At 48.3% G+C, this 72,089-nt stretch overlaps 1 long non-coding RNA gene across 1 annotated transcript; it reads left to right on the top strand.

Annotated features, from left to right (window-relative positions):
- Nucleotides 1-17,533: 17,533 nt before the first annotated feature.
- On the top strand, nt 17,534-41,290 carry LOC140429791 (uncharacterized). Its single transcript, XR_011949204.1, has 2 exons — nt 17,534-18,071; nt 40,469-41,290. It is a non-coding gene; the product is annotated as an uncharacterized lncRNA (long non-coding RNA).
- Nucleotides 41,291-72,089: the final 30,799 nt, after the last annotated feature.

The following is a 72,089-nucleotide window of genomic DNA, read 5'->3' as shown; positions in this document are numbered from 1 at the left end:
GCTCCCTATATCGCTTGATTCCCTGAGAGATCAAAAATCTATCTGAGCTATAAATGTATTCAACGATGGAACATCCACAACCCAGTGAGATAGAGAATTCCAAAGATTCACAAAGTTTTGAGTGAAGAATGTTCTCCTCATCTCAGTCCAAAATGATGGGATCTTAACCTGATGCCATGCCCCTGTGTTCTAGATTCCCCAGCCAGATAATTCTCCATGTTCCTGTGGTATAAAGAGCTCAGGGGACTGATCTGAGCCTCCTCTTGTGATAGCTTTCTCCTGGGAGGGGGAGACACTGTTAATCTCTAGAATTGGTACCTGGGAAACCTGGGTTCTATTTCCTGTATGCCACTGAGGGGAATTGTGATACTCTGAGATGAATTGTCAGGTGCCTGGCATGAACTAATGTCCTGTGATATGGCATCCTCATGGCGGACACCTCTAGCCACTGTCCTTGAATCAACTGGTGTTACATTCTGATTAACAGTGGTTAGCACTGTTGCTTCACAGCGCCAGGGTCCCAGGCTCGATTCCTGGCTTGGGTCACTGCCTGTGTGGAGTTTGCACGTTCTCCCTTGTCTGTGTGGGTTTCCTCCGGGTGCTCCGGTTTCCTCACACAGGTCCCGAAAGACGAGCTTGTTAGGTGAATTGGACATTCTGAATTCTCCCTCTGTGTACCCGAACAGGCGTCAGAGTGTGGCGACTAGGGGCTTTTCACAGTACCTTCATTGCAGTGTTAATGTAAGCCTACTTGTGACAATAATGAAGATTATTATTATTATTATTATTATTAATGCTGCTTTACCCCTCCCTGGATTACAATGCCTGATCTTGTGTACGAGAGTGAAAGAGTGACTGACTGAACAGGGTCTTGTACAGGGGCTCAAAGGGAAACCTAACTTTCCCATTGTCTCCAATATTGTCATTATTGTCAACGAAAGCTCATTTTTAACACTCCTGTTCCTTCTCCAGATTATTATGCCACTCTCATTCTTGTGATGGATGCATAGAAAAGGAATATATTGGTGTTGACTAGGTCACTGCAACTTTCTTGGGATTAAGGAGGCAGGGAAGGATGTGGTAAATTATTCCTGTGTGTTGTTTCTCCGGAATGCCTTGATAAGCTTGTAGCTGTTCACACTGAGATTGAGTTTTACATCACCCGCCGGTCCCATCATTTGCCTTGACTTAGATCAGCAGTTCCAAGCCTGATTCTCCCAGTCAGTTAATTCCCTGATATCGTGTACCTCCTCCATTGCCCTGCCTCTCCTTAGCGCACATTTCTCCTGTGACAAGGCGTGTGTTGACTGAAGGTTCGCAATTGTAGGATAGTTCTTAGGCGACACCGAATTAATTATTTCATAATCTAGGGTTGAGTGCGAAGTGATTGTTGTACAGCAATTAATGTTACAGAGTGAACATCATGGTGCTCAAGGAAGAAAAGAGACCATGGCTCGTCCACTACCCTGCCTACAATTGCACACCATTGAATATATGTGTCAGTTTGTGACAGTTCTCCATCTGGCATGAGACACAGCTTTGTGTAGCCATCTCCCATGGAAATCCAGCAGATCCAATGCTTTCTTTCACCCAGAATGTTATTGTGGGCTGAGTGGTAGCATCAGAAATGTAAGAACTGCAAGGGTTAATGAAATGTCGAGATCAGCCTCTAGATGGAGCTACAGTTACAAGTAAATAAGACATTGATGCTAAGCCTTGTGGGGGAGTGAAGTGAAGGAGTTAGCTAGAGACAAACTGAAGTTGTGTGAGTAAGAGCAGATCATAGTTTCTTATAGTGTAGAGAATAGTTGGAGGTGAGTCTAGATTATATGTTAATTATCAACTGTGTATTATTGAGGAGTATGTATCGAATCCAAATTAGTAGTGTTAATAAATGTATAGCTTTGTTCAAGTTAAAGCTATTTTGTGGTCTTTGTGAACACTACACCAACCATCCTGAATTTAGCAACACAAAGAACGCCACAGGCTGGTGTCATGGAAATAATCTTCAATACTTTTCTGCCTCTGGACAATCATTTTCCTCCTCCTTATTCAGGCACCAAGCCCTCAGAGAACGTTGGCGACCATTGATTTCCAATGGATTGGTCCAGGATTATGCTTGGCAAAGTACAGTAGTGGTTTGCTGTTGCCTTCTGCAGTGTGGCTCACCAGGAAATCGGGGACCGAGCGAACATATTGCAGTCAATTATAGACATTGCTGAGTTTATAATTCTTCACATTCCGACACCCTCTTATCTGAGAAGTTACCCTCACCTTAGACCCATTACAGAATTCATACATTCTCAGCAGAGAGCTGTTTTAACTTCCTGTGTACTGATCTAATAAACAACCCAGGACACAGGTACTCATCAGTGTGAACTCTAGTTTTCTCACTGACTATCACATGCAGAAGTTTCTTTTTTGAGATCAGTTTCTCAGCGTCCACGTGTCAGCTTTAATGTCAGTGTTTTGGTTAGATAACTGTTGCCGAGCAAGACAAATGGGGCGGGATTCTACGGTCGGCGATGCCAAAATCATGTTCGCCGATCGGCTGGCGAATACCCGTTTATGACCAAATCAGAGCGTTGCCGCTTTCGTGATGCTCCACCCCCTCCAAAGCGGCGTGCTGTCAGAGGTTGAGGTGGGGGGCGGCGATTGTAGCCTACAGCGACCATCATGATTGGCAAGGATGGTCCTTGACTTTGCTTTGCTTTATGTACTGACCTGGGTCCAACATTGTACACACTATTCCAATGACCAATGTCATTGTGATGTGCTGGGAGCTGGAGGATGGGTGGGCTTTGGGGATGGTGTGCAAGGGAGCAGCATGGATGATGGGTGTGGTGTCCAGTTGTGCTTGGAATAACTGGAGGTAAGTGCAGTGCATCTGTTGGTGATGTTTTAACCCAGCCACTGCATTACTGTATCATTTCAAGGTATTTCCACTAATTAGGGTGAATTGACAAACTGCATGCGGTCCTTTCAGCTCCAATGTTTAAAGGGAATATTGCGAGCCTACAAGTTAATGGAGTTTGGAGCTGGGAGCACAACAGAGGAATTGGCAGAACGGAATCCAGAGGATCAAAATGCAACCTAATTTTGGTCAGTCCTTCCTAGAGTTTTACTGGGGGCACTTAAGACCCACAGTGATTCCGGCACAGTTTTGAAAAGGATTTTTTGAAAAGTTTTTCCACATAAACTGACCACTGAATGTTTGATGGGGAATTTGGTAGCATAGTAGTAATGCTGGTGAAGCAGAGCCTAGGGGCGGGATTCTCCGCTTGCCCGCGCCAAAATCGCGGGTTCGCCGACTGGCCGGAGAATCCGTGTTTACGCCAAAATCGGGGGGAGGGCGCCGTTTTTCGGATGCTAGAGTACGCCGCTTTGGAGGGGGCGGAGCATCGCGAAAACAGCGGCGCCCCCCGATTCTGTCATAAACTTAGATTCTCCGGCCGTTCGCCGAACTCGATTTCGGTGACCGGAGAATCCAGCCCCATCAATTCTCCGTTAGCGTTAACACTTATTGTCAAACGGAAAATCCTGCCCTCTGTTTCTCTCTACAGCGGTGCTGCCAGACTTGCTACATTTTTCCAGAATTTTCAGTTTTTATTTCACAACCTCTTCCTTCTAGAAGGAGAAGGGCAGCAGACACATGGGACCATCAGCACCTGCAGGTTCTCCTCCAGGCCACACCATCCTGACTTGGACATTTATCCCTGTTCCTTCACTTTTGGTGGGTCAAAATCCTGGAATTCCTTTCCTTCCAGCTCCGCAGGTGTTCCCACACCTCTGGGGCTTCAGCGATTCAAGAAGGTGGCTCACCACCACCTTCTCATGGGCAATGAGGGATGGGCAACAAATGCTGGCTTCGCCTGAGACACCCCCATCCTGTGAAAGAATCAATTATTTTCGAGCTGTATTGCAGTATTTGTCTTCAGACCATTGGAATATTTAACAAGGAACAGTGATTGGGTTGGCGAATGAGTGGACAGACATCGATACTTTAGAAGAACGTGGACAAGTGATGGGCGGCACGGTAGCAAAGTGGTTACCACTGTTGCTTCACAGCGCCATGGACCTGGGTTCAATTCCCGGCTCGGGTTACTGTCTGTCCAGAGTCTGCATGTTCTCCCCGTGTCTGCTTGGGTTTCCTCCGGGTGCTCCGGTTTCCTCCCACAAGTCCTGAAAAACGTGCTTGTTAGGTGAATTGGACATTCTGACTTCTCGCTCAGTGTACCCAAACAGGTGCCGGAGTGTGGCGACTAGGGGCTTTTCACAGTAACTTCATTGCTGCATTAATGTAAGCCTACGTGTGACAATATAAAGATTATTATAATTATAATTATGATCTTATCAATCAATATTGTGTGTTCAACTGGTGAAGGTTTGGGACAGCATGTGGAAATACTGAGAAATGGGAAGGGGAAGGTGGGGCATAAGGGCCCAGGAGAGGATGAACACCCATCACCAGCAATCTGATTGGGAGATCCTGAAGCCATCTGGCAAATAGCTGATCCATTACCACAACCATGTTCTCCCAACCATCATGTGACCCATGAAATTATACATTCGCAATCATGTCACGCAGAATAAAACACTTCTCTCCTGGGAGCACCAGGCCAGGACAGCACTTACACATTAACGAATGAAGCTGGATCTCAGGAGACAAAGCCTGGTGTCATATCCATTGTTGTACAGCCACAGAAGTGCCCCTGAATCTAGTATCTGCTCCCATGATGTTTTTTTTTTTGATCTGTGACTGAATGTTGTGCTGTCCTAACTAATCTGCTGTTTATTCTCAGTAACATTCCCGTGGCAGGGAGGCCAGGTGACTGTTAGTTTAGTGTCGCTAGGAGACTCGCTTTGTTTTGGAATGTTCGAGTTTCCTCATATTTTACCGTGTGGGGTTTTAGTCTCCATAAATAAGGATATACTGGTGGGCAGCACGGGGGCACAGTGGTTAGCACTGCTGCCTCATGGCATTAAGGTCCCAGGTTCGATCCCGGCTCTGGGTCACTTTCCGTGTAGGATTTGCACATTCTATGAAAAATGAAATGAAAATGAAATGAAAATCGCTAACTGTCACAAGTAGGCTTCAAATTGAGCCCTGTGAACCTGGAGCGGTGAAGCAACTGTGCTAACCACTGTGTTACCATGCTGTCCCCTAAGCCCATGTTGCCTGCCCTCTGAGGCAAGTCTATCCTTAATTCTCTTTCCTAAATTTAGAGAACCCAATTCAATTTTTTCCAATTAAGGGGCAATTTAGCATGGCCAATCCACCTATTCTGCACATCTTTGGAGTGGGGTGGGGAGGGGTGGGGGGGGGGGGTGGGTGGGGGGGGGGGGGGGGGGGGGGAGAGAGAGAGAGAGAGAGAGACCACGCAAACACAGGGAGAATGGGGGTGGTTTAGTACAGGGCTAAATCGCTGGCTTTGAAAGCAGACCCAGGCAGGCCAGCAGCACGGTTCAATTCCCGTACCAGCCTCCCCAAACAGGCGCCGGAATGTGGCGACTGGGGATTTTCACAGTAACTTCATTGCAGTGTTAATGTAAGCCTTCTTGTGACAATAAAGATTATTAAGATTAAGATTTAGGACTGATTCCTGGAATGAAAGACAAGAAGCATAGCCTGTATTTTCCTCAGGTTCCAGGAGTGAGAGGTAACCATTGAAACATGGAAAATACTTAACAAATTTGACAGTTGGGAGCCATTGGCCGTTTTTCTCCAATCCCACGGCCAAGTTCTGACGCTGGCGTGAAAAGCGGCGGGAGCCACTCCGGTGTCAACGGTCCTCGATTGTCAGGTATGCATCCCTTCCTAGGGAGCTAGGTCGGCGCCGGAGTGGTCTCCGCTGCTCCAGCTGGCGTGCTACGGCCGGCGCGGGTTCGCTCATGCGCGTGGGTTCTCATCTCCGCCCCGGCCCCAGGCAATATGGCGGAACCCTATCGGGGCCTGGCGCGGAGGAAGATAGGCCTCCACGGAACCAGCCCACCCGCCGATCAGTAGGCCCCAATTTCGGGCCAGGCCACCGTGGCAGGCCCCCCCCCGGGGTCGGATCCCCCGCGCCCCCCTCACCAGGACGGCTCCGCAGACAGAACCTCCAAGTCCCGCCGTGAGGGACCATACGTGACCCACGCCGGCGGGACTCGGCCAAACTCAGCGGGCACTCGGCGTGTCGAGGCTCGGAGAATTGCCGGGTGGGCCGTTTTCAACGGCCCCCAACCAGCGCGGTGGTGATCCTGCAGGCGCCCGAGAATTGGCACCGGAGAGCCGGCGAGCCGGCGTCGGGGCAGCGTGGCGCGATTCTTGCGGCCCCCTGGGGTTTCTCCGACCCGGCACGGGGTTGGGGAACCGTGGCCTTTATCCCTGGTTTGGGAGTCCAGAACTCACCTCAAACTAAGTGGGTGATGAATAGAATGAGGCAAAATGTCTTCACACAGAAGGTTGTGTATCCTTGGAATTATTTACCCCAGAAGGCTGTGGGTGGATATGTCCAAAAATCTATTGATATTAAGGGAAAAGCGATAGTGTGGGAGGGCCACATTGGGGTAGATTGTGAGCTTGTTGAAAAGTAAATCAGATTCAAAGGGGTGAATATTCGACACTAGCTTGGATATCCCTCTGCAGCCCTTTAACCTCAAGGGTCCTCGTGAAGGGGCATTTAGAAATCTAACGAGATAAGCTGAGGCAATAGAGCAGTGTAGCAATTTTTGGGAAAGACAAGCAGATTTGAACAGAAAGGGTCAGAGTTTAACAGTAATAGTTCATGAGCGACATTGAATGGAATTACCATCACTGAATCCACTACTATCAACATCCTGGGCATCACCATTGACCAGAGACTGAACTAGGCTAGCCATACAAATACTGCAACTACAAGAGCAGGTCAGAGGCGAGGAATCCAGCAGCGAATAACTCACCTCCTGACTCCCCAAAGCCTGTCCACCACCTACAAGGCACAAGTCAGGAGTATAATGGAATACTCTCCACATGCCTGGATGAGTGCAGCTCCAAAAACATTCAAGAAGCTCTACACCATCCAGGACAAGACAACCCGCTTGATTGGCACCTTTCCACAAACATTCACTCCCTTCACCACCAATGCACAGTAGCAGCAGTGTGTACCATCTGCAAGATGCACTGCAGGAACTCACCAAGAATTCTGAGGCAGCACCTGCCGAAACCATGGCCACTACCATCTAGAAGGCCAAGAGCATGGGAACATCACCAGCTGAAAGTTCTCCTCCAAGTCACTCACCATCCTGACTTGGGAATATATCACCTGTAGCCACCTAAAATGGCTGATTCCCTATTAATTTGGCCAAAACCTGACTTAAAATGGCTAACCGAAAAGGCTGATGGGAAAAGCAGGCAACAGGACACAAACGGACAGCTGCAGACAGAATAGCGTATTCGGCTCTGGGGAAGTCGGCCCAGATCGATACTCAAGGCCATTAGCAGCACATCAACCCAGACATCTGCAGTTTAATCGGCTATCCCCGGGAACAATTGCAACATATTAGCAATTGAATGCCGGGCCAGACCTGTCGGCGCCTGCAGTGGCCGAAACAAAGACAGGTGAATGACCACCCCCCCGATCGAGGAATCGCCCCGTTATTGGATATATCGAACCCAGTGATTGGGAACAAGTCCAATCACTTGGGACTCAGGGTCAAGGGCCGCCCTGAGAGGCGGGAAGCCCCGGGACCCTATAAAGTGAGGGGCCAAGTTCAGATCTCTCTCTCTCGTCTTCTCCTGCTCAAGACCTTCGCAAGAACATCCACCAGAAACAGTAAGTTTGACTCCAGCGATTGCTACCCAATAAAGACTCCTAGCCATCGACCCGTATCAGCCTTTTGAATCCCGCGGGCCAGATCCGATTCGATAAGCCATTCGTTTCCCTGACCTGGTGGGCCATTCCTAAAGTTAAGTATTGGCCAGTAGTGGTAGGTTTCTATGTAGATAGTAGCATTATTGTGTAAGCATTACTTGTTGTACATAATAAATGACCGTTGATTTCAATCTTACTAAGCGGTGTGCTGACTTATTAATCATAACTCGAGCTTGAACCACGTGGCGGTATCAGAAAGATACCTGGCGACTCATGAGCAAAGGTGACATAATCAGAGGTAATAAACTAAGGCTAATAAGAGCAACACACCATTCCTTCACTGTCGTTGGGTCAAAATGCTGGAACCCCTCCCTAATCCTTCACAATGAATCTATCTACATCACAGGGCTGCAGGGGTTCAAGAAGGGCAGTTAGGGTGGGCAATAAATGCTGGCCTAACCAGCGAAGCCCACATCCTGTACAAATGAGAGTTGTAGGCCAATCTGATTGGCTGGCAGCTCGCCAAGGCGTAACCCCTCTCCAAGTGCGGACAGGAGTCCCGCCTGCTGCCAGACAATGCTCATATGAGCATAAAATGGTAGCAGGCCTCTCGGAGTCGGTGGGGTGCATTCCTCACTGACTGTCTGGATGGTGGGAGCCGAGCCCCAGCCATCTGAAAAATTTGGGGCAAGTTGTTTTTCAAGTTAAAATCCTTGAGGAGTATAGATAAGATATATGTCAGACTGAAAAAACACCTGCATCACTAGATGTCTGTCATCCAGAAATATCACAGAATCACAAAATTGTCACAGGGCAGAAGGAGGTCATTTGGTCCATCATGTTTGCATCTACTCTCTGAATGAGCATTGTGGCTTGCCATTCTCCTGCCATTTCCCCATAACCCTGCACATTGTTTCTAACCCAATAGCCATCCAATGCCCCCTTGAATGCTTCTATTGAACCTGCCTTGATCACACTTCCAGGCAGTGCATTCCAGGCCTCAGCCACTCGTTGTGTAAAAAGGGTTTCTCTCACATCACATTTGCTTCTTTTTGTCAATCATTTTGAATCTGTGCCCTCTCACTCTTTACCCTTTTACAAGCAGGAACAGTTTTTCCCTATCTAATGTGTGCAGTGCCCTCCTGATCTTGAACATCTCTATCAAATCTCCTCTTAGCGTTCTCCTCTCCAAGGTGCACAGTTTCAACTTCTCCAACCTATTTTTGCAATTTTTTTTTTGCTTCTGGACTTGACCTTCTGGGAATGATTCAAATCTGCTAACTGTATTTTTTATGTCAAGTTGTAATTGATTTTCCTCATTAATGCTAATTACGGCATCTTAAATTTACCATTAATTGTGTTAGCTTTGTCGCAAACTAACAGCACGAATAGAGATAAATAGATTTGATCTAATCTCCATTACAGAGGGCTGGTTACAAGGTGACCAAGGAAATAAATATTCCAGGGGGCAGGATATTTTGAAGGGAGAAAAAGAAGATTTAGAACTGGTAATAAATTATGACATAAGGGCAACTGTGAGAAAGGATCTTCACTCAGGAGACCAGGAACTAGAATTAATACAGGTGGAGATAAGGAATAATAAGAATGGAAAACCCCTGGTGGCAGTGGTTTCTAGGCCACTTGCCAGTAATTTCACTCTTGGTGAGGAAATTAAGGAAGAAGTAATTGGAGCTCATAACAAAGGCAATGGGCTGGACTCTCCACAGCCCGGCGCTGAAATCACGTTCAGCGCTGGGGCGGAGAATGGCCGTTTACGATGAAATCGGGGCCGAAGCGATTCTCCGATCCCCATTGAGAGAGGCCCCCCCCCCACACACACAAAACTTGCCGAGTTCCCAACGGCACAGTTCTAACCACGTATTGGCCCTCGGGAACCTCGGGTGGCGGCGGCATTGGACTCTTCTTCAGGTGACTCACCTGAGGACGGAGCTGCGCTCCGAAAGCCAGTAATTCCAAACAAACCTGTTGGACTTTAACCTGGTGTTGTCAGGCTTCTAATTATGAAGAGTGATTGAGTAGTTTTGATCTATGACACTTTAGAGTTTAGAAAACTGAGAGATCTAACTGAGGGACACAAGATTATGAAAGGTATTGTCAAAGTAGACATAGAGCAGATGCTTCCTCTTGTGGGGAAACTAGAACAAGGAGGTCATAGTTTTTAGAGGCAGCAGAATTAAAAGAGAGATGAGGAGAAATGACTCCTCTCAAATGGTCATGAATCTGCTGAATTCACGACCCCAGATTGTGGTGGACGCCGAGAAATTGAGGAAATTTAAGGAAGAGACAGACTTAGTAATGGATTGAAGGGTTATGGAGAATCAGCAGGACAGTGGAGTTGAGGTCGAGATCAGCCGTGATCGTATTGAATGGTGGAGCAGGCTCAAGGGGTTGCCTACTCCTAGTGCTTATGTTCTTATTATGGGTGCGATCTATTGGCTGCATCGTGCCCATTTCGAGACGCGGCGTGGCTGGTAAATCCCGTGAGAAATCACACAATTGGCGGGAACCAGATTTGCATATTCAAGTAAGTAGTTAGCCTCACTTGAATATGTCTACACTGGATCTACCCAGTGCCCGGGAGCAAATCCCCTCTTCTGGAAGGCCCCTACCAGGTGGCACTTCCAGCCAGGCAGGGGCACTTCCAGGGTGCCAAGCAGTGAGTGCCAAGGTGCCCAGATGACATCTAGTCCATGTCGGGGATTGGGCCCAGGGATGCCCTGCCCTTTTGAGGTGGGTGAGTGTCATGTGAGAGTACCTTTAAGAAATGGGTGTTTTTTAATAAAATAACTGTAGTGGGTGTACCTTTAAGAAATGGGTGTTTATTACTGCAGTGGGTGGAGCTGGGCTGTCTGTCTGCTTTACTTTCGTTTTTGAGCAGGCTGCTACAGAGTGAGTTTTTAGTTTCGTTTTCAGAGAAAAGAGCTGCAGTGAAAGCCACTTTTGACACAAGGTCAGCTTGATTCAACCTCAGTTGTGAGAGATTAATCAGGTGCGCAGGTTAACTGGGGTTACGGGGATTGGGCGGGGCAGCGGGCCTGGGTAGGACGCTCTTTTGGATGGTTGATGCAGACTCGATGGGCCGAAAGGCCTTCTTCTGCATTGCAGGGATTTGTATGGATTCAAACCTGCTTAAGTTTTCATATTCACAGTCATTGATTAATGAAAAGGAATAATTATTTGGCAATGTCCCATCTTGTAAGATGATGATTTGTGCCTTGGTGGCCAACTCTGTGGTAAACGCCATCCAGGGTAGCTCAGGGACCACACTCCGGCTTGGCAGTTGCTGCCACACTTGCTTCAAATGAGGACAGTGGGTGAATCAGGTGAGAATCCCAGGGCCACCTCCTCAACCACCTGAGCTTTCCATTTCTCTTCGTCTTTGCTGATGGCCTTCCGAGGAATCACCCTCCACAGGGGCAGTATTGGAGTAGTGGTATTGTTACTGGACTAGTAATCCAGAGACCCTAGGTGATGTTCTGGAGACCTGGGTTCGAATCCCACCAGGGCAGATGGTGGAATTTGAATTCAATAAAAATCTGGAATTAAAAGTCGAATGATGACCATGAAACCATTGTTGATTGGCGTAAAAACCCATCTGGTTCGCTGATGTTCTTTAAGGAAGGAAAGCTGTCATCCTTATCCGGTCTGGCCTTCTGCACGTTCTCCCCGTGATTGCGTGGGTTTCCTCCTGGTGCTCTGGTTTCCTCCCACAGTCCAAAGATGTGCAGGTTAGTTGGATTGGCCGTGCTAAATTGCCCGAAGTGTCCAAAAAAGGTTAGATGGGGTTACGGAGATAGGTGGAGGTGTGACCTTAGGTAGGGTGCTCTTTCCAAGAGCCGGTGCAGACTCGATGGGCCGAATGGCCTCCTTTTGCACTGTAAATTCTATGATTATGATTCTATGATACATGTCATTCGAGACCCACAGCAATGTGATTGACTCTTATGTAGGCAATAGATGGGGGCCCATCATCCCATGAACGAATAAATTATTGATGACTGTCTCCCAGTCGTTCACTTCGATGTCCACCTTCTTCCATACCTCTAGTAGGTGACCTTGTCGCGGAGGTATGGACCTCCAGCAGCTTGTGATCCAGTGACCAATAAACCATCGAGAATATATTTTGGATATGACTGTCATTCATCCAATGAACGCGGGAAAACCAGTGCGGATGCCTTGTGGTGGTCTTGTACAGGGTCACAATATTTGCATCATGCACATCCTGAGACACTGCCCCCTTCCTCCGGCAGAGACAATGCAGTTTGTGCAGATGCTGCAGGCAGTTCAGACAGTCTAGTACCTGCGCCTGCAGCTTTGTCAAGTGAATCAATAACTTTACTCAGCTGTTCCACCAGTCAGTATTTCTATCTAGCTCCACTATAAAAGGCAGCATTTCAAAGGTATCTGGGGATTCCTTGGTGAGGGTGGATTTTATTGGATTTACAACTCAAGGTAGTGTTCCACCCAGCCTTCTATTTATTACAGACGGTGATGACTTCCCTTTCCTTTGTTTTCAATGGGGCTGCTTCCTTTGCTGAGGGACCTGTTTCTCTCTTGCACAGTTGTAACCAGTAGTCATTGGCGTAGCGTCTAGCAGTCTTTTGGATTTGACCTCAAACAGCTCTTTGTGTATTCAGAGTCTTCTTGCCCATATCTCTTGGAATTAATGGGTTCGGACCACTTAACGTCAATGACAGTTGCCATTACAGAGATGACTGCCCGAGCCACGTGCAAATTGGCATAGGGAGGCAAGAATAAGGGAGGTTAACACGTGGCTGAAAGAATGGTGTGGGAATGAGGGGTTCCTTTTCATGGGACACTGGCATCAGTTTTGGGACAGGGGGGACCTATACCGTTGGGATGGTCTCCACCTGAACTGAGCTGGGACCAGTGTTCTGGCGAAAAGAGTAAATAGGGTGGTCAACAGGACTTTAAACTAAAGATTGGGGGGGGAAGGGAAAGTCAGGGAACCAAGAGGTGAAGTAATCAGCGGGGAGCGTAGCTGCTTAGGAATACAAAAAAACACGAACAGACAAAACTCAAGAGTGGTTACGATTGTCCCCATCCCACAAAATATGACACAGTGTATAGAAAGGCTCAGTAAACCAAGGTCCACCACACTAAGAAAACAAAAAGGGACGGTCAATAGAGAATTAAAGGTGCTATATTTAAATGCGCGCAGTGTACGGAACAAGGTAGATGAGCTTGTAGCCCAGATTGTGACTGGCAGGTATGATGTGTTAGGCATCACAGAGACATGGTTGCAGGGGGTTCAGGACTGGCATTTAAACATCCAGGGATTCACAACCTATCGAAAAGACAGAGAGGTGGGCAGAGGGGGCGGGGTTGCCTTGTTAATTAGGAATGAAATTAAATCAATAGCACTAAACGACATAGGGTCAGATGATGTGGAGTCTGTGTGGGTAGAGTTGAGGAACCACAAAGGCAAAAAAAACATAATGGGAGTTATGTACAGGCCTCCTAACAGTGGTCAGGACCGGGGGCACAAAATGCACCACGAAATAGAAAGTGCATGTCAGAAAGGCAAGGTCACAGTGATCATGGGGGACTTCAATATGTAGGTGGACTGGGTAAATAATGCTGCCAGTGGACCCAAGGAAAGGGAATTCATTGAATGTTTACAGGAGGGCTTTTTGGAACAGCTTGTGATGGAGCCCACGAGGGAACAGGCCATTCTGGACTTGGTGTTATGTAATGAGCCAGACTTGATTAAAGATCTTAAAGTAAGGGAGCACTTAGGAGGCAGTGATCATAATATGGTCGAATTCAATCTCCAATTTGAAATAAAGAAGGTAGAATCAGATGTAAAGGTGTTACAGTTAAATAAAGGTAACTACAGGGGCATGAGGGAGGAACTGACGAAAATCAACTGGGAGCAGAGCCTAGTGGGAAAGACAGTAGTACAGCAATGGCAGGAGTTTCTGGGAGAAATTGAGGACACAGTACAGAGGTTCATCCCAAAGAAAAGAAAGGTTATCAGAGGGGGGATTAGGCAGCCATGGCTGACAAAGGAAGTTAGGGAATGCATCAAAGCAAAAGAGAAAGCCTATATTGTGGCAAAGAGTAGTGGGAAGTCAGAAGATTGGGAAGACTACAAAAACAAACAGAGGATAACAAAGAGAGAAATAAGGAAAGAGAGGATCAAATTTGAAGGTAGGCTAGCCAGTAACATTAGGAATGATAGTAAAAGTTTCTTTAAATACATTAAAAACAAACGGGAGGCAAAAGTTGACATTGGGCCCCTCCAAAATGACGCTGGTAATTTTGTGATGGGAGACAAGGAAATAGCTGAGGAACTGAATAAGTACTTTGCGTCAGTTTTCACAGTAGAACACATGAGTAATATCCCAACAATTCCAGAGAGTCAGGGGGCAGAGTTGAATATGGTAGCCATCACAAAGGAGAAAGTGCTAGAGAAACTAAGAGGTCTAAAAATTGATAAATCCCCGGGCCCAGATGGGCTACATCCTAGAGTTCTAAAGGAGATAGCTGAAGAAATAGTGGAGGCGTTAGTTATAATCTTTCAAAAGTCACTGGAGTCAGGGAAAGTCCCAGAGGATTGGAAAATCGCTGTTGTAACCCCCCTGTTCAAGAAGGGAACAAGGAAAAAGATGGAAAATTATAGGCCAATTAGCCTAACCTCGGTTGTTGGCAAGATTCTAGAATCCATTGTTAAGGATGAGATTTCTAAATTCTTGGAAGTGCAGGGTCGGATTAGGACAAGTCAGCATGGATTTAGTAAGGGGAGGTCATGCCTGACAAACCTGTTAGAGTTCTTTGAAGAGATAACAAATAGATTAGACCAAGGAGAGCCAATGGATGTTATCTATCTTGACTTCCAAAAGGCCTTTGATAAGATGCCTCACGGGAGACTGCTGAGTAAAATATGGGCCCATGGTATTCGAGGCAAGGTACTAACATGGATTGACGATTGGCTGTCAGGCAGAAGGCAGAGAGTTGGGATAACAGGTTCTTTTTTGGAATGGCAACCGGTGACGAGTGGTGTCCCGCAGGGTTCAGTGTTGGGGCCACAGCTGTTCTCTTTATATATTAACGATCTAGATGACGGGACTGGGGGCATTTTGGCTAAGTTTGCCGATGATACAAAGATAGGTGGAGGGGCAGGTAGTATGGAGCAGGTGGGGAGGCTGCAGAAAGATTTAGACAGTTTAGGAGAGTGGTCCAAGAAATAGCTGATGAAATTCAACGTGGGCAAGTGCGAGGTCTTGCACTTTGGAAAAAAGAATAGGGGCATGGACTATTTTCTAAACGGTGACAAAATTCATAATGCTGAAGTGCAAAGGGACTTGGGAGTCCTAGTCCAGGATTCTCTAAAGGTAAACTTGCAGGTTGAGTCCGTAATTAAGAAAGCAAATGCAATGTTGTCACTCATCTCAAGAGGCTTGGAATATAAAAGCAGGGATGTACTTCTGAAGCTTTATAAAGCATTAGTTAGGCCCCATTTAGAATACTGTGAGCAATTTTGGGCCCCACACCTCAGGAAGGACATACTGGCACTGGAGCGGGTCCAGCGGAGATTCACACGGATGATCCCAGGAATGGTAGGCCTAACATACGATGAATGTCTGAGGATCCTGGGATTATATTCATTGGAGTTTAGGTGGTTGAGGGGAGATCTAATAGAAACTTACAAGATACTGAATGGCTTAGATAGGGTGGATGTAGGGAAGTTGTTTCCATTAGCAGGGGAGACTAGGACCCGGGGGCACAGCCTTAGAATAAAAGGGAGTCACTTTAGAACAGAGATGAGGAGAAATTTCTTCAGCCAGAGAGTGGTGGGTCTGTGGAATTCATTGCCACAGAGGGCGGTGGAGGCCGGGACGTTGAGTGTCTTTAAGACAGAAGTTGATAAATTCTTGATTTCTCAAGGAATTAAGGGCTATGGAGAGAGAGCGGGTAAATGGAGTTGAAATCAGCCATGATTGAATGGTGGAGTGGACTCGGTGGGCTGAATGGCCTTACTTCCACTCCTATGTCTTATGGTCTTATGGTCTTATGATCGTCTTGGGCGGCATGTTTTGTACAGGGTCACAATCTTTCCAATCCATTCTTGCTTCCCACCGTCGACAATGCAGTATGTGTTCCATTTCACTTCTCAACACTATGAGAATATTGACGAGGATCTCTTCAATGCCCAGGAGGTATGGCTGATGTTGCTCGGACAATGGCCTTCCCACATTGAATGGAAAGGCTTCAAGAGTCAAAGCTGGTGCACACCAGAGCATGATTTGTAACACATTCAATGTTGTGGTAGCTGAATGCATTGTGAACATTGTTGAGAGTCAGGACCAGCTGGTGCCAATGCCTTAATTATTGTGGGGGAATTTTCCGTATCCCCCATAGCGTGTTTCTCGGTGGTGGGAGGTGATCCGCCTTTGTCCGATGGTGGGATCTCCTGGTCCTGCCACTGTCAATGAAATTTCCTATTGAATCTACCCTCTGCCAATGGGAATTCACCCCCCACCAGCGGGGTTTCAGTCCTCGACAGGGGGCACTCATGTGAATAACTGGCACCGGCTGGAGTTGGGAGGTGCATAGGAAGAAACATTTCTGAATTGTTTGTTGCAAATCCTGCCATCAAGAGCAGAGAGTTCCTGACAACAAAGTTTACATGTGCTCCTGGGTTTTTTCTGAATTCTTGTTCAATTCTTTCTACTCGGACGAGATGCAATATTTTTCTTCCAGCGATTTGCTCTCAGCGACTTGTGTCTCTTGGAGGGAAGCCATGCCAGTATTCATGCCAGTATTCATACCAATATTCTAAGCCCATCACGGCTGTCTTGTGAGCCTTGCCGACCAGCTGCAAGTCGTCTGTCCGCCCTGTACACATGCTCCCGATGTTCCAGCATATCAGCTGAAGAGCTAGTATCTTCTTTCTTTTTCATTTGTTGTTTGCCTGGTTCAATGGATTCAGCTCACTTGGCTGAGTAGAAACTCTGAGCCTGATTTTCTCGGGATTGTGGGAAGGAGAGCCAAACGCAGAAGCCTGGCAGCCAGTGCAGAGCCTCACCACCGGCAGTTCGTCTGCTGTGCCTCCACGTAACGACAGGTATGGAAACCCTGGCCGCCCCTTCAGGCTAAAGCTTCAGCGGATGTGGGTGGAGATTCAGCATGCAGGCCCAATCAGCGTGTGGGCACACCCCGGAGCTGATGGGCACCCCAGCTGTGGGCAAATTGATCCGACTGCCTTGTGGATACCTGGAGACAGAAACTTCCAGGAGCAAATGCTTTTGAGATCTGGAATGGAGCCCAAAGATGCCGAAATGTGACAGCCTCCTGGCATCATCTGCAAACATACCGCTGCCAAATGTAGAGCAATCCTTTGGACCCACCCAGGGAACTGGAGAGGACACAATGAAATCTGAGCAGCTCAGCCTCTCCATCCATTTTGCCCAGGTTCACACCCTTATGAGGACCCTGGAACTTTGCTGCAGAGCATTAATGCAAGATGGGATAACCAAGAGGAGTCCATTTGTTTTAACTGGAGTCAGTCCATTATAATAAGCCATGTTTCTTTAATGCTGGGAGATTTCATTCAATCTAATGGCTCAATAACAAGATCGTAATGTATAACTCATACATGCAACCAGGGGATACCGAGGAAATATGGACCTACAATATGATCATGAACTAGCTGAACTTAACTTGAATCAAAGAAGTGTTCCTATTAAGTTAGGACATTGTGCCTTCGAGGCTTGGACAAGTTTCAAAACACATTTGCAAAGGTACAAAAGTTAATGAAAAACAGTGATGGTGAATCGCATTTAGCGAACAAAGCTGTTATAAAAGGAAGGATCAAATAAATAAAGAAGTCAGGGACAGATTTTTTAAAAATTCGGAATCAGTAGAGAAATCTAGTCAAGCCGGAGTTTAAGACAGGATAAGGGATTTTGATCAGTCAGTAAAGGCAGGTCTAATTTGCACAGCCGAATCACCAGAGGGTGAGCGGAGCAATTGGCACTCGATTCCGACAGAGAGTCAGAGTGGCGGAAAGTGATCATTTGTGAGCTGGAATGAAGGGCCTGGTGTTTGTCCTGGCAGTCGGCCTGATGCTGCCCCATTTTATAGGTTGTGAGAAGCCTGAGAAAAGAGAGTTAAAGCTGTGCGGCCGAGACTTTATAGACAAGCTTTTGGAAACCTGTGCCAGCCTGAAAGCTCGCATGTACCATCCATATGGTGAGTACGAAAATCGCTACCATTGACAAGGGTAACCAGTTGCCTGTTTGGATCTCATACCTATTGAAATGTGATGTGATTTAATTGATTGATCCACAGGCTAATAATACACTGATCACAGTAACATCATTATCACTAATAAATATCCTGCACACACATACGTGGGACTGATGCACGAAAATCTAGCAGCTGGGTCAAGAGTATGAAATGCTTGTTTTGTTTTTTCAAATGGGACAATAAACTTCCCAATGGAAAAGTCTGTAAATTTAGAATTAGGTTAAGTCACGCAGGTCGGAAGATTCCTGGTTCAATGTTCAGTCTCTGCTGAGTTAGTTGAACTCAGCTAGTTAGTGAGACACAATTGACCTGAGCAACCTGGGAAACAGGAGGGAAATGAATCCGTGAATTCCTGTCCTTGACCATTATCCAGTGGCCCCTGTTGGAAATTAACCTGTGCATGTCTCATAGAATCATAGAATCCCTGCAGTGCAGAGGATGGCCATTCGGCCCATCGAGCCTGCACCAATCTTCTGAAGGGGCACCCTACCTGGGCCCACTCCCCACCCCCCCCCCCCCCACCCCCAATCCCTATAACCCCATAACCCCACCTAACCTGCACATCTTTGGACACTAAGGGACAATTTAGCATGGCCAATCCACCTAACCTGCACATCTTTGGGATGTAGGAGGACACCGAAGCACCCGGAGGAAACCCACCCATATGCGAGGAGAGTGCGCAACCTCTTCACAGGCAGTCACCTGAGGCCGAAATTGAACTTGGATCCCTGGCACTGTGAGGCAGCAGTGCTAACCACCGTGCCACTATGCTGCCTATGCGGATATGATTGGATTTTCTTTGTAAAGCACCCGCCCCATTCAATTTGTCTTCAGTTCCATAAGCTTCAACTTTAGTTAACAGTTTTTTATGGGGATTTTAATAAAGGCCTTCTAGAATTCATATAAAAAATATCCCCTGTCACCTCTTCAAAATTTTCGATCAGATTCACTAGGTACGACGTACTCTTTTACGATTCCTTGTTGACCCTCTCAAGAAATAGTGGAGTGACACACGCACATTTCCAATGTAAAGGGACAGTTCGTGAATTGAGATAAGTTTAGAAGATTATAGTTATGGATCATCTGCAACAATCTTATCTACTGCTGTGAAAACCTTAGATGGAAGCCACTATGTCCTGGGGATTTGTCACTTTTAAGAGTCAATAGTTTCTGCCTCATTGTTATCTTGTTTATGTTAATGTTGTTGAGTCTCCCACTATGATTCATTAATCGCTTCCTTGGGATGTCTTGCATCCTCACTTCTTCCTCTGTTGGAAATATTGATGCAAATTAATTATTCAACATGTCTGCCGTTTCCTTATTTTCGTTGTAAACATTATTCTCAGTTTGCCTCTGTGGGTCCTATGGTAACTGAGAACGATTACGCTGACAAGGAAAATGGGGAAATGGCACACATGCTGAATAATTAACTGTTAAAGTCTTTTGTACCGATTTTGATATCCCTCCATATATTTTTATAAAACCATTCTCTTTCTTTTTGAGATCTTGCTATCTGTTTTGTCACCTTTTGCTGTTCTTTGTATCTTTTCCATTCCTTTGGGTCTGTGTTTTTTTAATGCATTTTCACATGTTTTTTCCCTTTCATTTACGGTTAGATTTGACCTCTTTGGCTGTCCGCATTTGCCTTCCTTAATTTCTCGAACTCTTGCCCTCTGGAGTATAAAATCATCCAGCACCACATTATTTTTCTGAGCACCTCCCACTGATCTTCTCTGGTTTTATCCAATAACAGATTTGCCCATTTTAAATTGGACATTCTCTTGCTCATCCCATTGAAGTGGGCCTTTCTTAAATCTAGGAGGCCTTGTGATGCAGTGGGGGAGCCTCCTTGCCTCTGAGCCAGAAGCTCCAGGTTCAATTCCCACCCCAGGCCTTGACGGCTGAGGAAGGTGCATGCATAACCCAGTTGAACAGGTTAAGTGTCAACCTACAAACCTTCGAAACACGCCGATGGCTGTGGGTAAGAGCGGGAGGGACTCCTGGTCAGCACGCTTGATGTGGCTTGGCGCCCCTCAAGCTAAAAGCCCGTGGCGAGAGACAAGCAACCTGTTTCGAGAATTACGAGCCATGGAAACAGACAAAAGTCTGCCTTGGTGCAGCATTGGGTGTGGGAAGAGAATTGGAATGACCTGAATCATCTTTCCACTTTTCAAACATCCACGTTGAACTTGGATAGATTTTTTTTGTTTTTAAATTCCTATTCAGGGGCAATTTAGCACGGTCGATCCACCTACCCTGCACATCTTTGGGTTGTGGGGGTGAGACCCACACAGGCATGGGGAAAATGTGCAAACTCCACACGGACAATGACCCGGAGCCAGGATCGAATCCGGGTCCACCGTGCCGCCCTGAACCTAGATAGACAATTGGTTTATTGAAAAATCATCATGGTGGCAACTGATACAAATACTGTAAAATGTGTAAGTTCAGCAAACTACCCAGCCTTCAGAACAGCGACCACGACACCACACAACCCTGCCATGGCAATCTCTGCAAGACGTGCCAGATCATCGACATGGATATCACCATTACACGTGAGAACACCACCCACCAGGTACGCGGTACATACTCGTGCGACTTGGCCAACGTTGTCTACCTCATACGCTGCAGGAAAGGATGTCCTGAAGCGTGGTACATTGGCGAGACCATGCAGACGCTGCGACAACGAATGAACGGACATCGCGCGACAATCACCAGGCAGGAATGTTCCCTTCCAGTTGGGAAACACTCCAGCAGTCAAAGGCATTCAGCCTCTGATCTCCGGGTAAGCGTTCTCCAAGGCGGCCTTCAGGACGCGCGACAACGCAGAATCACCGAGCAGAAACTTATAGCCAAGTTCCGCACACATGAGTGCGGCCTCAACCGGGACCTGGGATTCATGTTGCATTACATTCGGCCCCCACCTTCTGGCCTGGGCTTGCGAAATCCTACCAACTGTCCTGGCTTGATACAATTCACACCTCGTTAACCTGGGGTTACCCCTATCTCTGGATATGTAAACACTTAATTAACTGCAAATGCTCGCATTCTAAGCACTGTCTTGCATCTTTGAATTTGTCTATATATATGTTTCTGGAACATATCTCTTCATTCACCTGAGGAAGGAGCAGTGCTCCAAAAGCTAGTGTTTGAAACAAACCTGTTGGACTTTAACCTGGTGTTGTAAGACTTCTTACTGTGCTCACCCCAGTCCAACGCCGGCATCTCCATATCATGTAAAATGTGTGATCATTATTCAGACAATCATTAAAATAAAATAAAATATGTAACAATAAAAGCATTGTACAATTGTGATATTCTCGTGTACAAATAGTGACAACTTGTTACAAAATGCAAGTCTCCTTGATTTACAGAATAAAAATGAAAGATCTACTGCACTCTGAATTTTTATGATACACACTCCATGCATGTGTATGAAGAATGGATATTTAGGCCAAAAACCCTAACTGTCTTTGTGTTCTAATGTTTTATTCAACAGATTTTCTATTTTTCTCTTCAGGTTTAATGAACTTACATCTTCTATTTTTCCTCATTTGTGCATGTGGTAGTATGTATTGGGGGTCATGTGGGACTGGAAGCCCTAATGTCATTGGCTGACAGATCCCGGGTCCTGGTTGGCCGTTGACCTCAAGCTCCTTTGTGCGCTACAGTGTAGTACCTAAAGCACAGTTTCTGATTGTTACTCCCTTCTCTGTAATTTATATTTGTATTATTAGCTACGCTGCTTTTCTCCAACTTCCCTCTATCCCCACTCCAGTTAAAGGTTCAAAATCCTTGTGCTTCCAACATTTATCCAACCCACTAGAACCCTGGACACAGCTCGGTTCAGATTGAGGCTGCCCCAATGGCACAGTTCCTTCCAGTCTCTGTATTAATGCCAGTGTCCCATGAAATAGAACTCCTCATTCATACATCTCGGCCTTCAACCGCATATTCACCTTCCTAGTATGTTTGTCCCGTGCCAATACGCAAGTAGCTTGAGCAGTAGTTCAGAGATTGAAGTTGTGTCCTTTAATTTAGCTCCTAGTTCCTGGCACTCTCCAACAGGACCTTTTGGTTCTATGTCCCAAAATGGATCACAATGTGATCTTCACCTTCTCTTACCAATATCCTTTTGAGATGCCCCTCACCTTGTTAATAGGTAGATGAAATTCATGTGGGACTGTCGATCCTGCTTACGAATGCTGATTTCTGTCCAGCCCACTATTGAATCTCCGACAAGTTCCACTTCAATCTTCGCCTGCACTCCTCCCTCACCAGTATTTCGACAGTGCCGTGCTCCAAGATATCATGGTCTGCATTCTAGCTGACCTTCTTCACAGGTAGCAATTACATTTTGTCTGTTTATCTAGTTTATGTCGTTACCCCCTTCTCTATTTCGCCTGGATTTCTCTTACTCTGCTGTTGGCCATTCTGAACCAGTATCGTCGTTGAGGCAGGACAAGGGAGCATCCAGATATTGCTCCCCCTTCCTTCTGATTGGGTTTAGGTCCAGCTCAATGAATCTGAGCCAGAGAGATTAGAGACAGAGGCGTCTACTGCAGATGTGTTCGCCCAAGACAGTCTCATTGTCCACAAGCCTTTTATTCATTCTTTCATGGAAAGCCACGCAAGGCCAACATTTTCATCCAATCTATGATTGCCCTTGAAATGAATGGTTTACGAGGTCACTTCAGAGGGAAGTTAAGAGTCAACCACATGGCTGCGGTTCTTGAGTAACGTGTAGGCCAGACTGGGTAAGGATAGCAGATATCCTTCCCTAAAGAACAGTTGTGAACCAGATTGCGATATTCAATGATAGTTTCATGGTCACCAGTATTGAAGTTAGTTTTATATTCCAGATTTGAAGATTCCCACCGACTGTAGTGCAGACACATCGGGGCGGGATTTTCCGGCCTCCCGGCCGCGTGTTTCTCAGTGGCGTGCTGGTTGCTGATGGTGGAATTCCCTGCTCCCGCCGCTGTCAATGGCAATTCCCATTGAAGCCACCCCTCACCACCGGGAATCCCCCTTGAGGGAGTGCGCTGCCAGCGGGACCAGAGATTCCTGCTGACGTGAACAGTCGGAGAATCCCGACCTATATCCTTTGTTGTAACATTAGTTTTATTTTTTCTACACACTGACTAAGTGTCGGACAGAAATATTTAACGCGTGCCATCTCAAACTCGCAAAACCATTTCAGGAGGTTAAAAAAGCTCCTCCTCCCAACTCTGCACTAAATTCCTACTTGCAACAAATTCTTAACTTTAGCACTCTGTTAATGCAGCACTACATCTGTGCAATCACTTGATATTCAAATGCCATAGCATTGCTGCAAGACTCACACACACACAGATTACACATGCTGGGAGCTTCAACCATGAGAACCATATCATCCACATTACACCTGACTCATTGTTAAACACACTGCCCCCTCAGGTCCATCACTGCAGACAGCTGCTCTGATGCGGTCAGGAATGTGTACAGATATACACTCTTACCCAAAGAGAGGAGACAGAAAGTATCAAGGCTTTGGTTAAGGGTCATCTGGACTTGAAACGTTAGCTGTTTTCTCTCCCTACAGATGCTGCCAGACTTGCTGAGATTTTCCAGCATTTTCTTTCTGGAAATTATCAAGGCTTTGGCCAACAGTGGGACTGAAACAGTCAAAGATGACAATGTTCTCTTGTCTAATCCTCCTTCTCACATCCCACTTCCCGTTCACCCCATTATCCCTTTCGATTTACAAGTTGCAGATGGTGGAGGCAGCGTTTTGCCCCTCTCCCTTCTCTCTTCGACGGAACCCTATGGGCGTGATTTACCAAATAACCCACCGTATGGTTTCCGACGGCAGAGGCGGCCCACCAGCGGGATGTTCCGGTCCCTCAACGAGACTTCCCATCCTGTTGACTGCACCCCTTGACGTCGGGAAACCTGTGCACCGTCGTGGAACTGGAATACCCGCCGGCGTGAACAGCGGGTACATCCCGCTCGATGGTTTGTGCCTTTCTCCACCCAAAGTGCAACTTGATCTCACAATGGTGCAGACGGGGGAACTGGAGGTGGCGGATGTCAGTGATGAAGAAGGAATAATGTCACTCACTCTCGCACGAGCAGTTAGCAGTTCAGCCACTGGCACTGCATCTCTGAGAGTCGGGATGTGTTTTTGGTGATACACTGGGCATAAAAGGCCTGTGACCAGGCAGGAGATGGACTTGCGCAGATGCCAACATGTCAACAGCTCGCCCATGGATTTTGGTGCAGAAAACTCAGTGAGGAATATTGACGGTGCTGCCTAAAGGAAATTCTGGTAGGGAATGTGTACAGATGCACGCTCTTACCCAAACATTCAAAGGGATTTTCAGGGTGCCACAGTTGTCCAGGAGTCTATCCTCCAACATTCCTTGGGGAATGGATGCTGCACTGTGGAAACCCAAACCTCTTTCAGCATTCATCCTCCCGACAATGTCAGTCCACCAGTGCTTTTGATACCACCACACTGCTGCCACACCCAAAGCAGCCCAAAGTCAGGACTTTGGTGGGCAGAGCTGCTCAAGGTCACCCTGCAAGGCCATCACCCATTGCACATCAGCAGCCTTCCACCAGCCCTGCTGCTGGCACTGAGGTGCCATTAAATTGGAACACCAAGATTAAGGCACGTTAGCACAGTGGTTAGCACTGTTGCTTCACAGCACCTAGGTCCCAGGTTCGATCCCCGCTTGGGTGACTGTCTGTGCAGAGTATGCACATTCTCCCTGTGTCTGCGTGGGTTTCCTCCGGGTGCTCCGGTTTCCTCCCACATGTCCCGAAAGAATTGGACACTCTGAATTCTCCCCCAGTCTACCCGACCAGGGGCCGGAATGTGTCGACTAGGGGCTTTTCACAGTAACTTCATTGCAGTGTTAATGTAAGCTCACTTGTGACAATAAGAGGCGGGATTCTCCCTTTTGGGGAGTAAGTCCCCAGGCCCGCCTTAAAACGGGCGAGAATCACGCGAAATCATTTTTACCTCGAAAGTCCGGGGTGATGCCCCATTTTCCAGGGGGCGAGCAGGGCTCCGGCGTGCATCCCGCAGCTCTGGCTGCCAGCAGGACCCTGCTGTCCAGACCACGCGGCCGCGCATGCACACGGCAGCCGCAAGCGGGCCCGCACATACGAACGGCAGCCCACTTCAGCGTGGGCGCTGCCGATATGGCGGAGCCAGACAGCGGGCCCGCGCGGAGTAAGGTTGCCCCCCCCACCCAGATCGCGATGGTCCGCCGATCATTGGCCCCCGATGGCGGGCCTGGCCACCGCTGAGGCCCCCCCGGAGTCAGATTCCCCCCCCCCCCCGCTCCCCCACCAGGACCGCCACCGCGGCCGCGTGTCCGAGCTCCTGTCGGATGGTACCAGATATGAACCACACCGGTGGGAAGTCTGCCGGTCGACCGCGGAGAATCGGTGCGGGGGCCTGTTCCAACGGAAAATTCACACAATGCAATGAGGTCACCTCTCATTCTTCCAACCACTGGAGAAGAGAGGCCATTCTGCTTACGCACACATAAGAATCTAATTGCAGCAAGATCTCCTGACTCATATTCTTGCAAATAAAGGCCAACATATCATTATGCCTTCCTAATACACCCAAGTCACTGTGCAAATCAACAGTTGCTAGTAATTTCCATTTAAAAAAAGTCCTACATAGTAGATCCTTTCAAACGTTCTCACATTGTATTTTGTCACCTGTTTGCACACTCAATTGACTGGTCTGTACGCCTTTGCCATTTGTTAAGTCCTCCTCACAGCTTATTTTCTCACCCAGGTTTGTGTCATCAGCAGACTTGAATCCCATTCCCCTGGTCTAAATCATTCATAATGATTGTTAATAGCTGAGGCCAAAGCACTAACCATGCAGTACTTCGCGAGTTGCAGACTGCCATCTTCAAAATCACCTGTTCCTTCCCGCTCCCTGTTTCCCATCTGTTAATTCAGCGTTTTTCAAGCTTTTTTCCCGGGACCCCGATTGACCAACTGGCCGACCTTCGGGACCCACGCCGGCTGATCTTCGCGACCCACCATTTTCCCTTTCCTTTATGGTGACAGGTGAGCCTGCTTAGTCCTTACAATCTCACTTGCTTCACCGTTCAATGTTACAAACCTGCTAAGGAATTCAGCTGATGATTTAAGTTCTCGTTGCATCTTTTGAAAATAATCAAGATGTTTGTCCTCGAACTCGCCATGGTTAGTCTTCAATTCAAATGTATTTCAAGTTTTGAGGGTTTGGAACATTTTTTTGGCAGTACTTCCCTGCGTCTCACACATGGGGCGAGATTCTCCGACCCCCCGCCGGGCCGAAGTCCCGCTGCTAGAATGCCTGTCCCGCCGGCGTGGATTAAACCACCTCTCTACCCGGCGGGGCAAGGCAGCGCGGGCGGGCTCTGGTGTCCTGGGGGGGCGCGGGGCGATCTGGCCCTGGGGGGTGCCCCCACGGTGGCCTGGCCCGCGATCGGGGCCCACCGATCCGCGGGCGGGCCTGTGCAGTGGGGGCACTCTTTTCCTTCCGCCTTCGCCACGGTCTCCACCATGGCGGAGGCGGAAGAGACTCCCTCCACCGCGCATGCGCGGTGATGCCGTGAGCGGCCGCTAACGCTCCCGCGCATGCGCGCCCGGCAATGTCATTTCCGCACCAGCTGGTGGGGCACTTCCGCCAGCTGGCGGGGCGGAAATCAGTCCGGCGCGGGCCTAGCCCCTCAAGGTTAGGACTCGGCCGGTCAAGGGGCGGAGGATTCCGCACCTTTGGGGCGGCGCGATGCCGGACTGATTTGCGCCATTTTTGGCACCGGTCGGCGGACATCGCGCCGATACCGGAGAATTTCGCCCATGGTCTTTGCCTCCTGAATTGCATTGGCATAATTAACAAAGCCATACCTCAAGAAATCGTCACCACACTGCTTTGTTCCCAATTTCAGTTTTTTCTTTGTTTAAAATGATCTATTTTCAGTTCTTCACAGTCAAGTTGCTTTGCTTGCCCACAGCTAGAAGATGGCACAATGCCTTCATCCTGGCACACTCGATGACTCCTGACATGTGCGATACACTCGCCCATGGCTGGGAGATTGGCTCCTGGGTGACAGGGGTAATCAACTGCGGTCATGGCTGCTGACACCGATCCAGAGGCCACAGATTGACGCAGAGGCCCGCTACAACGACGCCAATACAGCAACCAGCCCAACGTGATCGAGCAGTGCTTCGGCCTCCTGATGATGCAGTTCAGGTGCTGGACAGGTCTGGAGGGGCCCTCCAGTATGATGCCGAGAGGGTTGCCCGCTTGTGTGCAGCAGAGTGATACTGTGCTGGAGGAGGAGGAGGAAGAACACCAGGCCTCGTCTAACGAGGAGGATGCGGGGGAGGGCGACGACGGGCAGGACATGGGACCCAGGCAGGCAAGGGAGGCCGCACAACGTGTGCGCCAGGGCCAACGCACATGGAATGCTCTGATTGCCTCCAGGTTCACCAACTAGGGAGGGAGGGGGGATACTGGCCAGGGGCACGGACACTGAATCCCACCTCCTACATCCCCTCACTCCACCCCTCCCAACCCCCCAGCACCTGTAACTCCCTCCGTGATACATACTTGCCGCACTACGTGGTGTAGACCCTGGGTTGGCAGTAACAACGGGCATGGTCGAAGGGAACGAGGATGATGACAGCCCGCTCTGCGATGAGCTCTGGTGCTCCACATCATACGACAATGTCTGACTCCTGCCCATGGTCGCAATTTCCACCGTCCACCTGGGTGATCCCCACATGTGAGTTGGCCATTCCATCCCATCGGATCCCTGGGGTGACGGTGGTGTGGACGGTCGGTGGCAGGGGGACGAGTGGGGAGCACGGACAACCCACAACGTCCTTCCACTCCCTCCCAGCACCCTCTGTCTGGCCAGCCCAGACCAGCCGACCCCTCACACCCATCAAACAGAGCACCAAGGTAGATTTTAACAGTGGTAACAGGAGCTTAATGTGCACAAATATCGACATATATGTGCCCTAACCCCTAGAACTAAACTGTGCCCTGCACTCGTGCCAACTTAGCTGGTGTCTAACTTTATGGTTTTATGGGCCCTAATGTTATGTTCAGGTGGATCCCCAGATGATACAGCAGGAGTGGAGGTGGCCTGCTGTGATTCCCACCCAGCAACCTGGGTCTTCTGGGGTGACTGGGCCTGGATGGGCTCGGCTGCTGGTCAGGTGTCCAAGGTGGCATGGTGCCACCCTGTTCTGCTCGCTGCCCACCAGAAGCACCAGGGACAGGAGGGTGGGAGTCTGAGATGCTGTGATGTTCCGGCACCTCCCCTGCAGGAGTAACCGGCATGGGCCCCATCACCTCCTCGGATGGGTCCCGGACTACACCATGGGATGGGGATGTAATCGGAGCTATCCCCCGAGGCTCCCCCGCCACCTGGCGCTGCCAGTCCTGGAGGTCTGCACTGCTCTCGGCCAGGGCCTGCATGCTCACGGCCATAGAGCACAGGGAGTGGACCATCTCCGACTGGGACTGCACCGCATCACCCATTGACTGTGTCATCACCTTCTACATCTGTGCCACATCAGCCAGTGACTGTGCCATCTCCCTCTGGGACTGGGCTACCTCCCTCTGTGTCTGTGCCACGTCGGCCAGCGCCTGGGCAATGCCGCTGATGTTCCCAGCCATGGCTTGCTGTGACTGCGCCATATTCAGGAGCGTCGCTGCAATGTCCAGGTGGTTTTGGCACATGGCTGCCTTTGAGGAGCAACCCTGCCCTGGGCCTCGGCCAGCACCTGCACAGAATGCTTCAGGCCTTGGACATGCTGATCCATCGCCAAAGCCGTAGCCCCAATGCCTCCACTGCGGATGCCACCTGTGCAGTGTTGGCGTGGGTAGCACGCATTGTGGGCACCATGTCCTGCTGCTGCACGTGGTTAAATGCCTCCAACTACACCAGCAGGTGCTGGACGCTCGTCAGCATCCCCTCATGTAGTCCCTGGCTCTGTGACTGTATCGTCACAATCGATGAGACTGGATGTTCCAGAAGCCCAAAACCAGTCTGGCCAGCAGCCAGTTCTTGGGGTCGGCCTGCCCACCAACCGTCCATCCCCTCAGGTGTTCCTACCTCAACCTGACGTGCCGGGGCAGCTGTGTGGTGAGAAGCAGAGGGTGTCCCAGCAGTCTCTTCACTAAAGTGCCCAACCGAGGTGAGTGTCTCTGGGATGGTGGAGGGTGTTGGAAACAGCTGTGACGGGAAACCTGTGTCAACATCGGACTCGAGCTCCGGGGTCTGACAGGATCTCCACCTGATGGGGTCAGACCACCCAGAGTCAATCCCCCCCCCGCCCCGCCACCGAAGAGACTACCTCAGAGAGAGGTCCAGTGAGTCATCACCGCTGTCGCCCCACCTTCCATCAGCACACAGACACACACCTCGGGGGGGGGCGACATTAGTGGACAGGCTTCTGGGGCGCAATCTGGTGAGCATCACACAGCTGCTGATGGACATCAGGTGCAGGCAGGAAGACCCAGGCGAGTCAGCAGTCGGAGGGCTGCTGGATCCCAGGACCCAGCTGTGGTCCTAGTCAGATGCTGAGCCTCTGGACAAGGTTGTCCCGGAGCTGATGCAGATGACTGGACATAGGTGTGAGATTCACGAGGGGATAGCGCTGACATTCCAGCGAGTGCATAGCCGATTGGAGGAGCCCCAAAGGCTATGGGTGCAGGAAGTGACACCGACAATGTGTGGCGAGGCCAACACTGCTAAGGTAGTGACTGCAATGGGAGCACGAGGCCAGTATCTTGAGAGATGGTGCCCATGTCATGACTCAGTCTGTGACAACTGTGTCTAAGGGCCTTGGCATCATGTCCTAGGCACATCGGGATATGTCCCAGAGGCAGGTGGACATTGCCATGGCGCTGCAGAGCATGGCCCAGTCACTGAGGAGCATCACTGAGGGTGTCGCCATCATGGGGAGCCATTGTCTGTGGCTAAGGGAATGGAAATAAATGTCACATGTTCATAATTAAAAATGTTACACCTGATACATGTGAAGCCTCTGTCAGGTTGATCTTCACAGTGTGTCTGTCTGCACGCTCTCCCCCCGAATGGGGGGAGGAGGGATTGGGAGAAGGAAGGATTTGGGGGACTGGAGGCATTGGGGGAAGGAGGGATTGGGAGGGAGGGGTATTTTTGGGGAGGGTGGATTGGGAGGATGGAGGGATTTGGGGGGAAAGATTGAGTCAGTGGACAAAGCCTCGTCCTATGAGAATCAGGTGAGGATGAGGGTCTCCCTGGTCCTCCGGCATGCCAGACCCTTATCCCCACCTGTCCTCCATCCTCCGGAATCTCCTGCAACTCCTCACCGGGCTCATTCTCCAGCCACTCCTGGTCCGCCTCCTCCTCCTCAGGCGAGGCCGCACGTCCCTCCCCCTACGGCTCCAGCATGCCACCCCACTGCTGTGCCAGGTCGTGGGGGGCACAGCAGACCACCACAAAGTAGGAGAATCTCTGGGGGGTGGAATGCAGTGTACCACAGAGCGGTCCTGGCATTGGAATCGCATTGTGAGCAGCCCAATGCACCACTCAATGACAGCACAGGTGACAACATGGGCCTCATTATATCGGGACTCCGCCTCGGCCTCCATTTTCTGCACTGCTATCATCAGCCAGGACCTCAGCGGGTATCCCCCCTTATCATCCAATAGCCAACCCATCATCCTGAGGTGGTCTTTAAAGAAGCCGGGGAATATCCCAGGATGTAGTGTTATGCATCCTCCTTTGGAAACATGCACACACGCGCATGATCCGAAGGCAGTGGTCGCACGTGAGTTGAGCATACAGGGAGTGGAACCCCTTTTGGTTAATGAAGGGAACTCCTTGAAGCCCCAGTGTGTGGAAGGGTATATGAATGCCATCTATTACCTCCTGGACCTGGGACATCCCGGCGATGGCAGAGAATCCTGCTACTCACGCAGCTTGGTGGGCTTGGTCCAGGTCAAAGTTTATATAGTCAGCTGACTGGGCATACAGAATACCTGTACAGAATACAGATGCACTGGTGGGCTGTAGCTTGGGAAATGCCACATCAGACTCTGCTCGAGCCCTGGAATGAACTGGTGATATAGAAGTTCAGGGCTGTGGTGACCTTCATGGCCACCGGGAGCACGTATCCTCCTCCTCCATGGGGTGCCAAGTCAAAGAGGCCATGGCACAGGTGCCGCACTGTCTCTTATTTGAAATGGAGTCTCCTGCAGCACCTGTGGTCTGCCATCTCCTCGAAAGACCAACAACTCCTGTACACCTTGGGCCGTCCCCCTCTGGGTTCCTCCTCGGCCTGATGAGTGGCTGGGTCTTCAGGGTATGCAGTGGCCCCCTGCACTCGGGGTGCCACCTCCAGCCTGAGTCAACACTGCTGCCACCTTCCCCGGGATCTGGCCATCTGGGCTGCCACCAGCCTAGCGAGGGCATCCTCAGCGGGCACGACACCACCATCCATTTTTGTAACTGTAAGGATATGGAGAAGGAGAGAGAGACCAACAATCAGTTCGGGGTTCCACCCCGGGACCCTCAAATCCCCCAAGCCTCCCCCACCCTTACGTGTCCAGCCTTCTCTCAGAGTTCCATCCACCAAGCCAATTGTGCCGGAAAACCTTGCTCTGTATACTCACTCCCGGCCGAAGCAGGAGCCCCTAGACCCCAGACCTCAGACCCCTGCCTCTATGGTGCTGACGCTTCTAGAGGTCAGGCAAACTGTTCAGGCTTCATTGAAATGCGATGCAATAATCATCGTCTGGGACATGGCACATGTACACACGAGAATCTACTTGAAAATATTTTGTTTATTAAACAGTCAACAGTACCTCCATACAAAGAAATGAAAACCAATTACTTAACAGTCCATATATCACACTAACATTAATCAACAAGTAAAAGGCACCATGCCAGATACACACAGGTACCTTTTTGCCGCAGAATATCGGTGCAAATGTCCCGGCATCAACCATACTCTAGGATAGTGAATTCCACTGATTCATGATCCTTTGAGAGAAGTAATTTCTCCTCATATTGTTTTAAATCTGCTATCCCTTATCCTAAAGCTATTACCTCTCATTCTAGAACATCCCACAAGAGGAAGCATCCTCTCTATGTCTACTTCGTCGATACCTTTTATCACCTTATATACCTTATATTAGATCTCCTCCCATTCTTCTAAACTCGAGAGAGTGTCGGCCTAAATTGATCAATCTCTCTTCATAAGGCAAGCTCCCCATCTCCTGGTAGCAATCTCGTGAACCTCCTCTGAACTGCCTCCAGTGCCGCTACATCCCCCTCCCTCAGGAGGGCTGCCTTTAATGTTGCATCAGGGACCGATGAACATCATTCCCTACGGTTTATCCCCTGAACTAATGTAAGGAAAGGATAGAAAAATAAATAGAAGATAAGATAGAAATTGGGTAAATTAAATACAAATTTGAGACCGAAAGATCAAGGAGAGGTGAGAGTAAAAAAAGTGAATTTTAAGAGAGAGCGAGGAAAAGAAAGACAAGGGGCAAGGAAATATTAAGAGGAATATTCAGATGAAAATAGTATTATGGGTTGTAACCTAGTTGCGCAGGGGAGGCCTTGTTGACGCAACGGGTAGCGGCCCTACCTTTGAGGCAGTAGCTCCGGGTTTGAGTCCCACCCCAGGACTTGGTGGCCAAGGTAAGTGTGTTCATAACATGGCCAGACAGGTTGATTATCAACGTGCAAAATCCGTCCAGCACGCCAATGGCAGGGAGTAAGAGTGGGAGAGACTCCTGGTCAGCCATGCTTGATGTGGAGTGGTAGCCCTCAAACTATGAGCCTGAGGGCCAGGCCAGTGACCTGTTCCAGGTAAAACCTGCCATGCAATCAGATGAAAGTCTGCCTTGTGACCATTCGGTGTGGGAACAGCACCCTTGTTTTGTTTGTATTGGCCCTTGTTACGGGTGCTGGCATAGTATGATGGGAAAAATGTACAAACATTCTTGATGTATAGAAGAAGGTCAGGAAGAGTGGAGAAGCAGAGGAATTGCTAGATTAGAAAGTCCAAGATCCATCTAGTTATCCTTCTGTCATTCTGATAGTCACATGATGCAATGATAAGGGATTTGGTGACTGATCGTAATAATCAATCTCTGTGATTCATTTCTAACAGGCCCGGACATGATGATAACCCAGTGGGAACCATTTGTCTAGATTTATCTTATCTTCTTAAGCACACTACACTTACCGTGTCACATCTCAAACTAAGTCAGAAAGACAGACTTGCCTTTGTTCTGTGTACTTGATGTACATCATACTACAAGGCAGCTAATGCAAGATAGCCCCAACCATCACCCATGCTTACAGAGAGAACTTTGAGCTATAATGCTGTAGCTCTATCTCTGTCTTTAACCTCTTGTGAGTTCAGCTTCCTTGCTAGAAATGTGGCATCACCACAGTTGGTTTTAATAGGCCTGATGATATTTCTGTCTTGTGAATGTATGTTGTTCACATTTTCTTGAGGGATATGGAAGTTTAATGCGGCATATTAGAAATGAATAACATACGCATTCCAGGAGGCAATGGCTGAGATTCTCCGTTTGAGAGAGTAAGTGTTGCCGCCAGGACTGAATTGTGTGCAGTTTGAGTTCCTGTTGGGGGCGGTCTTTGGGGAGTGAGTCAGGACATGGAAATGGATCAGCACTCTGCTTACGTGAATCTAGAGCAATTCCCATTCCCACTGGCATCTGATTGGTTGCTGGAGAGCCTGACATGTTGGTGCTGCCTATTAGCACTCCATTCCCCACACACACACATTCCAGCCAAGAAAGTGACAGAGAGAGAGACCAGCCCTGAGGTTCTCTGAGACCGAGCTGGACAGTGTGCTGGATACGCTGGAGGAGAGGTGGGACACCCTCTTCCCCAGGGCAGGCAGGAGACTCAAACCTGCCAGCCCAAACAGGGCCTGGGAGGAGGTGGCAGAGATGGTTAGTGCTGCCAGCCTCACCAGGAGGACTGGGATCCAGGGCAGGAAGAAGATGAACGACCTCCTCGGGCAGCTCGGGTGCATCACCACCTCTGTGCTCCTGGAATCACCCATTCTTCACATCACCTCCCCACTCGCTGAGAGGCTAACCAAAACTCACCTGCCTGCATCTCCCATACAACCCGCCCTCCAGCAAACCCCAGCACCTCTTTGGCCAGGTACCTTGCACACACATGCCACCAGCTAAAGACAGCCCCTCCCCCCACCATATAACTCGCCTCGATATGTCTCATCAAGTCTTTTATGTATCCCTCGAATAAGACAGCCCATAATCGCTGGGAGCGGTAGAAAACTGGCACGAGCATCACGGGACACAGAGTCCAAACCCCTGCGGAGCAGAGGGCGATGGAGCTGGCAGGCAAGGCTGAGGAAAGGGCAATCTTAGAAACAGAGGGCAGCATGCGGCAACAATGTGAGCTCCTAATGCAAAATGATGTCCCTGTAACAAGTGAGCCACCCCTCGCCCCCAGCGTCCTTCCCAAGATCTTACCATGTCTCTTGTCTATTGTTTTGCAGGATCCCCATCAGGCCACGGCAGCCCGTCTGGGGTTCCTCGCCCCAGGCACATCCCCAACACACCCCGGAGCACGGGTCCCGGCAAGACACTAACGTCTCGGCACTCCTGTCACCTGCACCCCCCACCATGGCAGAGACGATCACCTCGGGGAGCATTTTAGTAAACAGGCTCCTGGGTCACCATCTGATGCACACGTCATACAAGCTGCAGCTTATGAGGTGGAGATAGGGACAACGAAGAGAGCAAAAGGACGGAGGGCTGCCTGATCCCAGGAAGCAGCTGTAGTCCGGACAGGTGTCACTCTTCTGGAAAGTATGATCCCATCACCGGTGGAGACACAGACACAGAGCCAGGATTTACAGGAGGGGGTGTCAGTAACTTTCCAGCTCCTGCAGGAGCATGGAGGAGTCCAACTGTCTTCAGGTGCAGGATATGGTGCTGACAATGTGTGGTACCCAGGCCTACACTGAAAGGGGAAACCCTGGGGCAAGCGGCCAGAGCCATAGGTCAAGACATCCAAGGTTTGGGGCATACTGTGTGGTCAATGACTGAGGCGCAGGACAGGGGAGCCCAAGCACGGCAGATATGTCCCAGTGCCCACGTGGACATTGCTGCGGCGCTCCAGAGTTTGACCCATTCGCAAAGAGTCATGGCTGAGGGCATCGAGAGCATTGACCGGCCACTGATCGGCCTTGGCCAGTCACATGTGGGACATGTCAGAGGCAGTGAGGGACATGTCTGAGGCATTGAGGGACATGTCTCACTCGCTGAGGGATGTGTCCCAGTCTCAGTGCTCCATGGTTGAGGGCATCGAGACCATGGTTCAGAGGAGAGCGGGCTTCCAGGACTGGCAACGCCGGGTGATGGTGAAGCTTCCAGAGCTCACTCCGGCCTCACCTCCATCTCATGGAGTAGACCGTGAGTCATTGAGCACCGTGAGAGAGGAGGCAGTGAAGGGGCCCATGCTGGTGCCTCCCACAGAGGAGATGTTGGAACACCGCAGCGCTTTCGAATCCCCCAGCTCCCACTGCAGCACCTGAAGTTAAGCAGACTGAACAAGGTGGCATTTAGTCAGCCGTCCGGGCACATCCAGGCCCACACCCTCCAGGGGACGGTCACCAAAGGCATCTCAAGTCAGAGGGCAAGAAACGCAGCTGCCTCCATGGCTGTTGTGCTGTCTGGGGAAACGCCTCGAAGGAGCGGTGGGCCATGTAAAATTAGAAAGTTAGATATCCCCCAAGTTGGAACAGGTGCAGCACACAGGTGAGAATTGGGGGTCAGGGCACAACAATGTATAGAGTCACCAGTAAACACTTTTCACCAGCATTCTGGCCTTCTTTAATCCTGTGCCTGAAGGGTGTTAGGGAGAGGCTGGATGTAGAGGGTGTGCCGGACGGGCGGTGCGGGAGGGTGGGCAGGTGGGATTTTTAGTCTGGGTGTTGGAAGGTGGCGCGGGGCAGGGTCCCCAGGTCACTTGAACCTGCCACCAAGGATCACCCTCAGAGAGAGGTGGCAGGGATATGGGGCCAGCCGTGTGAGGCCGCCTTGTGTAACAGCTTACCCAGTGAATGATCGTCACCGCTCACCATCTCCATAACGCTCCCCCCCCCCCCCCGCCCACACACACTCCCTCCCTCCCACTCCCCACACCCAAAGGACATGTGGGCCTGTGAGATGAAGTGGCCAGCACACATGCAGGGTACACCCGGGTAGTCAGAGGCTGGTGATCCTAAAGGCAGGAGGCAGACTTTGTCAAAGAATGATGAGCACCAGAGTTCATCTCACAGTGAGTCATCACCGTCTTCCGTCCCATGGACAAGACCCACTGATTCTGCCAACCCAGGGCCAACAACCCTGTGGTGATGCTGGTGGGGCGCTCAGCGAGGGAAGGGGGAGCTGGGATGGTGAGTTGGGGTGAAGAGCTGAGGGATAAGGAAGGTGGAGTGAAGGGAGGAGAGACAGGGAAGGCTGTGAGTGGCTATGGGGAAGGGGGCACCACTTGGGGTGGGCGGGGGGGGGGGGCTGCTGGTGATGGAGAGGTGGGACAAGACGCGGGCCTGCTGGTAGCCAGGCCTCTCAGTTGGCAAATCGGGAGGTGATGAGGTCATCCTATGTGTGGCGGCCCTGGAGCACATGTTTGGCGGCCTGCCCTGCCATTGTGGGCTCCACGCTAGCTCCTTACTGGACAGCCTCCTCATCCCCCTCGTCAGATGAGGCCTGGCATTCTTCCTCCTCCACCAGCATGTGTTGCCCCTCTGCGGTACGATGTTGTGCAGGACGCAGCAGGCCAGCACGATGTTACAGAACCTCCTCGAGCTGTATTGGAGAGCCCCACCATAGCAGTCCAGGCATCTTGAGGACGCTGATGCACCGCTCAATGATGCTCCTGGTTGCTGCATGGGTGTCGCTATAACGGGTCTCCGCGCTGGCCAGTCGCCATTAGCCAAGACTTCAGCGGGTCACCCTTGCAACCCAAGAGCCAACTCCTCACCCGAGGGAGCATCTCAAAGATGCTGGGAACCTCAGAGTGCACCAGAACGTATGCATCATGCACGCTGCCTGGGTATCGAGTGCAGCCTTGCATGATGTACAACTAGTGGTCACACACCAACTGCACATTCAGGGAGTGGAAGCCCTTCCTATTGATGAAGGGCACCCTCTAAGGAGCTTGTGCTTGTCGCAATATATGCATGTCATTAATCACTCCCTGGACCTAGGGCATACCAGAGATGGTAGCAGATCCTGCTGCCCGGGCATCCTGGTGTGCCTAGTCCAGACCGGGGTGCACAGAGCATCTTCACCGTGCAGATGCACTTGTGTGCAGATGACTGAGAGATCCAAGGCAGGTCCCTGCTCAGCACTTGTAAAACCCCAGACGCATAAACATTCTGGGTGACCGTCACCTTGCCGGCCACCGGGAGTCGGTGTCCTCCTCCAAACCCCCGTGTTGTCAGGTGCACCACCATCTCATTGGTTAGCCCTAGTCTTCAGCGGCACACACGGTCCGGCAACTCCTCGAAGGACAGTCGCCGACAATATATGTGCCCTGATGGGACGCCTCCTTCGCACCTTCTCCAAGGCCTGTTAGGCGGCCAGCACTCGAGCTTCACTGGCTGGTCTCTGCTCTTCTGGGACAGGCTCCTCTTGTGCAGGGTGCTTCCTGAGCCTGCCCTCCTCCTCCAGTCTCTGTGCATCTGTAACGGCAGCTGTGGCCAAGTAGATAGTGAGCAAAGCTGGCTGTACTCCGAAATTCATTCTCTGTAGGGAGGGAAAACAGAAGACATGATTGCAAGCTGAGTATTCCCTTGACCATCCAAATCCAGCAGGCTACATGGTGACCCCGAGTTGCACTTCAGCTCCATCCTCCACATGTCCCCCCCCACCAAACCCACCCCCACCCCTCAGCTGGTCCCCCTGATATGTTGTCATCTGCACTGCACCCCTGCCTCCATCAGTGAGTGGCACCGGCCTGTGATGTGGGGAGCCTCTATTCTCATCAACCATCACTGTCAACAGTCTCCACTCATGTCAACGATGGGCTCTGTAGCCCCTGTCTGTTTCCTGCAGTGGCCCGACTGGAGGTTTCCTTACTGTTATGTCATTTGGGTCCTGGGAATGACACACAGGTTGTGACAATCTGTCCCGGGGCAGGATGAATAGGAGCAGGGATGTGGTGGGCAGGCAGGGCAACTGGTGGTCTTGCGGAGAAGGCTGGCTGATAGTGTCACCGGTGAGGCCTCTGCCCTGAAAGGGGAAGTGTGCCAGGGAGGGCTATGGTGCATGTGTCCTTTGTTTGGGGTGAGCTCTGCTATTCCCCTGCAGTGGGACAGCGTTGCTGATGACTGAACTGAGGAGCAGCCGCACCTGGCGTGTCACTGATTGAGCTTGGCCACGCCCACCCCGTTGTTGGGTCACATGGGATCTGAGGGTTTCCAGAGGGGTAGCCTGGGGTGGGCTCCCAGATGACCAGAGGCTCTCTGAACATTCACAGGACACAGTGAACAGTCAGCAGAGTGAGCAGCCAGAGGTCTATGAGTAGCAACAAAGGGTTGCGTTTAAGACAAATACTGCAGCAATGGCGGTCTGAGTCAGGCCACCCCGATCCCGAGAGGGACACCCCAAGTCTACGGATCTGTCACCAAGTTGTTCCCTGCTACTGCCCCCCCCCCCCCGCAGCCCAGGCAGCCATTCTGCAGCAAGCCCGACAAGCCCAGACCTTGATTCCACTGTCAGCGAGGGACCAGTGCGTCAGGCACAAACCTTGACTTCTGCATGATGCCCGATTCTCTGCCCAATCGTGACTCGTGTTTCCGGTATCGGAGAATCCAGCCCATAATCTCTTATCCCCTTCAGCCACTGGTGGAATGCTGCAGTCGATATGTGCTTCACACCTGGGAGATAGGATGCAACTCAAAAGTATTCAGTTGTTCCTGTATTTTGACATTTAAATGCTTCCACATGCTGTACAATACATTGTTACCTCATTAATTCAGCAATGTATTATGGACGGTCTGACTCTAATGCTGTCGCCCACAAGTGAAGCAAATTTGCATTTTTCTTTCAACTGATTAAAATCCCTCCTGCAGTGTGTAAGTTTACACCTGCTCACTCTTGGGAACAAATCAAGGACAAGATGTTGCAAAAGTTCCATTGATGCAAACTTACTAATTTGCTTCACAGTAGCACACAGTTCACGCATGTGCTATGGTGGCACAATGGTTAGCACTGCTGCCTCACAGAACCGGGGACCCGGGATCAATTCCGACCTTGGGTGTCGAGTTTGTACGTTTGTACATTCTTCCCCTGTCTGCATGGGTTTTCTCCGGGTGCTCCGGTTTCCTTCCGCAGCCAAAGATGTGCAGGTTAGGTAGATTGCCGTGCTAAAAAGAAAATCGCCCCTCAGAGTCCAGAGATGTGTCGGTTAGGTGGGGTTATGGGGTTACAGGGGTAGGGCGGGGAGTAGGCCTCTTTCGGAGGGTCAGTGCAGACTGAATGGTGGAGGTTGAATGGCCTCCTTCTGCACTGTAGAGATTCTATGGATTCTAAAGCATGGGGTTGGGGTGGTGGGGTGGAATTAAACCTGAACTCTGCTCTTTCAGGATAGCCTTTGATAAAGTAACCCCAGATACAGTGATGGACTGGGCTCTTCTGGCAGATTCCTCCTAGTGGTTCAATGAGGCACTTCCAGAACGCTGAAAATCTGAGTTTTTGACTGACAAAGGGGACTTCTGTTGTCTTGATTCAATGCAGGGCCTCTACCCACCTCAAACGTGGCCATTAATGAAGGGAAGCAAGGTCAGGGGTGGTGACTCCAGAGTCCCTATGCCTTAACTCAGAATTGGGACCTGGTGTGTGCAAAATGGTAGGATGGTGGATTATCAGTTCAATGGCGGTTTTAATTAAAAGACCTTTGGAAGGGATGGAATTCTTAACGTAGGTAATAGGAAGAAGTCACGACAGCATCAGGGGAATTGATGAAACAAACAATATGAGAGCACAATCTCCAACAGACGGTCCTCAAATAAGGCCCCAGATGAGGGCACAAGATTGTGAAGGGTAGATAAACTGAAACACTCTGAGATTTAAAAAGTAAAATCGATTGGGTGCCTGAGCCATCACACAGTGCAATGTAACGTCTAGAACACTACTTTTCTAGAGATGGAGAGGAGAGCAGCCGGGCATAATGGGAACAGAGGGCAAAGAACGGAGAACAATCAGAGTAATCTGTCCGTCTTCACAAACCGGCGTTTTGTTTCTGTTCCAGATTCCTTCCAACCCCCGGCTGGGAATAACGGCATGGAGGGGAGGATCTACACCAAGATGGATCCACGTGGGTCCTATAATGCGCCGCAACCATTTTACAATGGCTACAACATATATGGGCAGGTGCCAGGCGATTTTCATGAGTTTGCCCTTGGTGCTGATAGAGACGCAAAATCTCCTCGTGCAAGAACGTCACCACATTCGAAACTGAAGAGAAGACAACTGGAAAGTAAATGCTGCGAAGTTGGCTGCACCAGAGAAGAGCTAATTCAAAGGTGCAAGCCGTGAAGGGCTGTAACCTGTGTCCCTGTGCTTGTAGCAAATTCTGTTCACATGGATCCAGAATCTGTGAGATTTGAAGTCAGAAGGGCAAATTATAGGAATTCAAACTCCTGACAAAACCTCAAATCTACCAAAAGCTGGTGTTGGGAATTAGTTTACAAAGGTCAGCAGATCCTGCAGGATTTTCTATCGGTAATGGTTGGAAAATCTTTACAATTTGATGACCTCTGCCCCCTGATTCCCAGAATGAGGGCCGGCAGGGATGTTTCCTGCCAGGGGTGCAAATCTCATAACATTTATTCTCTTTTCTCCATACAAAAGAATTGTTGAGTACGATCTCAGTCGAGAACTTGTAGTCACACGTAATTTCTAAAGAGAGGAAACAAAATCTAACTCTGATTGTTTCAATTACCATTCAGTTTACTGTTACCAAAATCAATGTACTTATCCATTTTATTGGCCAAGGCTGATCATAGTCAATTTGCTTTGTATGTCTACACGTCCCCATTTCTAAAAATAAAAGAGGGATTACAAACTAAAACAGCAACTTGCATTTTTATAGCTTGTTTAAAATAGAAAATAAAAATCCCAAGGGACTTCAGAAATGCGACCAAACAAAAATTGATCCCGAGTCAAAGAGGGAGACATTGGGGGCGGTCATTAATATCTTGTCGAAGAGGTGACTTTTAAGCAGAATCTTTAAGGAAGAGACGGATGTGGAGAAGTAGTGAGGCCCATGGAGGGGGGGGTGGGGTTGGAGTGGGTCTGGAGCAGGGCTCGAGATGTGAAAGAAGAGAGTCAGAGGAATGAAGAGGTCTGGGAGGGAGGGAATTGTAGGCTTGGAGGAGATGACAGTGACAGGGAGAGGCAAGGTCATGAAGGGATATAACACGCGAGGAGGGGAATTAGAAATGTTGATGCATTGTGGGACCAGTATTCAAACTCAGTCAGGGCTAATGAGCTGGTCAAAGTGGGCACAGATTTTTTTAAATAAATTGAGAGTACCCAATTCATTTTTTTCCAATTAAAGGGCAATTTAGCATGGCCAATCTACCTAGCCTGCACATCTTTGGGTTGTGATGGTGGGCACAGATTTTTAAAGCTCCTTGTCCAGCAAGATGGTAGCATGAGAGGAATTAAGATTTGGCCAAGTTAATTTCCCAATCGAAAGTCTTCTTGCCACCTTATCCTCCCTGAAACTGCAGAAACCCCAATCGTTGATGGATAATTCAGAGAATGGCCATGTGGCATTCCAACTTCGGAATCCATAATCCAAAATGGGCCCTGGCAGTACCTGAGGACGCTGACGAGTCTCATCGTGGTGAGGGAGATTTTTAATTTGAACACAAATTGACTTGCTATGCACATGGGAAGGAATTTAATTGACGTCTGGGCCATTTCTGTTTGGTCATGGTTTACGTAAATTCGGTGAGTGTGGAACACACCCCTTATTGGCAGCTCTCTGATCTGAGGCTGTGATATCTGGTGGGCAGGCTGATTTTTTGAAGAGCCTTCGGCAGTTTCCTGATGTAGAGAAATGGCAATGTCAGGGTTGGAAGGAACCACCAGAGTTTTAGGACCATTCAAAGCTTCTGCATCACCTCAGGCAGCAAGAATATTAAATCTAAAATTGCCCCATGCCTCGAAACCCGCAATCAAAATTTGCCAAATCTGCTTCTCCCTTTCTCTGACTGCAGCTGACGGTTACCAAACCTGGTGAGGCAAAAAAAAAAGCAACGCTGCTGAAGTCCCAGCAGTGCTTGTTGGTTGTAAGCAGGGAAACAGTGGACGGAAAGTATTGGCAGCGTAAATACATCACCCGACCCCAATTAACACATATCCGTGAGGCCCCTGTCTCTTAACTGTGGCAATGCAAAGCCGCATGGGTCAAGGTTTGTCTGAACATCTGAACGGAGGGGAACAAAGTGGTAGATCAACACTACCACCATCAATTACCGATGGGGATTGCGGAAATTAAAATCGCCCCTTAGTAGCACAGAGGATACATATTATTGAAGGATTCTCCCATTCTCCTTCGCAAAGTATTTTCAATTTGACACAGGAGGATATCAAAGTGAAGCAGTTCAGGAATGGGGTCCGCTTTGAAACAGCCATGACACCAGTTATCAGGACTAAGATATTAACATTTGCTGCAGTTAATTCTGGACATTGTTATGGGTAGAATGTCAGTAAATTCTCTCATTTTCCTAATATTATTCCAGGACCCACAAACCTTAATGTTTGGTAAACAGACAAGGCTTTCTGAGTGTGGTAGCTTTATACTGTAACATGAGTCCGAATCTGAGTGAGAGAAAGCCAGACAATAAAGGCTTAGATCTCACTCGGCCAAAGCTAATGTTAACAGTCATGCAACCGTCCATACATGACACATAAGATAGAGCATTCGAAAGCTTTGCAATAATAACCACACTATCTTATAAACTAAATTACGGTCCTATTTGGGAACTATTGGAGATTTAACTGAGCATATGTTCCAACTACATGGCTGGTATTAGCAATTCTAGCACAAGTTGATAATGAAAGATTAAAATGGTGATAAGACATGCTCAACAGAACTGTGTGTTACGTAAATCAAGAGAGATAGCCCAGATGGTACAAGATATCACATTGGATAGGCTAACTATGTTAATAAAACATCACTCCACAAATGTATGACAGGTTGTTTGATTGACTTCCTTGGTCAATGGTTGACGAGCAGGGAGATTCCGTTTCAACAATACTCTCATTTCAGCCTACAAGTCAACACATGGAACATGTTGGATTTGGATGCAATATATGGTACATCAGCCAATTATTTTTAAAATCATTAGGAGAATAAAGGCTTTCAGAGCAATGAAATGTTGCGAAGGTTATCCTTGTTTTTTAAAAAATCCTTTGTATCATCCAAGGGACCAGGAAAATTGGAGAGTTTGCACGATGAAGCTATTATGTCCAAGGCAAGACTGAACCCTTCGGTCGGATTTTTGCAGAGGAGGCGGAAAGATTGAGATGGGAAACTTTCTGCCCCGGCAGGCTCATGTCCTTTAAAAGGGTCCCGGCCTGCCATTTTCTAATCCCTTGGAGGCAGAGCAGGATGGCGTTGTGTCCCCTCCTCTGGTGGCAGGTCCCAGGCAGCACCAGAGTAAGCAGATGGCCAGGCAATCAGGTTGGAATAGCCACCTCTGTTTGCTGCGACATCAGCCCAGTTTTTAACGATGAATTCAAGGTCTTCACCTCATCCCACATGCTCTCTCAGTACCTCTCATGACATCTCTATGCCCTGATACCACCATGCCCTCTCCATGTGTCCCATGCATTCTCCATAGCCCAGTATCCACTATGAGTACACCTCAAGATATCTTTCAATAGACATTAAAAGAAAACCTCTAAAAATCTAACAGAGCTACCACATTCAAAGACACTTTATACTGCAAACATCTCCCAACCAGAAAAAATATCCAATCAAATGTAAATTTCCTCAAGTTCTCAATCTATTATAAGGGCAAATAGAGTCACTTTACAAAATTCACTCAAAACAGCAAAGACAGATAACCTCTTAAAATCGACAGTGAACACAGCCCTCATGCTGAGATAAGGGTTTTGTACCTTTTGAAACTCAGCCAAACATTCATCATAGCCTCAGCTGTCAAATTAAATCCTGTGATATGTCAACAATGAAATCCATTGAAGGAGAAACACCAGATGTCCTTTTTTTAAGCTCCAGCTGCTGTTTAATATCTATTTCAAAGCAGATTGCCTGTCAGTGAATGGAATGTAGCAGATGCTGAACATTTATTTAATGTTCAAAGTATGATGACTTTAGACCAAGCCAAATAATTCTGGACATTTAAACCTGAGTCCAAAACATGGCAGGGGAGTTTTGCAGCATTTCTTTCTATTGTTTTGAATGCATTACGGTACTTTTCCTAATGGGGAAAGTACTGGAATGTATGTCAACGCTTACACAATGGTGATCAATGTAATGGTCAACTAGAGTAAAGCACATCTAATTTACAATACAGCATCTAACTATTGAAACTATAAAAGCAAATGTTTTTTTTATTTCAAAGACAGTCAGTGAAAGAATTCCAGAAGCAAGTGATTGTTTTTTCTTTGTTCCCCATTTGCGATTGAGAGTGTCCTATGATTCACAACTCCTCTGAGGAGCAACGGGCCACGTGTCCTTTCATAGCGTGAGTGAGGGATCCGAAATGTTCACCCCTGCAATGGAACAGGGAATGGCAGGGTTGCTGAGTGTGGGCTTCTACCTGCACTCATATCCCAGAGCCAGAGACTATACCCATTGATGATTGTTTATCTCCTGTGGAACAGTAACATTTCATTCAGGCTGCAGAGTGGAAGCCCAGGGCAGGGGAGGTCAAGGATCTTCTTGTAGGGTCCACTTCTGCTTCTCATCACATTCAAGCAAAATAAAACAAAAATGTAGAAACTTACTTTGTTGTCTTTTGTCCACAGCTATGATAAATAAGAATGTAAGAAAGAGGAGCTGGAGTAGGCCATCTTACCCATCAGGTCTTTCTCACCACTCAAACGTTCATGACCGCTCTGCTGATAGCATTGGCAACACTTTCCTGCTCCCATCACCGCCCCCCCCCCCCCCCCCCCCCCCCCACCACCACCAATACCCCCTCCATGATGTTTTGCTCCCTGTCTAACAGGAGCCTAACTTTGGCACAATCTGAGTGCTGGGGAAGCAGCTACTGCTGCTGCACATGCTTAGGGTCAGAGGCGGACTTACACTTTTGGGTCCCCGGGTTCTCCTTCTGAGCGTGGCCTGATCTGTTATGTTCTCGGTGTAACATAAGCAGCTTCCTTGTGGTGCACTTGACAAAGGAAGGTTCAGATATGGATATAACTTCAACACGTTTGTTAAACTATTTACACTCCTATTACTCAGGCTCAACACTACTGTTAATCCCACTATAGCTACCCAGACTGACTAACCAGTTGTTGCAATCCACGTGGCGGGAGTGAGATTGAATCAACCCTGTGTCTCTACTCACTGACTGTCTCCACTGGAAAGAGGCAGATCATGTGTGTGGTGTCCTTTATATATGGGTTGGTGTAATGCCCTCCTGTGGTCGTGTCACCTCTGTGTGTATCGTGAATGTCCATTGGTCGTGTCCTATCTAACTGATCTATTGGTTGAGTGTGTGTGTGTGATTTCTCTGGTGCTCCCTCTAGTGTCTAGCTAGCCTACATGCATTTACATTGATGCACATCACCACATCACCCCTTTTTTATATGTTACATATTTTCTGTACACTTTGAGAAAATTAAACAAAGAACAGGTAGATAAGGTAAGGTGTATACAAGTCATGGGAACAGTGATTAAACAATAAGTCCAAATCATTTGTGTGAGTCCAAAACCCATTAATCATCATGGTCAAATGTCTCTCTTAGTTATGAACGCCATCAACGTCCCTGTGCCACAGGAACCAAGAAATGGTCAAATCACTTTGCTGTCTGATTTGGAGTCCCTTTCCTTTTCGATGTTTGTGATGGTGCTGTCGGATGGCATCTTGTAGCTGATAAGGTGTTGACGTTGAAGAGGTACCATCAACAGTATTATTCAAGGTCATGGGTGTGGCATATGTTGAAGTTGGATAAGACTGTACATACTGGTTCTGGCCACGTGCTGTGCAGGAAGGGTGATCCTGCTGAGAACCGTTGAAGTTTGTCTAATCGGAAACAGAATTGCTGCTCGCATAAATACCTGGTGATGGTGTCAAACTAGAACCTTGCATCTGATAGGAATATGCCGTCTGGCCAGGCTGGGGTGCAGCAAATCCTGGGCTGGAACTAAGGCATCCAGTCTGTTGTGCAGATTGCGTTGGCGGTAGTCCTCCTTCGGTTTTGATTCCATTAGTGGGCAATCCGTAGTGCTGGCCTGTTTGAGAATATGCTGCATAGACTGCTGGCTGCTGCATGCCTGCATACTGGGTTTGTCCAACATGAGCTGTCATCTGCTGCACTGCTGGTGTGGAAACAAATGTGTGGATATAGCTGTGGTGAATATTGGTGTATTCCTCTTGGACTGTAGCCACTGCTTGTTATTACTGACCCAGTGTAATTGTTAAGTGATCCATCTCCTGTCGTTGTGGCATCTGCTGTCACCCTGAGCGTGCCATCACTGAGGTTGCGGCATTCCCTGTCTGGAGTAAAGTCCGGCTTACGTGAATCAGAGTCTGTGTTTGGTTGCTCCCCATCTGGAGTCTGGTCTGTTTTAACTGAGTCAGTGTTGGTTTGTTGATGCTCCCCGTCTGGAGTCTTAGCAGGTTCACTGGAGTCAGCTGAGATTTCTTGAAGCTGCACGTCTGGAGTCGGAACATGCAGGAATGCATTGACTTGTGGAGAGGTTCGAGCGAATGAGGGTGGAAGTATCATGGTGTCACCGGAGTCACCAGTGGTCTCACAGTGATCGTCGAGCGCCTCTGTACACACTAGCTGAGGTCTGTCACTTTTCACATCTTGCATGGGAAGCGGGATGCTGTCGTCACTCGTCTCACATACCGTGGGTAGAGCCTCAGTAGCTGCTTGTTGTTCACTTGGGTTGGGTAAATTGTCAGAGTCTTCATCTGATGGTGCAAACAATGTGGGTGGACTGTCATTGTTTTGCTGTTGTCCTTCATTTGGGCTTGGACTGGCATCGTCGATTTGTTCTTCACTGTAGCATGATAGACTGTCATGGTCGTCCTGCTGGGCACTGGAGCGTGGTAAACTTTCATAGTCTTCTTGCTGTTTACTTGAGCATAGCAGACTTGCATCGTCTGCCGCTAGTTGGTCAGAGGAGGTTGCTAGACCCTCATGGTCTTGTTCCTGCAAGGACTGTGCATCGGAGTCTTGCGTTGCTTCTATCGTGGAGGCTGTCCACGAGCTCGCTGCGGAGGCTTGTGACACTAGAGTCACTTCTTGTTCGTGCAAGGACTGCGTTCTGGAGTTTTGCGTTTCTGCAATTGTGGAGTCTGTCCACGAGCTCGCTGTGGAGGCTTGTGACACTGGAGTCACTTCTTGTTCATGCAAGGACTGCGGTGTGGAGTCTTGCGTGTCTTCTTTCGTAGAGTCGGGAACCCTGAGCGGTGTGTGGACCATGCTCTGTGTGGCAGCAGGCCGCTCTCTGTGGGCTTGTACCGCTCTCTATCTCTTGGTTTCAGGCCGGAGCATAATCCTGCACTCACGAGTCGGGATGTCATATCTGCTGGGCTGAAGATCCTCAAATCCGAAGAACTCGTCGTCAGGGTCGTCAATGTGCAACACGTCTAGTTGCGGTTCGGATTTGGTACTGGGGTAGCCTCCCAAGGTGAAAGGTTCGTCTGAGTCGTTGTCTTCTCGGACCATATCATCACTGTTTGCGTCGGAGCTGGCATTGGGCTCGCGAGGTCCAGAGAAAATGTAAAGGTCGGTTTTGAAGTATTCAAGGTCGGAACCATTGGCTTGGGCGTAGGTAACTGCTTGTTGCAGGGTTCTTCGGAGGTTAATTTAATTTCCTGGTTCAATTTGAGGCATTGCGCTGTCATTCCAGATGAAGGAAGGTTGTTTTACGGCTTTAACAGATTTTTTATTTGATTTGGGACGTTTCCCCTTTAAATGGGTGTGGTCCGGGGTCTCTGACGTCATGACGCATGTGACATCATACGTAGGAAGCGTTTGCGCATGCGCAAATCGCTGTTCCTGTACCGGTGGCCGTTTTCGTGATTGCGCATGCGCGGCGTCTTGCCTATGCGCAGACGGACCTTCCCGTTCTGTGCGCTTCTCGCACAACTGCGAAAGTGCAGTCCCTTTAGAAATATGGCCGCCAATCAAAATTATTCTCTGCTCTGGGACCTCGGCCTTGTGGTGAGTACTGGCGCTTCTCTTACCTTTTCTTGCTGGTTGGAGTGTGTTTTCCTCACAGTATTTGCCGAATTTGTCAAGGACTGCCTGGAAGTCGCTCCTGTTTTGCCCTTTGGAGCACTTGAATTTTTAAAAGATTTCTTCTGCTATGGCACCAGCGATGGTGAGCAGAAGCATCGGCCACATCTTGTAGGTCGGCTGCTACCAGGAAGATTTCAAACATTTGCCGGAATACCCGCCAGTTTTCGCGGAGATCGACGTGGCACTGGAGCTGCTGCGGAACCCGGATCTCGAACATCTTGCCTGGGTATTGTTGCTGGTTGTCACTATATGCTGAGGTATGGCTACATGGATTGAAACAGTTCACTCCTGGTACCATGATTTGTTATGTTCTCGGTGTAACATAAGCGGCTTCCTTGTGGTGCACTTGACAAAGGAAGGTTCAGACGTGGAGATAACTTCAACACGTTTATTAAACTATTTACACTTCTATTACTCGGGTTTGACACTACTGCTAATCCTACTATAGCTACCCAGACTGACTAACCAGTTGCTGCAATCCACGTGGTGGGAGTGATATTGAATCAACCCTGTGTCTCTACTCACTGACTTGTCTCCACTGGAAAGAGGCAGATCATGGGTGTGATCCTTTATATATGGGTTGGTGTAATGCCCTCCTGTGGTCGTGTCACCTCTGTGTGTACCGTGAATGTCCATTGGTCGTGTCCTACCGAACTGATCTATTGGTTGAGTGTGTGTGTGTGATGTCTCTGGTGCTCCCTCTAGTGTCGAGCTAGCCTACATGCATTTACATTGATGCACATCACCACAGGACCCAATGTCATGCCTTGCCCCATGGTAATGTGGCTGTCTGCCCCCAGTGATGTCAAGCCCCGCTCCAATCAGAGAGAGAAATGGCTGACACCAAAAAAGGCAGTAAATTCAACATTCAAAAACAATACGAAAAACAAAAATGTGGGTCGCTGCCCAGCCCCCTCACTCTCAGGTCTGCTTGGCTGGCCTTTGGCTCTGGTCGAGTGGCCCTGCTCACATTGACCACTGCTCCCTGATTCCCCGAGACACGATGCCGGCGCTTGCCTGGCCCTCTTCTCACCTCCCCGCTGCTGCTCTGCTCACCTCTCAGGTGCTCGCTTGGGCTGCCGGGCCTTGGCCCTCGACGGCTGGCTACCTGACTGCTCCTGACCATCTGGCCTGGTGAACTCCGGTCTTTTTGGTTGGCCGCCCACCCATCTTCCTCAGCCCTGACCTGGAGGTCGAGAGTCGCCATGCTGCTCCTTTCGATGGCCATTAGCCAGCACCTCCTCCTCGCCTCGCTGAAGGCTTCGCAGGCTTGCACCCCAAAAAAAGGTCAGCCCTCCAGACCGAATTCCAGAAACCCGGCTTCTGCTTTGCACCTTAATACAATGAAAGTCCATGAAGTGCACACCAATTCAGGAGACACGTGTCTGAACAGTTCTAAATCTTCATTACCTCCGAACGCCTGCAAACTGTTTCCTCACTCGAAAGGGGAGTCCACCCATCAGAGCCCAATGTTGTCTGTAATGCCTGCTGATAGGCCCATTTGAATTTTGTGAACCTATCAGCAAATTTAGAGCTACCAAGGCTATATCTGGTGTTCCCATGGTGTTCCCACCACAACAGGTACCTCTCCCTATGGGGCGGCCCCATTGGCCAGGGGTCCTGCATTGCAGTGCTTTGTGTTTCATTGAAAGTCCGCCTCAGCTTCAGGTTAAAATGGAAGGCCAGCCCTAGTTAAGTCATGGGAGGCTAATTTGCATATTTAAAGAGGATCCCTTGACGTTGGGGTGAGTTTTCTTGGTTGACCAGATTGGGTAAAGGTACTGTCCCATCTTAACCACTCTGGTTTCTGACAGCTGGGGGAGTTACTATCAAGTTTTGGGTGATTGAACATTTGGCCAAGTATCAACCAAAATGAATCAACGTGCATTGTGAAGGGTTGCTCATATCTATATGAATAAAGGGCAGCTTGATGGGCTATAACATCGCATTTTTCAACTGAGGCTTCAAATTTTGTCTTTTACCTTTTACTCTTGTCCTTGATTAAATACGTTCCACCCCTCCATGGGCATCATTATTCAGCCAATTACATCACTTAGTGTTCCACTTCGTGTCAGCAGCAAACTTGGAGATGTTGCTGCATATTCCCTCACCTGTGCAATTGAGAAATACAGTGAGCTGCTGTGGTCCCAGTGCAGATCTCTGCCACAAGTCACATGCAGCCAACTGGACAATCCGCCGGTTATTCCTACCCTCTGACTGCCACCTCTTCACCAATTCCCTGTGCCGTTCAATTAGCTGCCTGAATTTCATGTGCTTTCATTGGTGCTCACATTCCCTTGTGTGGAATCTAACTGAATGTCTTCCAGAAGTCCATACGAATAACAGCTGGAGATGTGCCTTTGTACATCATGCAGTGACCTCCCCAAACAAAACTCAGCTACTTTATTTAGACGTGATCGACAAATATATGCAGGTTCTGTCTGACCCATCTCACATTTGTCCATGCACTCACTCACTCTGGGCAGTGTTCAATGGGGCCTGTAAGAACTGGAAACATCACAGATAGGGGAGGTTAATTAGGCAGGAGCCAAAATCCCGGCTTCCTGACAACGGGGTGAGTTTGTGAGATTAAGGCAATGCCAAGTCAGTGGTGAAACTGCCGACACATGGTCAAGTAACGGGAAGCTATTTCCTATTCACGTTTACATGAATACTCATTAATTGGGAAGCACACCGAATCCTATATTGATGATGAAGTTAAAGGCAAATTGGAAACTCGTGCCTCTTGTTGCCGCTGGTGCGTACCAGCCGACGTTGTCAATCTATGGATTTGAGGTGAGGTTTTGACTTTGTCCGACTCAGCAACACAGGGTGGGGAAAGAGGTGAAGCTTGATGGCCCTGTTGCTGTAAAGAAGAGGAAGGGCAAGCGAAGTAAGTGTGGACACCAGCTGACCTCAAACAGCACTGCAGGTTGGTTGTCAAGGCGGGGAGGCAGGGAGATGGGTTTTGGTGGTCAACTCCTCAAATGGCAACACAACAAAACACTGGCAAGTTTTGGGGCATTGGGGAAGGGGGTGTTCAGAGGGAGCCAGATTCCGGCCTTTAGAGCAGGGTCTGTTGATGCAGCGGTCGCATCCTGTGCATCCAAAGCAGGTTACACATCATAGGTCAACGGTCAGGGAAGGGACGGTGTTTGAAGCACAGCAGGTCAATACTCCCTGAGGGAGAGTTGAAGCAACGCAAATGTAGATCAAGGATGATGGAGGCAAAATCCCTGATGATTACAGGAATGTCGAGAATGAGGGTAGAAGGGTCGAGAGACCGTAGTTCAACGGTCAATGTCTCTTTGTCAGTGGGCGGTGGTCAGTGGGGTCAATGCAGGGGGATGGCAAGGTGATCATTGGGCAGTTCATTGGGTGGGTTGCAAGTGAGTGTAATGTTTTTGTCGAGGCCTGATTTATCTGACAAGAACACTTGTAGCTAAAGCTATAAATGATTTATTAACATTAACTGTGGGTCAACTATATACAAAACAATAGATGAATAACAGCATGAACCTGCACAAACCACTATCTCTCTTCCCAACTCCCGAGTCAGATTGAGGTCACCTGATTCTAACATTCACTTATATACTAATGAGACTCCTAGTGTTCAGTTGGTGAATTACAACACAAACATGATATTACAGTGAGGGTTCTCGGATGGTCAGTGGAGGGGTTTGTCAATGGTAAATGGTCAGTGGGGAAGTGATCATTGGGGATGTAACGTGTTGGGGGAGCGATTACAGGGGCGTCAGATCATTCAGGGCTGATCAGTAGGGGACAGTTGGTCAAGAGGTGTTGTCGGGATGAGTTAGGTGGTCAGTGGGTGTGATGGTGAGTGGGGGCTGGTGGTCTTTGGTGGGGTGGTCAGTGGGGGATCCAGTGGTCAGCAGGATGTGGTCAGTAGGGAGGTGGTTAGTGGGGTCATCTGGTCAGTGGGAGGTGGTCAGCAAAATTGGAAACATTACACTTGATACCCTCATCTAAATCATTGATACAAATTTTAAATAACTAATATCCAAGAATCAATCAAAGAACAAAGAACAACACAGGATAAAAGCAAATTACTGCGGAAGCTGGAATCTGAAACCAAAAGAGAAAATGCTGGAAAATCCCAGCAGGTCTGGCAGCATCTGAAAGGAGAGAAAAAAGGTAACATTTCGAGTCCAGATGACCCTTTGTCAAAGCGATAAGACATAGAAAGTGGGAGATATTTATATGTGGGGCGAGGGAATAAAAGATGAATCACAGCCACAGTTTCTTCATTTTCCATTTTCCGATGTTCAATGTTGTGAATATCATTATACTAAATTAACATTTCATTATCAGGCCCACCAGAATCATATCCCCTCTCCTCACCTGCACCACCCACCCCCTGTCAAAATTGGCTCGATTGGTATTCAAAGGCATGCTTCTGGTGAGCAGACCTCCCAAGGCAGCTCAGGTGCAATGCTTAGGGAAGAGAGGGTCTTGCTGGGGTACTGCCCAGACACCCCAATGGCACTTTCCAGGAAACCCCCGGCTCTGCCCCCGGTTACTCGACAGTGTCAGAGTGTCTGGGTAGTGCCAGGGCGTTGCCTGAGCAGTGTCGAGACATGTTAGGACAGCTCTGGGCAGGTGCCCAGGGTGAGGGGGCTTGTCAGCCGCTTCAAAGGTTAACTGGTTTTGCTCGCTGTGCTCTGGGCAGGCCTTTAAAAATGGCACCCTGATCCTCCCGTTTCCGAGCTGCTGGCGGGGAAGGCAAATCAGAGGCCACCCCATCAACGGTACGTCATGGGACCTGATCCTTCACGTTTTTTTTCTCCATATGGCGGAGAAAGCCATCATTGCCATTGGTGGCTCCAACTCCTCTTTTCCTGCCTGCCATTGTCTCAGTGCCAATTTACAAGATCCCTTATACCTGATTCTATATTAATTTCCTTTGGATATCTGACATGCTGACCCTTTACAGTATATACGGACACATATATACGGACTGGGAGTTAAATATCCAAGGGTATCAAACTATTAGAAGGACAGAGTGGATGGTAAGGGAGGTGGTATAGCTCTGTTATTTAAGGATGACATCCGGGCAATAAGAAGGGATGACATCGGTGCTATGGAGGATAAGGTTGAATCCATTTGGGTGGAAATCAGGAATAGTAAGGCAAAAAGGTCACTGATAAGAGTAGTCTATAGGCCACCAAATAGTAACATTATGGTGGGGCAGGCAATAAACAAAGAAATAACGGATGCATATAGAAATGGTACAGCAGTTATCATGGGGGATTTTAATCTACATGTCAATTGGTTTAACCAGGTCGGTCAAGGCAGCCTTGAGGAGGAGTGTATAGAATGTATCCGCGATAGTTTCCGAGAACAATATGTAATGAAACCTACGAGGGAACAAGCGGTCCTAGATCTGGTCCTCTGTAATGAGACAAGATTGATTCATGATCTCATAGTTAGGGATCCTCTCGGAAGGAGCGATCACAATATGGTGGAATTTAAAATACAGATGGAGGGTGAGAAGATAAAATCAAACACGAGTGTTTTGTGCTTAAACAAAGGAGATTACAATGAGATGAGAGAAGAACTAGCTAAGGTAGACTGGGAGCAATGACTTTATGGTGAAACAGTTGAGGAACAGTGGAGAACCTTCCAAGCGATTTTTCACAGTGCTCAGCAAAGGTTTATACCAACAAAAAGGAAGGATGGTAGAAAGAGGGAAAATCGACCGTGGATATCGAAGGAAATAAGGGAGAGTATCAAATTGAAGGAATAAGCATACAAAGTGGCAAAGATTAGTGGGAGACTAGAGGACTGGGAAATCTTTAGGGGGCAACAGAAAGCTACTAAAAAGGCTATACAGAAGAATAAGATAGATTATGAGAGTAAACTTGCTCAGAATATAAAAACAGACAGTAAAAGTTTCTTTAAATATATGAAACAAAAAAGAGTGGCTAAGGTAAATATTGGTCCTTTAGAGGATGAGAAGGGAGATTTAATAATGGGAGATGAGGAAATGGCTGAGGAACTGAACAGGTTTTTTGGGTCAGTCTTCACAGTGGAAGACACAAATAACATGCCAGTGACTGATGGAAATGAGGCTATGACAGGTGAAGACCTTGAGATGATTGTTATCACTAAGGAGGTAGTGATGGGCAAGCTAATGGGGCTAAAGGTAGACAAGTCTCCTGGCCCAGATGGAATGCATCCCAGATTGCTAAAAGAGATGGCTTGGGAAATTGCAAGTGCACTAGTGATAATTTACCAAAATTCACTAGACTCTGGGGTGGTCCCAGCGGATTGGAAATTAGCAAACGTGACACCACTGTTTAAAAAAGGAAGTAGGCAGAAAGCGGATAATTACAGGCCAGTGAGCTTAACTTCGGTAGTAGGGAAGATGCTGGAATCTATCATCAAGGAAGAAATAGTGAGGCATCTGGATGAAAATTGTCCCATTGGGCAGACGCAGCATGGGTTCATAAAGGGCAGGTCATGCCTAACTAATTTAGTGGAATTTTTTGAGGACATTACCAGTGTGGTAGATAACGGGGAGCCAATAGATGTGGTATAATCTGGATTTCCAGAAAACCTTTGACAAGGTGCCATACAAAAGGTTGCTGCATAAGATAAAGATGCATGGCATTAAGGGTAAAGTAGTCACATGGATAGAGGATTGGTTAATTAATAGAAAGCAAAGAGTGGGGATTAATGGGTGTTTCTCTGGTTAGTAATCAGTAGCTAGTGGTGTCCCTCAGGGATCAGTGTTGGGCCCACTATTTTTCACAATTTACATAGATGATTTGGAGTTGGGGACCAAGTGCAATGTGTCCAGGTTTGCAGACGACACTAAGATGAGTGGTAAAGCAAAAAGTGTAGAGGATACTGGAAGTTTGCAGAAGGGTTTGGATAGGCTAAGTGAATGGGCAAGGGTCTGGCAGATGGAATACAATGTTGACAAGTATGAGGTTATCCATTTTGGTAGGAATAACAGCAAAAGGGATTATTATTTAAATGACAAAATATTCAAACATGATGCTGTGCAGAGAGACCTGGGTGTGCTAGTGCATGAGTCGCAAAAAGTTGGTTTACAGGTGCAACAGGTAATTAAGAAGGCAAATGGAATTTTGTCCTTCATTGCTAGAGGGATGGAGTTTAAGACTAGGGAGGTTATGCTGCAATTGTATAAGGTGTTAGTGAGGCCACACCTGGAGTTTTGTGTTCAGTTTTGGTCTCCTTACCTGAGAAAGGACGTATTGGCACTGGAGGGTGCGCAGAGGAGATTCACTAGGTTAATCCCAGAGCTGAAGGGGTTGGATTACGAGGAAAGGTTGAGTAGATTGGGACTGTACTTGTTGGAATTTAGAAGGATGAGGGGGGATCTTATAGAAACATAAAATTATGAAGGGAATAGATAGGATCGATGCGGGCAGGTTGTTTCCACTGGCGGGTGAAAGCAGAACTAGGGGGCATAATAAGGGGAAGTAGATTTAGGACTGAGTTTAGGAGGAACCTCTTCACCCAAAGGGTTGTGAATCTATGGAATTCCTTGCCCAGTGAAGCAGTAGACTCCTTCATTAAATGTTTTTAAGATAAAGATAGATAGTTTTTTGAAGAATAAAGGGATTAAGGGTTATGGTGTTTGGGCCGGAAAGTGGAGCTGAGTCCACAAAAGGTCAGCCATGATCTCATTGAATGGCGGAGCAGGCTCGAGGGGCCAGATGGCCTACTCCTGCTCTTAGTTCTTATGTTCTTATATAATTATTCAACATGTTTACTCTTCCCTTACTCTCATAAGCAGATTTCAATAAGCACACATTGCTTCTGAGAACTGATTTCTTTTCTTGATGTAGTGATGTAGAATACATTTTTAATGTTGTGTTGAATTTCCTTGCAAAGTAAATTTCAAACTCTGTTTATAGTGCTTACTATCCTATTCTTTGTACTTTTCCCGTTTGCTGGAATCTGTGCTATTTGTTATGTTTTTGTGTGTCTTTTTGTGTTTAATTTTATGTTCCCCTTATCTCTTGTCATCCGTGCTGTTTATTTTGGGTTTATTACAGGCCGGGCCTGTACTCATTGGAGTTTAGAAGAATGTGAGGCAACCTTACTGAAACATTTTGGATGCTCAGGAAGATTGACAAGGCAGATGCTGAGAGGTTGTTTTCCCTCGTGGGAGAGTTTAGGACAGAGGGCGTAATATCAGATTAAAAGGGTCGGACATTTAATACAGAGATGAGGAGGAATTTCTTCTCTCAGAGGGTTGCGAATCTGTAGAATTCTTTACCACAAAGAGCCGTAGAGGCTGGGTCATTAAGTATGTTCAAGGCTGAGATAGACAGATTTTTAATCAGTCAAATAAATCTAGGGACAAGGTGGGAAAGTGGAATTGAGGTTTATCATATCAGATCAATCATGAACTCATTGAATAGCAGAGTAGTGCTGGTTTAGCTCAGTGGTCTAGACAGCTGGTTTGTGATGCAGAATAAGTCAACGACTCCCCCTTGGACTGGTCTGTAAGAACACTATTCACGACGCCCTATGCTGCTCTTGCTCATGTAATTGCTTTGTTTGGTTTGTTTGGCCCCTTGTTCCACACTGTAACCAATCACTGTTTGTCGATGTACCATTTGTCAATGTTCTCTGTTGATTATTCTTTTGTCTACTATGTACGTACTGCGTACGTTCCCTTGGCCGCAGAAAAATATTTTTCACTGTACTTCGGTACATGTGACAATAAATCAAATCAATCAATCAATCAAGGGGTTCATATTCCTCACCCATTCCGTGTCTGGGTCCTTTAACCGTTCCCTCACTCTCCCGGCCATGGCTGCCCAATGGTAGTACTGCAAGTTCGGGATGGCCAGGCCATATCTCTTCTCCTTTATCGCACTGTTTTGGGGATTCTTGGATTCTTCCTCCCCACCCCACATAGATGCCATAATGACCTTGTCTATTGCTTGGAAAAAAGGCCTTGGGGTTGAAGAACGGTATGGATCTGAACAGGAAGAGGAACCTGGGCAGTACAGTCATCTTGTTTGTCTGCACCCTCCCCGCCAGAGAAAACAGGAGAGTATCCCATCTCTGGAGGTCCTTTTTTACTTTCTCCGTCAGACTGGTCAGGTTCCATTTGTGGATCCATTTCCAGTCGTTGCCGATCTTGATCTCCAGGTAGCGGAATTTGTTTTGGGCTATTTTAAATGGTGGACCCTCCAGCTCTGCCCCTCTCCCTCTCGGGTTCACCGGGAAAATGTTGCTTTCTGCCCAGGTTGATTTTGTGGCCCGAAAAGGTTCCGAACTCTCCCTACATCATTTCTTTCATGCCGTTTTGCAGGTCCGAGACGTAGAGGAGCAGGTCATCCGCATCGACTGAGATTCTGTGCTCTCCGTCTCCTCTTCAGATTCCCTTCCCTTCGTATTCCACTCCTACTATTCTCAGGTCGATCGCCTGTGGCTCGATTGCCAGGGCGAACACAAGCGGGGTCAGCGGGTATCCCTGCCTTATGCCTCTGTGGAGCTGGAAGTATTCAGAGCTGGTGACAGTGGTCCATACTCTTGCCTTGGGGCCGTTGTACAGGAGTTTCACCCATGAGGTGGACCCCGTCCTTAACCCAAACCGCTCGTGTATCCCAATGAAGTATTTCCACTCGACGCTGTCAAAGGCCTTGTCTGCTTCCAGGGATACGATCACCTTTGGTGTTCTCTCCCTGGATCAGGTCATATTCAGTAAGCGCCTGATGTTCGTAGTCAGTTGTCTACCCTTAACAAAGCCCATCAGGTCTTGTGCGACCACCTCTGGTACGCAGTTCTCCAGCCGCATAGCCAGGACGTTTGCGAGTATTTTCGCATCCACATTGAGCAGCGCAATGGGTCTGTATGATCCGCACTCCTTTGGGTCTTTGTCCTTTTTGGGTATCAGTGATATGGTGGCCGATGTTAGCGTTGGAGGCAGGGTGCCCCTCGCTAGAGAGTCTGTGAACATTTCCCGCAAGTGGGGGGGCCAGTGATATTTTCTGACAGAAGACCACGTGGGCCCAGATAGTCATGTCCAACCTCCATGTGGGGCGTTAGGCACGTCCGTTTCCAACCTCAATCCATGTAATGTGGTGCATGGTCGGAGATTACGATTGCGGAGTATTCCACTCTTCCTGTTTCCGGACGCAGCAATTGCCCCACTACAAAGAGGTCAGTGCGGGTATAGACCCTGTGTACTGGCGAGAAAAGCAGCAATTCCTTCTCTCCCAGGTGCATGAACCAGCATGAATCCATTGCCCCCATCTGCTCCATAAATGTTCCCAGTGCCTCGCCATGCCTGTTGTCTTCCCAATTCTGGGGTTCGATCTGTCCGTCAGTGGGTCCTGTGCGCAATTGAAGTAGCCCCACCCCCCAACAACCCCCCGCCCCTCCCCCCCCACCCCCACCCCCCCACCCCCCATCCCACACCCTCCGCCCCCATGAACAGTCTTTGCATATCTTTGTCGGGAATTTCCACCATGGTTTTTGTTATAAACTCCATGTCGTCCCAGTTGTGAGTGTACATGTTCACCAGAAACAACAGTGCCCCGTCCAGGACACCGCTGATCATGACGTACCGTCCCCCTGGGTCCGTAACCGTCCTCGTCACAGTAAACAACGTCCTCTTACGTATGAGTATGGCTACCCCCCTTACTCTCGTCCCATAGCAGGGATGGTAGATCTGCCCCAGCCCTTCCTTACCCAAAGTCGGTCCTTCTTCCTCAGGTGCGTCTCTTGGAGGAAGACTATGTCAGCTTTCATACTTTTTAGGTTAGCGAAGACTCTGGATCTTTTCACTGGGCCGTTAAGTTCCCTGTCATTCCAGGTGACTATTTTGATGGGATTTCATGCCCCCCACCCCTCCTATGGGATCAACCATACCTACCTTGTGGATGTGCCCCTGCACGCCAGGGTTTCCTTTTGTTCGGAGGGCCTCTAAAATGGCCGGCAACTATGCATACACCATGTGGGTGAGACCCTGCCCTCCAGGGTTTCCCTTTGTTTAGGGACCCTCCAAAGCTTGCAGTGCCATCTTATTCCATGTTTCCGATATTGACGTGCTGAAGCTTTTCCAGGATCCTTCCCCCGCTATTGTTTTGTTTCCCCCCCCCCCATGGTTTTGGTTCCTCTTTCTGCCCCCCCGCCATGCTGCCCCCACCGTCCCCTCGTACCCACCTCTTCTGTCTACCCTCCTGCCTCAGCCCCTCTGCCTGACCAGCTGGCATCCCTGCTATCTCCTCCTCACCCTCTTCTGCGCTTTGTTGCCCTTGCCCCCTCTTTCCTATGAGCTGGATCCATGCTTATAGTGTGGCAATGCAGTCCCGTGCAAAACTGTCCACGTCTTCCTTTTGTTTTCTCTGTATCTTCCTCACCACTGCCTCTCTTGCTGCCTGTCCAGACCATTCTTGCAGATGAACTTGCCCACCTCTGTAGGCGCAGTAAAATAATGTTCTTTGCCCTGGAAAGTTACCCAGAGCCTGGCTGGGAATAACATTGTAATGATATGTATTCATGTAGATAACTAAAGGATTAATTATAACCCCTAGCTGTAACACTACCACTAGAGGGCACCACTAGATCCCACTATAAGTATCAGCTCCCAGAGGATCTTGGTCTCTTTCAACCCAGGAGTGGCTAGTTAGCAGTAGTGTATGATAGATAGATCACAGCATAGTCAGCACGTGTAGTTTTGAATCAGTTAATACATTAATATTTAATTACTTGATTACTAGTGTTAGTTCTGTAGTGTCAAACTCAATTAGAATTAACTGTTAATTGATAAATTAGTTTGCTTTAAGTTGAAGACTCGTGGTTTCTTCAGGACCACACCATCAGACCTTCTGGAAATACAGCAACTAGTAACGATACATATTACTGACCCCAGTAACAAACATCACAAATCTGACCTTGCTCTTGTACAGGGCCGTCTTTGCATGGTTTGCATGTGTCATATTTGTTCCAATGTCCTGATATACTCCTATTTTATTTCCCTCCCAGTTGCAAGCCTTTGTCTGTTTGGCTCAGTGAAGGATCCTTTCTCGGTTCTGGTATCTGTGCAGATTGGCTATTATTGCTCTCGGCTGCTCCCTGGCCCTGGGCTTTGGTCGGAGTGACCTGTGAGCCCTGTCTGGGGAAGCTGTCCTTCTCAAAAAGGTTGCCCAGCGTTTTGCCCACGTAACCAATCTCAAATTCAAAGGTGGTCATCAAGGCTACGAAGGAAATATTTGCTTGATATGGCATCCCATTCACTGTAATGAGTGAGAATGGACCGTGTTTTGACAGCAGCGAATGGACAGAGTTTTCCAAACAGTACGACTTTCAGCATGTCACCTCCAGCCCAGTTCATCCACAGTCCAATGGAAAGGCTGAGAAGGGAGTACATATAGCCAAGAAACTTCTTTAAAAAGCTTGGGATTCCAACAGCGACCCAAACTTAGCTTTGTTAAGCTACAGAGCGACAACACTTGCGACAAGATACTCACCAGCACAATTGCTGATGAATCGAAAATACGTACCACATTACCTACAGCAAATCCTGACAATAACGATGCAATACAAGAAAATCAAGCACAACAAACGGAAACAGCAACGTTACTATGACAGGACAGCGAAAGATCTAGCACCGCTAGAGCAAGAGGATACTGTACGGATACAACTTCTGGATGGATGGTCGAGCATGGCACATGTAATTGGCCAGGCAGCCCCACACTCATACATTGTCGTAACGAAAGAGGGTGTAATCCTCAGGAGAAACCGCAGAGCATTTCTTAAGGTAAAGACGACTCAACCCACATTCCACAGATAATGATAGATACAGAACTGCTTAAATCAACTCCTGCAGCACAGCAGCAAGACATAGTTCCAGCAGCGAGTACAACGGCAGCAGCAACAAACACAACTGAGAAGGTCCACACATCTAAGAAAGAAACCAGACACGCTCAATTTGTGAACATTTAAAAATTGTCAACTTCTGGACAATAACAATGAAACCATGCGTCGCATAAACAGCACTCATTTCCTGTATATATGTTTCTACTAGTCTCCAAACAACTTCAAAGAAAAGGCGATGTGACAATATGTATATTGTATGGTAAATGAAGGGTTAACAATTTAATCTGAATGCCTCCAACCACTAGATGGTGATCAAGAGTATACACGTGGCTCACGTGATACCTTGATTCGGGGAGTAGGTGATTAGGTGGGATAGAGAGTAGTCGTGTTTTCAGCAGCTCTGTAGATAGAATCATAGTTCAGTTTATTTATCATCCTTTGTATCTTAATAAGCAGTTTGAATCTCTTTGGCTGTAGCATTAATAAATAAGCTTTGCTTAAAGCAGAGCTGGATGTTCTTTGTGAGACACTACACATTAAAGCCATCCTCATCCAGAAAGCAAAGAACATCACAATGTCGTGCTCCCCCCGGCTTCCGGTTCCTTTCCCATGCCGTCGAGCGTAGTCCACATAGCGGCTAGCGCCTCCGCCACCCCCACCTTGACCATTGCCTTTATCTTGGCCTGTTGTCATCTTGCATTGCATTTTGTTCCTTGGTTAGGAACATCTTCCATTCACCGCCTGCAGGTCGCTGATCTCACTCTTTGGGGGAGGCTGGGGTCCCCTCGCAGCGTGGGTCTGCCACTTGCTCACTGCTCCAGTCCCTTGCCACAATTCCTGGTGTCCCTGCAGACTCTCGAACTGCTGCTTCTTGGCACTTTTGTTGTTCGTACTAACGTTGAGGGTGAGGGGATGTTTAAGTCCGATTTTGCGGGCGGAATTCGGCCAAAGGTGCCTATTTTGTTGTCTTATAGGGGAAAGCCACCTGATGAGCCACTGCTCAGCTCATCCCCTTCTCCGGAAGCCGGATCAAGGGTAACTTGATAAGGTGGATTCAAAATTGGCTCAGCGGGAGGAGACAGAGGGTGATGACAGACGGCTGCTTCAGTGACTGGAAGCCAGTGTCCAGGGGCGCACCACAGGGATCTGTGCTGGGTCCCCTATTGCTTGTCATTTATATAAACAACATAGATGACTATGTGGGGGGTAGGATCAGTAAGTTTGCGGATGACACAAAGATTGGCCGGGTGGTTAACAGTGAGGTTGAGTGTCTTGGGTTACAGAAAGATGTAGATGGGATGGTCAAACAGGCAGAAAAGTGGCAGATGGAATTTAACCCTGGAAAGTGTAAGGTGATACTTTGGAAGGATTAATGTGACAAGGAAGAATTCAATGAACGGGATGACACCAGGAAGTTCTGAGGAACAAAGGGACCTTGGAGTGCTTGTCTGTAGATCTCTCAAGACGAGAGGGGTGCTTAAAAAGGCATAAAGGACACTTGCCTTTATCAATCGAGGTATAGATTACAAAAGCAGGGAGGTCATGTTGGAGTTGTTTCGAACTTTGGTGAGGCCACAGCTGGAGTACTGTGCGCAGTTCTGGTCACCACAGTATAGGAAGGGTGTGATTGCACTGGAGGGGGTGCAGAGGAGATTCACCTGGATGTTGCCTGGGATGGAACATTTAAGTTATGAAGAGAGATTGGATAGGCTGGGCTTGTTTCGTTGGAGCCGAGAAGACTGAGGGGCGACCTGATCGAAGTGTACAAGATCATGAGGAGCATGGACAGGGTGGATAGGGCGCAGCTGTCCTCTTAGTTAAAGGGTCAATTATGACGGGCCACAAGTTTAAGGTGAGAGGCAGGAGGTTTAGGGGGGATTTGAGGAATAATGTTTTTCCCAGAGGCTTGTGATGGTCTGTAACGCACTGCCTGGTAGGATGCTGGAGTACCTGGATGAGCACTTGGCACGTCATAACATTCAAGGCTGTGGGCAAGTGCTGGCAAGTGGGATTAGGTAGGCAGGTCAGGTGTTTTCCATGCGTCAGTGTCGACTCGATGGGCCAAAGGACCTCTTCTGCACTGCAGTATTCTGTGATTCTGTGAAGAGACAAGGACCTAACAATGTACTGATGTCGGTCTGTCACAATGAATTGGGACCATCCTTGTGCCCGAGTGGCGGAATGCACCACTTGGGATAATGTTTCTGGATCGAACTTAACTCAGAACTGAGCTGTGGTGTTTGCTTCAACAAAATATTGCTGGCAAAAGACTTAAATATCCTGGTCAGGGAACACATCCAAGAGAACAAGTGTTCAGATTCATCAGTAACTGGAATCTCCAGTAAAAGTGTAACATGAGATATGTCTGTATCCTGTATTGAATCGCAGATCAGACAAACATTAACAAACTCAGACTGCGCCTCTCGAACACTTTACTGAATGTACATGTTAACGATCAGATCTTGTGCACACAGAACAGAGCATAATTACAAAGTTTTCAGATGAATGAGGTGGTAGAAACAGACGTGCGGGAGGGTTGGTGAGTTGGGCAGGCTGGAGCAGCTGTCGTTATTCTTGCTGGAGCAGTGAAGGCTCAGATGAGATTTTCTGAAGGAGTTTGAAATAATGAATGGTTTAAGTAAAGGAAGGGAAGACTGTTTTCAGTCAGAGAAGAGTTGGTAACCGGACAACATATATTGAGGTGAAAAACATGATGGAAATCCAGAACAAAGTTGTTTGTCACTTGGACAAGGTAGCACAGTGGTGTAGCTTCACAGCGCCAGGGTCCCAGGTTCGATTCCCAGCTTGGGTCACTGGCTGTGTGGAGTCTACACGTTCTCCCGTGTCTTCATGGGTTTCCTCCTGGTGCTCCGGTTTCCTCCCACAAGTCCCGAAAGACGTGCTGTTAGGTGAATTACACTATCTGAATTTTTCCTCTGTCTACCGGAGCATGGCGACTGGGAGATTTTCACAGTAACTTGACTGCAGTGTTGAACAAAGCCTACTTGTGACATTAATAAAGATGATTAGATTATAGATTATGTGTTGGTTAAATTGGAAAGCCAGCATAGATTTGTTAAAGGGAAATAACTTGATTGAGTTTTTTTAATGAGGTAACAGAGAGGATTGATGGGGGAAAAGTATATATGTGCTCTACATGGACATTCAAAAGGGGCTTGATAAAATGCCCCATTGGCTAGGCAACAAAGTGGAAGCTCGCGGGATGGAAGGGATAGCAGCAGCATAGAGACAAAGTTGGCTGTGTGACAGGAAACAGAGAGTAGTGGCGGATGTATTTTTTCAGAATAGAGGCAAGTTGCCTCACGGTCAGTGCTAGGATCACTATTTTCCTTGCTATATATTGATGACCTGGACCTGGTTGTCCAAGGAACTGCTTCAGAATTTCCAGATGGTACAAAATATGGAATTGTTTGCAAACTGTGAGGATTGTGACAGGCATCAAGAGGACATGGAGCGGTTGGTGGAATAGGCAGACACATGGGAGTTTAACAATGGGAGTTTCCATCCTCTTCTGGAGCCACCCCGCTTGCAAGTGAGATCAGACAATTTGGCTTTCCAGCTAAAAGTCCGCACACTTTCAGTGGGACCGGAGAATTCTAACAGTGAGAGAGGTCAGAGAATCCTAGCCTAAATTTAATGTAGAAAAGTTCAACGTTCAGAACATGACAGTGGTGCAGTAGTTAGCACTGCTGCCTCACGGCGCTGAGGTCCCAGGTTCGATCCTGTCTCTGGGTCACTGTCCGTGTGGAATTTTCACATTCTCCCCGTGTTTGCGTGGGTTTCGCCCCCACGAACAAAGATGTGCAGGCTAGGTGGATTGGCCACACTAAATTGCCCCTTAATTGGAAAAAATGAATTGGGTACTCTAAATTTATTAAAAATAAAATAGTGCAAAGTTATACATTCATGGAATTACAGAATCCCTACAGCGCAGAAGGAGACTGTTCGGCCCATCAAGTCTGCACCGACACTCTGAAAGAGCACACTACCTAGGCCCAATCTCTCGCCCTAGCCCCATAACCTAACCTGCACTTCCTTGGACACCAAAGGTCAATTTTAGCATGGTCAATCCACATAACATGCATATCTTTCGACTGTGGGAAGAAACCGAAGCGCTCGGAGGAAACCGACGCAGATATAGAGAGAGCGTGCAATTTCCACATGGTCACCCAAGGTCGGAATTGCACCCGGATCCTGGCACTGTGAGGCAGCAATGCTAGCCACTGTGCCACCAAAGTGCCCTTTGATAGGAAGAATGAAGAGAGGGACAATAAAATAATGAGCAAAATTGTGAAAACAAAAGGGGTGGGGGGTGCAGGGACAGAGACTTGCGGAGTAGATTTGCACAAACCATTGAAGAGTTCATGGACATGCTCTCGTGTTGTCTACTCCAAATTTATTTCTCTAATTCTCTGCATTGCGAGGTGTCAAGTTGGAGTGTTGTGAGGTAAAAAGTGTCTGCGGAGTCAAGGACACATCTAACTGCTCCTCCTCAGCGTCTAATATCGCCACTCAAACCATTTGGTTTTGGGGGTTTCGAGGTCGGAGAAAGTAAAGAGGGTATGGAAAGGTTCGGTGACCATACTGTCTCTCCCAACATCCCCTTATCATTCCTCTGAAAACCAACCAGACTTCATCGATTTCTGTCTTCATTGAACAAGCTGATAACAGCGCCTGCTCTTCTCCCATCCTCCTCACAGGATGCATGGTTCTAGGAGCTCCATTCATATCTATACTGCCCAGGTCTCTGACAACTGTTAAAAATTCATTTATGAGATATGGATGTTGCTGGATAGGCCAGCAGTTGTTACCTGTCCCTAGTTGTCTTACAGAGGTGTTATTGAGCTGCATTCTTGAAACGCTGCAGTCCTTGAGGTGTAGGAACACCCACAGTGCTCTTAGGGAGTGAGTTTCAGGATTTGGACCCAGTGACAGTGAAGTAATGGGGATACATTTCCAAGTCAGGATGGTGAGTGACTTGGAGGGGCACCTCCAGGAGGTGGTATTCCCCTGCGTCTTCAGCCCTAGTCCACCTAGATGGTAGCAGTTGTGGGTTTGGAAGGAGCTGCCTAAGGAAACTTGGTGAGTTCCTGCAGTGGATCTTATAGATGGTACACATGGCTGCCACTGTTCGACGGTGGCGGAGGATATGAATGTTTGTGGAAGGGGTAACAATCAAGCGGGCCGATTTGTCCTGGATGGTGTTGAGCTTCTTGAGTGTTGTTGGAGCTGAACTCATCCAAGCAAGCGGAGAATATTCCATTACACTCCTGACTTGTGCCTTGTAGATAGTGGACAGGCTTTGGAGAGTCAGGAGGTGAGTTATTTAGCGCAAGATCCTTATCCTTTGACCTGCTATGGTAGCCACAGTATTTATATGGCTAGTCCAGTTCAATTTCTGGTAAATGGTAACCCCCCAGGATGGAATATGATGAGAAAGGGTGGAGCAGAGGTTGGGAAACATGCGTGTCTGCTACACAATAATAATAATAATCTTTATTGTCACAAGTAGGCTTACATTAACACTGCAATGAAGTTACTGTGAAAAGCCCCTAGTCACCACATTCTGGCACCTGTTCGGGTACACAGAGGGAGAATTTAGAATGTCTAAATTACAGCACGTCTTTCAGGGCTAGTGGGAGGAAACCGGAGCACCTGGAGGAAACCCACGCAGACACGGGTGGAACGTGCAGACTCCGCGCAGACAGCGACCCAGCCGGGAATCGAACCTGGGACTCTGGTGCTGTGAAGCCCCAGTGCTAACCACTGCGCTCCATAAACCCCTTCAGCTCCTTCGCCACCGCCAACACTCTCCCCGAGCTCGACCAGTCCATCCCCGGATCAATGATCGTGTTAAAGCCCCCCAAACCCTCACAGTAAGGGCTAAACATGCTGATTGTGCAAGATGATAGATGACATGCTGGTGAAAAGGCTTTTAATGCTGATAGCTACCCCACTAATATTATGTAAATCTTGAACTCTGTGAAGTGTTGAGTGCATAATGCCATGAATAGAGTGTGAGTTTGGAGTGAGCTGAACATTTATTTACCCTCGTTAGTCCTCTTCCTGCACTGGATTTCATTTTTCTGGTGGTTGCCCACAGAGCTGACCTCCCTCGCGATCGCTTCCCAGGCCAGCGAGGTGAGGCAAGTGAATGTCCTGAATCCATCCGTGGGAAAAAGAACCTCCTGGTGCTAGTGGACATCTTTAATTAAAGCTTTCAGGGAGCTAAGGTTAAAGTTTGGCACACTCTTTTTCTCCCTTGGGTCTATCCCCAGAATTTCTGCCGACACAGCTGGGCTGGAGAGAGTGGTGTGTGTGCCCGGGTTGCGTTCAAACATGACGGCAGGTACTTTGAGCCCATGAGATGGCGACAGTGCACGCTCCTGCGAGTGATTCTGCGAGCTGCTCGCTTATGCCTAATTAATAAACTTTCAAGTGGGAGAATGGGTGTGAGAACCTGAGCTGCCAATCAGTGGCAAACCTGCCGTTAAACTGTCCCGCCGCTACACTTTGAGTAGAATTTCAGAGGCTCTCCCGCCAGGGGGATCCCCCAGCCCTGACAAAGTCAATGAACTTTTGAACAGCTTGCCGCATTTTATGGTTCCCTCTCACTTACTGCCGTTAGACTCAGGAATTGGAAAATTTCATCCAGGTCTTGAATGAAACACAGGCTTCTAAAGCATTCGCTATGGCTGAACGTCAGGTATGAGAATATTTTGTTTGCGGAAAAGCTTCCAACTCACAATGCTTCTTCAACTGCTCCTCCCTCTTCTAGATGTTTGCCCTGCTCTGCGTTTTCCCCGGAGTATGGTGGTGGGTGTGTCTTTCATGACGCTCAATGTTGTGTTCAGCTGTATGATGTTAAGAGTGGGAGCAGGCAGGCACTTGACACTCCAAAATGGCAGAAATGGTATCAAATCGGCACCAGTCGCTGACTGACGCCATGACCTGCCTGCTGAGTATGTGGTCACAATCATTGGGTACAAGCTTGAAAGTCCCTTTGCGAGTATGGTACCCAGCAAAATTCCAATCTGAAGTGTGTGTGTGTGTGAGTGAGTGTCTGCAATGGAGGCCATTTTTGCGGTTTAAAGCACCTGGCAACGCCCAAAGCAAATAAATGTGAATTACCCCAATTTAATTGCATGAGCTGGTTGATAATAATTGAGGACGCCCGTTTGTTGGGCTAAACATTAATCAAAAGAAGTGATCTTCACGTCGGTCACGATGGTTTTTTGGTGGTGATGGAGAAATATCAAAAAGACATTCGAAAATGGAAATAGTTAATGAAAAACAATGATGAGTCACAACAAGAGAGCAAAGCAACTATAAAGAGGAGACGGAACGAGAGAAGGGAAGAAAGGTGCTCCGAATTGAGAGCTGAAATGAAGTGGTCGCTGTTCATCCTGGCCATTGGGCTGTTGCAGCCCTATTTTGCAGATTCTGCATTAGACCTTGACGAGTCATACGTAAATCTCTGTGGATATCAATTTATAAGAGTAGTCGTGCGTATCTGTGGAGGTATTGGTCGGAGATCTTTCATTCCCTTTCCGCATGGTGAGTATTGAACTCCTTTCTGTTGACCAGGGCTTGAGAAATAGTAATTAATCTCTCGCCAGGTATGTGTGTAAATGTCATTCCAATAAAATTTGCCCCACCTTTATTGATCAGCAGCAGACCAGGAATACAGTAACCACGCTTCACTTGCCCATGTGGGGACTGTCCAAAGACTTCATTCCGAAGTCCGAAGAATATAAAATGTTAAACTTGCAAGAAAAGCTCCCCCCCTGCCCCCCATGTTGAAGTCTGTCTCGGATTAAATCACATATTTCTGAAGATACCATTTCTAATCTTCAGTCCCTGCTGAGTTCATAGAAACATAGAATTTACAGTGCAGAAGGAGGCCATTCGACCCATCAAGTCTGCACCGGCCCTTGGAAAGAGCACCCTACTCCACCCTATCTCCTTAACCCAGTAACCCCACCTAACCTTTTTTGTACACTAAGCGACAATTTAGCATGGCCAATCCACCTAAACTGCAGATCGTTTGGCTGTGGGAGGAAACCGGAGTACCCGGAGGAAACCCAAGCAGACACGGGGAGAACGTGCAGATTCCGCACAGACAGGGACCGAAGCCAGGAATCGAACCTGGGACCCTGGAGTTGTGAAGCAACAGTGCTAGCCACTGTGCTACTGCGCCACTTGAGTTGAACTCAGCTGGTCCGTGAGACACAATTGACCCCCACACGTCTCAAATAGGGATAGGACTGGATTTTTTGTTTCTTCCACTTCCTGAAGCTGTCAGGTCCTTCAAGGATGGAAATCTGCCATCCTTACCTGGCCTGGTCTACATGTGACTCCAGATCCACAGTATATGCGGTTGTCCCTTAACTACCCTCTGAAATTGCCCAGCATGCCACTCTGTTCAAGGGTAATTAGAGATGGACAACCAACGCTGGCCTTAACTTTGTCCGATTATTCCGCAATTTCATACACGCGTTTCAGCACGGTCGCATTGTGGTTAGCACAATTGCTTCACAGCTCCAGGGTCCCAGGTTCGATTCCCGGCTTGGGTCACTGTCTGTGCGGAGTCTGCACATCCTCCCTGTGTCTGCGTGGGTTTCCTCCGGGTGCTCCGGTTTCCTCCCACAGTCCAAAGATGTGCAGGTTAGGTGGATTGGCCATGATAAATTGCCCTTAGGGTCCAAAATTGCCCTTAGTGTTGGGTGGGGTTACTGGGTTATGGGGATAGGGTAGAGGTGTAGACCTTGGGTGGGGTGCTCTTTCCAGGAGCCGGTGCAGACTCGATGGGCTGAATGGCCTCCTTCAGCACTGTAAATTCTATAAGAGTTCTTCAATAATAGATTCCAGCATTTTCTGGATCAGTAACATCAGACGAACTGGTCAGAATTTTCTTGATTTTCTCTCTCCTTCCTTTCTTAAAAGGCACTGTCACATTCGCATCACCTTTCAAAATCCAAAGATGTGAGTCATCAAATCCTGGTGATGTCAAATTTCAGTCACTTAATTTCCCCAATGCATTATTAATTACCCTAAATTCCACACTACCACTGTTAAACTCTCTACCACTCCCTGTTCCACTCTGTTTATCTTTAGCCAAATTGTCACACCATTCCATTATCTCTGCTCTTAAAATTGTTAAATCTCTCTTCACATGACCCCTCAACCCCCTTTTAATTTATAGCCTTTTCTACTTCCCTAGTTTTATTGCCAGAACATTGATCTCAGTCTGATTTAAGTCAAGCTCATTCTAATGGAACGGTTCCTTATTTGCCGAGTACGATTCCATTACTCCATGACTTGAAACCCCTTCATCCCACATCCCTCTTTGATCCATGCGTTTCATTCCTGACCCTATGCCAGTTGTCACGTGACTCACATAACAACCCAGAGATAATTATCTTTGAGGTGCTGCATTGTAATTAGGATGCTAAGTCTTCGTACTCGCTCAGCAGGATATAATTCCTAGTTCTACAGGTGGTGTTGGTTCTGGCGCATACTATGATGACTGGATCATTCCGCCTCTCACTCCAAATTTCTCTCCAGTTGTGGGCACGCAACACAATCTTCAGTGCTCCAGGTCTGGTTGGTAGAGAGCACTGTCCATTCCCTTGATTACACTGTCCCCTCTTGCTACCTCATTCCTTCTCACTCCCCATGCTTTATTGGCGCCGTGCACAATGGTCAGTTGGAGCATCCACCCTGCAGTCCTTGCTCTCGTCCACGACCGTAGAAAAGTAGCTTGTACCTGATGGTCAAAGCCAAGTGCTGGGGCTGTGCCATCACTGTATCCTGGATCTTCACACCTGCCGGACTCACAGTCACAGAAACCTGTCCCTGACTGTTGGACGGAAGTAAAGCTCAGAGTCTGTTCTCGACCGCGTGGAGTTGTAAAAGTTGCGTTTATTTCGGAACACAGGTGAGGCAAGTTCTGCTGCTAGCTTTAGCTCGCAAAAGTCAGCTCTGCCTGTCCTCAGAATTACATACATATATATTTAAAGTTCGTTGGAGTCACAAGCAGGTATTGACGTCACTGAATCATTCGGAACAATACAAAGTGATCAGTATGCATATTTTCTGGTCCCCGTAATGGGAAAACGATTAAAGAATCCAATGTTTCCTTACAATCTCATGGGTTCGTGCGTAACATATTTAACTTCTAGAAGAGGTGCGAATGTATCGGACAATGGATCCCTTAGACTTACTGGGCCTCCTGTGTTTCCCTTTTCATATTCAAATGTTCTGTGAGATGATGAAATCATTTCCAATGTGGGTGATTTTAACCCCTTGCTTGCTGGTTTTCCCTTGACCTGTGCTGTTACAATTCTTTGAGGCGTCTTTATTACACCAATCCTGACACATATAGCAATTTCTTCCGCTAACACTAAACAATGATCAACTGTGAAGTTCCAGTTAACCTAATGTGACTGCCTTCCGAAACAAAGTGCTCAGGTAACTCGCCACCCCCTACCCCACGGCCCACCGATGACCTGCAATGTCTACGGTTCAGACTCCAGCTCAGCCTCTCT

This window comes from Scyliorhinus torazame, chromosome 9 (genome assembly GCF_047496885.1).
Source record: "Scyliorhinus torazame isolate Kashiwa2021f chromosome 9, sScyTor2.1, whole genome shotgun sequence".
Taxonomy (NCBI): Eukaryota; Metazoa; Chordata; class Chondrichthyes; order Carcharhiniformes; family Scyliorhinidae; genus Scyliorhinus; species Scyliorhinus torazame.
Note: the sequence above shows the minus strand (reverse complement) of the source record. Positions and strands in the feature narration are given on the sequence as shown.